Here is a 69,245-nt window from a genome sequence, read left to right on the forward strand (position 1 = left end):
GAAAGAAGAAAAAAAAAAAAAAAAAAGAACAACCAGTAAATTTAAGTTGCGGCATTTCAAAAGGCACTGATTGCAATATGAGCATATGGTTTTATTTTAATATTTCTCTAGGCAGGCATTATCATAAATTGGCAAAACAAAACAAAACAAAAACCTATGTATTTGTCCCTCTGCTTTGTATAATGAACATCTGCATTCTTTTCTGTTTCTGAAGTTAGAGAGCTTTGCTGTCTGAGGGGTAAGTCAGAGCAGCAAGGGAAACTCAAAAGACATTATCAGCTGACCACCTGACTGACTAAAGAGAATGAAATGAAACTCAAAACTTCAGCTGTCTCTAACAAAATTCACAGGGAAAAAATCTCAAAGGCCTAGCTGCGGTATTCAATAGCTCTGCTTTCTTCTCTGTTTCTGTTTCTTCTTGCCAACTCTACCTTAAAATCAAGATGGACAGAAAAACTGAGGCCTCAGATGCCCAGAAGAATAAGAAAGTTCTCAAAAATGAAGAAAAACGAGAAGAAAGAATAAAAAAAAAAATCTGTTTCTGCCTCCAATGAAATCAGTGGAAGCTTTGATCCCAGTGCTAATGTATGTTCTACTGCTTGTACTGAAATATTTCCTCTGCAGAGTCCTCTCAGATGCAAAACCTGCCAATGCCACTCAGCATTTCGATGTCCCTGCACCGGGGTGGGTCCGCCTGCAGTCTGTTCACAGTCTGGATTCAGGGGTAAGTCACCATAAGGACGGACAGAAAACCTGAGGCAAGCACAGGGATGTTTCATAAATCCACCAGACCTTGAAGCCCACAGAGGTGTAAAATCAGCCCGAGGCCAGGGTAAGGGCAGGAAGAGTACCAATACTCAAAAATAAATAAAAATAAAACCTATAAAATACTAGTTTAGAAAGTTACTGTTAACTTTCTGATATAAGTGTCAGAGTAGACCCCTATAAAACATGCCGATGAAGATGTATTTTAGTAACTGAGACATTGGTTTGACTTCTTTTTGCTGCTCTCCACCAGGAAGAGCCCCACTGCATGTAACCGGTCGTCCCGAATGGGTCGATTCCACAGTTGCCATTAGTATGGATATCTGACTGTGCCCTTTCACACAACTGAATGAAATCAGAGACAATCCACATACATGAGTGCTGTACCTTTTCTGCAGGGTGTTCTGGCATCCCATTAAGTGCTATTTCTAGAGATTGCCTGCAGCAGATTTAAATTCTGCTTGGGTTGAATAAAAGGAAGATAATGTTACTTCAATGTCTTCAAGTCATCTGGGTTTTGTTTTGATCATATTTCAGGAATATTCACATGCTTCCCATACAGACTATATGAATATTTTTGTAACATAAATTTCTCCTTTCTAAGGTCATTTATTTTGGTTGCAATGCAGTCATGCTGATAAACGGGAGACGAAGGGGCATGAGAACTAATTTCCCCATTTAATCACAAACTCCAAGCCATAAAATGTACTCCCCAAGTACTAAGAATAGTTTTGGGCCAAATCTTACATATGGAAATTCCCATGACTTTTAATTAGCGGAGTCAAGAACTATAGGGTTGGTCTCTCAGGCCAACTCTGTACCCCTTTATTAGGTTATTCCTGAGGCCAGAGCACTCCTGTACCCATATCACAACTCTTCAGGGCACACTGGCTGTGGGCACTTTCCTTCACCTTCCCACCCTGGAAAAGCCACTGCTCTAGAAGACAAGTCCCAGGGTCCCTCTTTCAAGGTCCCTTCAAAGCAAATCCTGCAAGCATAGAAAACTGGTGAACGTCTTGATCCTCCACGGGTCATTGCTTGGGCTGACGCATGTGTGGAAGCCAAGGCAGGGTGTGAAAATGCTGACTGTTGATAGAGATTTCTGGCTGGCAAACTAAGAAAACGTGTCAGACCAGGATGAGAGTGAGAGAGGGAGTGAGCCTGGTTGGAGAGGCTGGTGCAGGCTGGTGTTCCTGGGCATGTCTGGCTGCTCAAGAAGACATTTCTGGCACATACTCATGGGCAGAGCCAGCTGATGCCTGGCCCAGGAGGGACACAGCAGGGAAGAGTTACAAGGAGAAGGTAAAGGAAATCTAACACTTATGACTGTGAATGAAATACCTTGATCTCACAAGATCAAAATGGGGAAAAGGAAGGTTACCTCAGTTCTTGTCAGATTCTCTTTCAGATGACACCTGGCTCTGCCACGGTGAATGCATTCAGTCACATCTCTCCTGTTAGGCAGCAGAACGACCGACCTAAGCTGCACGAAAATCACTGCTGGCCCAAACTTGACTCACCAGGAATGAAAGCCAGCCTCATTAACTACTTTATGTAGCACGTTCCCCAAAGTGCATTATTCACACCAGAGTCCTAAACACGCTGTAGTTTCTGAGGCAGAGGTGGGGAGGCCCTCCCTGGGCTGCAGGCACAGAGCTGTGCCTTTGGCCTGAGCGTGCACAAACCTGTGGGAGAGGAGGGGTGGATGTAACACAGAACTCAATATGATTGATTAACTGGCTTTAATAGAAGCGCCGTCACAATCATAAAGGGAAACATGATTTCATGTACAAAGAACTCAGTGGAAGCCAGGTGACCTAGATGCAGTTATAAATCTTGATGCTTACCCCGCTGTCTGCTCTTATTAGAAGCAGGGGCCTTCAACTGTGTATCCCTCCTGCCTGCCTGCATGCAAACGAAGCAAAGCTGCGAGCAGCACACCCGCAATGCCATGCTGCCTTCAGGTTTTTACAGACCTTCTGAGCTTACGTGGCTGCTATTGCCAAAACTGGCAATAAAACATATTATATCTAGAAGAAATAGTGTCTTGCTGCAAAAATATCTTACCCTGTGTTCACAAAAATGAAGCAAAAAAGTATTTGGTGCTAAACCTTTTTTAGCCATGAGCACATTAAAAGGCTGCTGCGTTATTATTCTGCACTCCTCTCCCTGATCACGCAGCAAGGGGCATTTACAGCTGACGTGAAGGAGCTAAACTTTGCGTCAAATATCCCTCGGGTACTGTGTGAAACTGCACAATAAGTGAGCATTGCAGGAACTTAAACAGATCCTGTCTCTTCAGAGACATGGAAATAAAAATGTTGTGGTGATAAAACGTAGCCCTGACAGGTCTCTATAGGCTCTTCACAAAGTCTGATAGCTTTCTTCTAAGAGTAGCCCTCTTAAAAATTAGTGATGCATATTTCCAGCATTATCCCATTACTGATGCACAGCTAAGTAGGCTTGGATGAGATGCTAGCTGGGCACGCTGATGGGCACGTCCCTGATGGGCTGCAGGGTGGGCTCAGTTCTGCAAAAAGCATTCCTTCTGCATTTTCATTTTTCTGCTCAATCTACAGAGACCTTTTGTGAGATCTTCCAGTTTGTGCTCTCCTCTTCGGTTGCCATCAAGACTGCTTTAAATCTTGATCTTGGGTCAAAAATTGCATATGATGCTACAAAAATAGATGTTTTTCAATGAAGTTTGAAAAAACACATATGTTAAGTTACAATGCAGAAGAAAACCCAACTTCTACAGCACCCTTTAAACCTTCCAGTTTAGACAGCAAGTGTAATATTTGAAAAAAACTGATCAGATGACAACTTTTCTCTATAAAGATGCAAATATATACAGCAGTCAGTGTTGAAACTCCCAGCATAATTGTCATGATAAACACCCACTGTGCTAATGTCACCGACTCACAATGCAGAAAGTAAGTAGCTTTTAATTTAGATTCATTTAAAAATAATTAATCTCTGTAGCCACACGTCAAAGATGTAAGGCAGCTATCTAAAGGACTGTCGCTGTGATTTAAGACAACTTCTCGCCCACTCCCACACCCCTCCAGCCCAGAAAGAGCCTGGGAAAGTAGGTGAGAACCATGCTCTGACCCGGGGGTCGGCAGATTTGGCTCTGCTGGCCGAGTGCAGGACGTGAGGGACTGCAGTCCTGCAGCCCTCGCCCAGCTGCAGCCTCACATTTAACCAGAGCCAGGCGCGTCCATAGCCAGTGGACGTAGGCACACCCGGTATTCCCAGTAAGGCCGAAACCCCGAAACCGAGGGCTTTTTTTCTCCTTTACATCTGGATGGTGGTTTACACTACTTGGGTTTACGCTAACATCAGTCGATCCCTCTCTAAATGAGAGTTAATGAAGATGTGTGTTTATACCAAGCTGGGCTGGCCCGGTGCCCAGGGCTCAGGAGCCATGCGCTCTCCATTACTGGAATGCGCTCGCTTCCACCGGTGTCCAGAATCCCGATTCTGTTGTTATTCTTTCCAAATTAGATAAGCTGCAGAGGCAGAATATCCAATTAGTACTAGAAGACTGAAAAATAATAAGTCAAGTTCGGTCCGCAGGACCAAGTGCTTGCTTTCTCTGGGTGGCATTTTAGCAAGGACATTCCTAAAGGAGCTGAAATTTGATGTAAGCTGAAATGCTTTTGTCAGCCTTCAGAGTGTCTGATCTCCTGCGAAATAAAACCTAACGCAACAGAGTCTTACCTGAGTCTTTCTTTCAATAGAAAGAGCACTAAATAAGGTATCTGGTTAACAAATGCTTGAATTTACACAAATTTTAGTTCTTCACAATACCAGTCATATCTGCTACAAGATGCACAAAAAGCTCTGGGGGGTTATGTTTTACAGTGGGTCTGTTCTTCTTTATATTTTATATGTGTATACTATATTTTATATGTATAAAGTTCTTTATATTTTATATGTATATACTATATGTGTATATAAAAGTATATATATATACTTTTCCATTGTATGAATGGCAGAGAAAAATTAACTTCATTTTCTGATAATTTTTTTCTTTTGAAGATAAGAAGCACACAGTTTCACTTTCAGCAAACTCATACGCTGATACGCAGCTAAAGCCAGCTAAGCACTGGCAGCCGGTTCCCATGTGATGGAAGCAGAGCTTTGTGTTGTGGATCCTGATGGCAAAATGAAGATTATCCCTCCTGCATTGACCTGAGGGACATGGGAGGTCCAAGCACTGCTGGCCAGTGTGAACTCTGCACCAAGGAATCTTTTTTCTTATCAGCATGTTTTTGAACATCAGTAATGAAGTACAGCTGTATGTATGGGTGTGTATTCACACACGTGCTCTAACACACACACATACACACGTGCAGTATATAATTTATGTGTACACACATAGTGGGCTGCTCTCACGCTGCAACAAAACTCCTCCTAGAAGGGATTATCTGGCAAGGAGATCCACCCTGCAAGATCAGACATATTAGCTTCTAACACGTTTGATTTCTCTCACAGGTGCAAGCTTAAATCCTTTTTACGTAGAGTCTAAACAGAAATTTCTTGTCGCTGTTTTGAATAACAATGCAATCGTTGCAAGAAGCTATGTGTGTTCCTGACAGAATTGCAAGCTCTTTGGGAACAATTTTCACATATTTTCTAGCAAAGTAAGACTGCTTTGTCCCAGAATCTAATGCTACCCGGGGGGGATTAAGCTGCTCAGAGTTTGCATCCAGTTCTGCACAGATCCCAGGGAAAACATATTTGCTCATCCTGGCTGCAAATTTTTAGGTGAGAGGTTGAGCCACTGCTCTGCGTTGCCTGTGGGCTATCAAAACTATAGTTCTGCACAACGGCAGAACAATGAAACTTGATCACAGCTGCAACACATCATTTTCCTCCACGAGTAGGAGAGATGCCATGAAATTCTTCACGGTTCTCTATGAAGCTAGGACAAGCATGTTGATGCCGGTCAGCACGCAGCCCTAAGTCCTTAGAGTGCTCTGCTCATTAAAGTACTTCATGGTACTGGCAGAGGCTTTAACCTGACTGTCACTGAAACAACTATTAACCACAAGCTGGTACAAAACCTGCACCAAAGGTACTAGGCAGCAGCTCCCCGGCTGTTACAACCACTTGTAAAATAATTTGTAACCTTCTCAGTCTGGGTTTGACTTGGAGCTTGAGCACATGCCAATTTAAAGAATGCAAGAAGTCCCTTCGGCTTACATCTGCGAAGACTATGGAGGCAAAGAACAGCTCCAACATATGAAAATATCCAAAATAAACAAGATCACTCTGTGGAAGTTTATGTTTACTAAATAATGTAAATTCATTACAAATACCTCAGCTGTAGTTTTCTGAATCCTCTAGTATTGTGGCCAGAGATTTCTCAAATGGAAATCTGAATTGATTCAGACATAGAGCCAGATCATTTGAAAACTGGTAAGAGGGCTATAAAAAACTATAAAACCCACTAACCATCAAAGGGCAGGTGATATCTTCTGCCGTTTAGCCTCTTACCAGTTTCTCACACCTGGGGATTGCTTTAACCTTTTACATTTCTATTTGCTGTGATGTACATCACAGGATATTGTGGGGCAGCTGGGTCTGTCTGTTCCTTTAACCTTGAGATATCCAGCCTGCAGACATCGCATGTGGAGGCTCCAGCTGATCCTATGTAGTGAGGGCTTCTGTGCTTTGACAGCCAGGCGTGCCTGCCAGCAGCAAGGACATCTGCCCAGTTTGTGAGAATGGATTAAAAGGGGAAACAAACAGGCTCTTGCCTCCACTCCATGTGAACAGTGAAAGGTAAAGGCAGCAGCAAAGGTCCCTTCAGCATCGATAAATCCTCAGAAGGCAGCCACAGCACTGTTCCTCCCTCATCAGCAGTGGCATTTCCACCAGCACTCCCACACCCCATGTGTTTTCACTCCGTATCAACCCCTTGCTACACTTTTATGAGGAGTGGGAGGCAGGTGGGTCAGAGAAACAGGTTCCCTCCCACACCATAGACTAGAAAGGATTTGGCAATTCATCACATATGAATTATTCAGTAGTTTATTTTAAGTGGAATAAATTGCATCTAAAATAATTGTGTTTTCTCTATTTGGAGTAGATAACACAAAATGATGCAAATGTTTTAAAATACAAGAATAATGAAGAATGACTTCCACTAATAACAAGATACGAGGCAAATGTTGGCAACAGGCACCATTTAAAAAGCAACAACAGGAAACAGATCAGATGAAGCATTAATTTATGTGGCACAGCAGAAATGTAGTTGCTCTACCAGCTTTTCCATATTGTCAGAAAGAAAAAGAACAATTACATATAGTCAAGCCTATGAAGGAATAACTAATTCACAGCATTTGAAAAGTAGCTTTGTGTACCAATTTCCAGAAAAAAAGGTAAATATGATTTAATGTCTTGCTGACTATATATTGCTCTTCTTGTGTTATTTGTATTATTTTGAATTTTTTGCATTCCATACAAGAAATTTATATGTTGAAGTGACCATTTCCTTTTAAACAGTGGCTCCATTAAATTAGAGCTATGCTAAAAGTTAACATTAGAAAATAATAATTATTAAAAAAAATCTTGTTGTAGTAGGGAAAAATCTCAATTTGAAACATGAGGTAAATAAAAACACAACTATGACAATGTAAAGTTTTCATAAAGCACATAGAATTTCACTGTACCAATTCCTTTAGAAAAAAAAAAGTTCTGCAGATGTACATGTATATCCAAAGCAAATGTTATACTGCAGTTGAATAGTATCTGAGTTTATGAGCTAGTGTTGTGACATTTACTTCCTAATTTCCATGTAACACAATAATATTCACTTAAAAACAACAATTATGGAACAACAATCACAGATACATATTTATAACTACATCTTCAAGTAGGTCTTTGAAGATACATTTATTTTGATAAAATTACTCAAGCGACAGCACACATATTCTGCATGAATTGCTAAAGATAGACTTGAAACTTCAAAATAACTTGGAACAGTGATTAAGTATGTAAGCAAGTACTAGGACAGACATAATGTGATTCAAGGACTCTAAGCAATTAGCTGAATTTACAAATCCATTTGAGGATTATTAACTAAACTGTCTGGAGATGAAGCTGATATATGGATTCACTTGACTGCATGTATTTAACCCTCCATTTTTCATCCAGAAACAGGTAGCAATGACACAAAATAAACAGAGCAAAGTTCACGAAGCTCAGAGATCCTCAAGTCTGTTAATGCACTCTTGAAAGCCTGAAAATAGAGAAAAAGCTTAGATCACAAAAGAAAATAAATGGCAATTCAGAGCTGTATGGCTACTATAAAAACAAATGCTGCTGTATTTCTGAATTTGTATTTTGATTTTCTTTACAAAGTTTGTATCTAAAGCATTCAAGTTCATTGTTTTTGCAGTTTCACACAGCAAAAGTAAAAAAATCTGTCCTTGATAAAGCTATGGTAAATACACACTATACTCAGCGTTGTCTTTCCTCTTATGGTTGGGTCTTTAAGTTTAAATCCCTCAAAATACTGTTCCTGCCATGCTGGAGAAAGCAACTTCCATTGCAGAAGTGTATTCACACCTTCTTAACTAGCTGAGATCAGGTAACCCAATCACATTTTTAGTTCTACAGAAAAGTAAGAGAAAGAATCTGAAGAAACCATTCTTCAGCATTTTAAAACGTTTGACCACGAAGTAAATTGGATTATCCCTAAGCCGGAACAAATGTGCAGCAATGAAAAATGGAGAGGATAACAGCAACAACGTTATGGTAGCATCTACTTTTTGGGGCATGGCTGAAGTATCTAGGTACCAACAACTTACTAATGCATGTAGTCCAAAGATTGTATCTGATAGTAGATCTGATTTGGAAATAAGTATTCCTTCCTCATAAAAGAAAAAGTTGCTTGTTCATTGAAAGATTAAAATCTTTCAGAATCTTTTTTATAAAATGAGAATACAAATGTTTTCACCACATATAATTTCCAGGCAAATGTTTTCAAATTTAAGTTGAAAGTGTTTCTTTATAAAACCAGATTGTGTAACATTTATACAATATACAAAAAGGTATTATTTTGACTTGATATGTCACATCAAGAAAACACTTGAAAGATGGCTTTGTTGATATTTCTGTGCCATATCCTTCTAATCACAAGAGAAATTCCTAAATATTAGCCTTGGGCAATCCACGTTTTAGAAGAAACAGTCCAATAGAGCTCTAGCCTTTATATACAAAACTAATGAAAACTTTTACATAACTCCAGTTGTGTGAATCCCCTGCCTTCCTCTTTTGTTCATATAGCTTCCTTATAGCAAAGGCAGCAATTACTTTCATGTAAAATAATATTATTACTACTATATCTGATTGCTTCTTGTTTGCTAAATGGAATTTGTCAACTAAAACCAAAAGTCTTTTTATCATTTGACAACACAAGGGTAGAGCTACAGGAAGAGTTCTATAGACTATTGGCTTGGGAACTTCAGCTCTGCTATTTTGAATATGGCCTTCCCCAGAGACTGGGGGAACAACTGATATACAACGGATATATATGTTCCTCTGAGGAAAGTTATCCATGCAAAGAATGGAAGGACATAAAGTGTACTTCTGAGACAAAAATGCATGCTAGGCTACCAGGCACATTATCCCTTATGTTGAAGCCAAAAGCCCTGTTAAAAGACAAGCATTTTATATTTTGCTTCTTTCTTGTTGTATTTTTCTATTTGTTCTGTATAATGTATATTTTCTGGCTGTTGTGTCATGCTGTACTGTCATGACTGCTGTGTTTATACCAGTATTTTTTTTCTGAGTAAATATACTTCTACTTATCTCTGAAATAGTTAACTGCAAAGGCTACTGCTTCCAGCATATTTTACTCCTAGTAATGTGCAATAAGCAAGGAGAACAATAAAAGTAGGCATTTTCGTATGCTATATGTATCCTTAATATTCAAAGGAATATTCAATGCAAAAGCTTGTTCTATCCTGCAAGACAGTTATCAACAACTGTCTATGCTGTGAGTTCAGATATCTGGCCACAAAACTAATTTTCATTAATTTTGCATGACGGGCCATTTCATCCTTGGATTAGATCCTGGCACCACAAAAGCATCTAGCCACACTATTACATATAGCGATATTAAATAATATACAAAACTTCACTTTAATGGTTTATGGTTTTAACTTTAGCTCGGGTTCCAATGAAAACCAACAGAAAAAAAGATTAATTTTAGTCTAAAAGAAAAGGAGCCAAACCAAATACAAGTTGAAGCCAAGTTCTCAGTACCACTAAGTACAAGATGCCTTCGTATTTATCTGCTAGTGTCCAAAGAAACCAAGAATTCTTCTGCTACCTTCTTATTTTGCTCTAGAAGCTATTTGTTCAGCAAAGTGATTCCTCTGGAGACATTTGATATCATTATCAGAATCCAGATGAATACAAGGAGCTATTATAGATGTGCAGTTATTTTAACAAAGAGAAAACTCTTTTAACTTCGTAATGAGCATACCGAGAATTTTCTTTTAGTACTCCATGACATCCTAAATAGAAGGCTTACTTCTTTTGACTTTCTTTGGTTTTGAGGAACCTTCTTCTTTCTGTTAACAAAACAAACAACAACAACAAAACAACTAGAAAGCAAACAAAGCAGTAATACTAAACTAGCAGCTCAACTAAAAAGTCCTTTCTGAGTGAAAGGTTCAGCTGAATGCAGTGTTCAGCTGTGTCCCCCATTACACTATTACTATCTACTTTAACACTATTATATTTTCATCTGGATGGAGGAGGGATCAGACTAATGAGTGCAGAAGAGTCCATCGCTGCCCAGTCAAGATCTTCTCCCACTGCTGAGGCTCCAGCTGAGGCTTCCCTAGATCTGTGCATCCACCTCACGTGGTGCCAGCAGCAACGGTGTGGCAGTGTGGCAGGCAGCCAGCGAAGACTTGTCGTCTCCTGCTGCTTCCCTAAAGCAGCTGTCAGGGCTCAAGTTGGTACCTGTGCTACTACTGACCTGCCTGGAGAGGGAGGAACAGCGCTGGGCACTTGTGATTCATGACTTGGACAGGACAGTGCCCCTTCCCATCTCAGCAGGGCTGCTACAAGCCCTGCTACAAGCTCTGTGCTTGTCCAGCCTGCTTCCACCCCCTGGTGGGGTTGAGATCGGTCTCCCCCAGTGGAAGGCAAAGGCCTCCAGCACTTCATTCGGATTATGGTCTAAATCCCTCTTTAGTAGTCAGACACGTGGGGTTGTGATTCTTATATCCATAGCTATTTTTACTTGATTTTTGTTTTGTTTTGGTTGGTTGGTTTTGGTGTGTCTGTGTGTGAGAATGACTCCTGGCTGCTGCAGCATCCGCAGTGACTCAGCTGTGGCTGTGTTGAAGGGCTTTTCCCAGCTGCAGTTGGTCTGGGCCAGCTCGGAGCAGCTGGGCGGTGTCCCCCAAACCACCTCTTCCCGACCCTGCTGCAGCCTGAGCTCTAGGGTACTTCCCAGTTCCTGCTGCAGGCCCTTGGGGCTGCTCTGCTGGCCATTTGAACTGCACTCACTTTAATCACCATTCAAAGCCCCAGAATTGTCCCATTTGGCTTGAAAAACGTTAACAAAACAAAAAGATGGCAAATCAAACCTAATGTTAACAAATGCAAATTAAGTGGAAGAATCTGAATGATTTAGTTCTTAACAGTTTAGGAGTAGGTTTGACAAGTTTATATATTGTACCACATGATTAGGCACAGGCAATTCATACTGAGCATGGGTAAGGAGACCTCTAATGGTCATGGGATTGCTTGAGATAAAATATAAAAGGCAAGAGAATCTGGGTGGAAAGGGAGTAAAATGTAACTTTTCCTCCTTCTGGTTTATTTTGTAAAGTAATTGCACGTATGTTCAGTTGCCTATTAGCACAAATAATTACATATCTATATAAGAACATGCAACTCTACTGAGCTTTGGAGACGTAGGACCTCTTCCTTGCTAATCTGCCTCATTTCTAGGTAGTGAAAACTTCAAGAATGTGGTTGTAAGGAAGAAAGGCTAACTGATGATACAACCGAGTTTTAAAGACCTGATATTGCGAAACAGAAATGAAGCCCAGAGATAGGTAAAAGCAATACTTAAGAATCACGGGAAAAATAGTTTGAGGAGGAATTTAAAAGCACACACTGCATCACACAACGTTAGAGCAGAATCCAGAGGAAAAGGCATTAAAAAAATCCAATTGGTATTAAGAACCTATTTAATTGCTGCTGTTGGCTCTTGTTAGTAAGACAATTACAACTGAAATATATTTTAAAAATAAGAAAATACATCTTTTAAAATGCCACACTGAATTACAAGTAGCCTCTAAGAGCTCATTTCTGCTGAATAATGCTGAATTCAAGTTCTGAAGATGAGTTATTTACATAGCCAGTGAGAAGGCCCATAATTCAATTAGAGAGAATCAAACTGTTTTCTGTAGAATCAGAAAACCTGCTTCAGAGGCATATTTACTTTACATACCATCATTGAATGCTTTCATTTTAGTATTACCTTTTGCAGAAGATGAACATTTTAGATGCGTGTTTGAAGTAATATTAACGTAACTGACGGTTAAGGTTAATTTCACCCAGGGTGGGCTCAAAAATATTTATTGGTTTTCCTATTTTAAGTGGAACATGATAAAATGATAAAACTGACATTTTCCTTCTTATCTTTTCATTCAAGTCCTCATAAACTGGGCTAAGGCGTGTATGTGTGGTGTTTTTTTGTTTTGTTTTGTTTTTTTGTTGTTTTTACCTGTCTCCTTCTGGCACAACCTTTCTTTACTGATGCTTCCATGCTGCTCTCCTTCGTTGAGTAAGTCAGTTTTGATGCCATTGTTTCCTCACATCTCAGATTTTCTTTTCCTGTAAACATCTTAAAATAGAGACGTTTGTACCTTTATTAGAAACAAAAACTACAGTATCTTGTCTATCAGATCTTATCAACACAACACATCCCGATCTATAATTTTTATCACCACTAACACCAACATGATTTGTACAGATAAGCTCATTGCTCCTCAACCCAGGCATCATCTTGATAACCTTAGTTATCCCATTTAGCAACTGCTGCATGTTTTCACACTCTAAAAGCTAATCTGTGACTGTCAGATGGTAATAATCTTATGCTGTTTAATTTCTGATTGTTTGGCATTTAGGAACTAACACAACTGAAGGGCTGTGCTCATGGAATGGCAAAATACACACTAATAACACGAAGTTGAGATAATCCTGCAAATTACATTTTATAGGTGAAGACAGTGATAAACACAACACATTTGTACCCATGTGCTCAATCTGTGGGACATTATCCTCATAAAAACTGCACTGAAATCAGCTCAGCTACTTATTTTATTAAAATGCAGTCAGAATCATAGAAATTTAGGCTATAAAGGATGCCTGGAGGTCATCTAGTTGTAACTTTTACTCCAAACAAAGATAACTTCAAAATTCGATCACATTGCTTTGGGTCTCACCCAGTCACATTCAGAGAATCTGAGTGGGTAACAATTCAACAGTTTCTCCATGCAAATTGTTCCTGTGCTTAACCACGCTCTCTCTGAAGATTTTTTTCCTTATGCCCAAAGAATTACAGTATGTTAGGGACTGGAAGGGATCTTTAAAGATCATCTACTATGCGCAGTAGGTTGTCTTCTTGTTGGAACTTCTGATTTTAGTTAAACTTTGATTAAACTTGTATTTTCAAAATCTTCCATGTTTGTCTATATGCACTGCAGTCAGGTTTGGTATGAAGACAGAATGAACACAAAAAAATTCACCATACTCTCCTTACACAAATCTTGATAAGCCGATAAAACTCTTTTAAAGAAATTAAAACTAATTATCCCACCTTAAAAGTCCCAATAAAAAAGTGTGTATCTCAGAGGACAAAGTAAATAATCCCTTTTGGAAAAAAACAAAGCAAGCAAACAAACAAAAACAAACAAACCAAAAAAAACAGCAATGGGTGAAAGCATATATATATGGTACAAATTTTAGAAAACTATATCAAGAATGTTGGTAGAGCATCATGAAAGTCACACTCTTTATTGCTTATTGTTGTTTTAGAATATATAGAATTTGTGACAACCAGTGAGAGTGAGTGTTATTTACTATACCTGTTCACAGTTAGGTCTGGAATGAAGACAGGTTGTTTTAGCAATACAATCCTTAGAACTGCAAGATGCTTTCCTTTCATCATTTTTGGTGATGGACACCGTATCATTTAAGATGGATTTGTGAGTATTTAACCCTGGTCCTTCATTTGTTTGTTGCTGTGATAAATTGCAATTTGTCATTCCATTGTCTAATTTACAAATCTGCAAATGTGCTTTCTTTGACTGGTGTTGTTTCTCTAGAACTTGTGTGGTATTTGGACTTGGAAACATTTTTCCCCTTCTTGAACTGGAAGTAATAGATGCATATGTATTCAGGCTCGGACTGATGTTAGATTTCAAAATCACTGGCCCAACATTCTTCAGAAAGGAAGGAGAGTTTGCCTTATTGTGATTCTCTTGGCCTGAATTGTGACCTGCAGCTGAGTTATCAGAATAAAGAGAAGCAGTCATTTGTCCACCGGACTCTCTTTTCCACTGAAATACAGATACACCTTGTTTTACGTAGTCTTTCTCAGTCATTATCTGAATAAAGCTGCTGTGGGTAGGAATTTTGCCTGATGTATTTTGAACTGGTTTGCAAACTTGAGTTATGCTGGACTTGCAAACAGTCAACGCAGAAGACAAAGCACCCATATTTTTTACTGGTGAATGTCTTTCAGCATTTTTTCTTTTCTTCCCATCAGTTTGATTTGTAGTCTTTCCATTCATTTGCATTAACTTTCCTTTGAAAATTGGTATAGTTCTGTTGACTTTTTTGCAGGGAAATTCAAAGGCTGAACTTACAGGCATTCCTAAGGATTTCAGAGCTGGTAAATCTGATACTCCTGATATTTGCCTCTGATTCATTGATTGCTCTTTTACTTCAACGCTAACCTTTTCCATACTTCTGCTACTCGAAAAAATATGTGGTTTTGGCTCTTTGATCAAACGCTCCATCCAGTGGCTATTTTCTGTACTGCATGGTGAAGAAACGCTAGGCAAAGTCTGTTTCTTTGGAGGAGCCTGGGTTAGAGATACTACACAAACCATCTCATCAGCCAATTTCATATGCTTAGATTTTATTTCCTGCAATACAACAAGAGTTTTTAAATCGAATGAACTGGTTTTAAAAATCTGACAGTGACACCTAATGCATCACTGTATGACATATACCTGATACACACTACAATGTATAACTGTAAGCATTCCCGTTTTGAGTTAGAGCAATATGTATTTTAAACAGTATTTTGTTGTCATTGCAAGTGTAGATTTGTTTTCTCCTCCCCCGGTTGTTTGTTTATAAACTATGCTGGAATATCATATTTCTCAGAAGGAAAGACTTAAATTACAGCCATTATCTTGGTTTAGTGCTTTCCAGTTGGGTAATGCCCTTTTGAGGGGGGTCTGCAAAGAGACTTTTTCTGACAGTGCTCCTTGTCTTTTAAGCCTTCTAAGGACGTTCCAAGCAAAAGAGAGCCTGGATATCTATAAAAACTGCAGATGACAAGGAGGAGCCATTTTAGCTTTGATCACGGAGGAGCCATAAACAGGAACTGTGTTTTCAAAGAGGATTATACCATTTCAGAATCTCTGCCATTCCTGTCACTATTCTTTGTTCAGAATTAATTACTTTACTTCTCCTCTTACACATTATGACCAAAGAAATTTGAGTCTCAGCCTTTGTTAAAACCTCAAATTACAGGCATTGTGATTGCCTGCCTCCTTTCCTTTACTCCACAGAATAAATCTTACAGTTTTAGTGCTTTTAAATGCCTAAATCCATGCAATTTTATCTTTTCCTCAGTTTGCTTTTTAAAAATAAATTACAAACCATTTTTTTAAGTATCATTTTTATGGAAGAGGTGTGAGAAAGTTCTGGAAACTCAACTACAACAGAACAGCACAAACTGAGAGCAACTAATTAATGCTGTAATACTAACCCCAACTTTTTAAAAACTGTATTTATCATGTGAACAACAATATAACGGTGTCAAATAGAAATATATACCAGATTACACATTTACTAAAAAGAAGATAAATTTTCATTGTGAAAAATATACCTCCATGCTATTACTGGGTTCTGACTATGACACAGACTACTGCATACCATAAGCAAACTACCTGCCATTAGTAAGTTTATTAAAAAAACCTTACACGTACTGGAGCCCTGGAGAGTTCCTGTGTAGCATAAAGTGCTTTGCTTGTCATCTTTACTGGAAATCCACACAGATGTGAAAACTTACACTTCAGATCAGAAATGAAAGAGTTCAACACACTTTCTGAATCCATTCTAGCAAAATACTGCACTGGTTGGCTTCGAATGCAACTTAGAGGGTAGCTGAATAGTGTTCAGGGATACATAACACAGTTCTTTACATTTCTACCATTATGAATCTTCTTTGGGAATAAACCATTAGTGTGTCTAAACATATTTCAACAAGGTGAACAAAATCATTACTTTCTTAAGGGACTGAAGCTTAGAAAGTCAAAGGACTTCAATATGTTTATACCATACTGATCTACTGCAATAAAGATTACTCAGTATAAGTAATCTTCAGTCAAGTCTTTCCTACCAGGAAAATTATCTTTAAAATGAATCTTTGGTGGACATATTTTTACAGGAACAATGCACAGTATTAATTTAACTGTCTAATGAAACAATTCCAGTGACATCTATGAAATTATGGAAGAAGAAAATGTGGTGCTATCAAAAATGAGAAGTTAGGTCTTAGATAGAAGAGTAGTAGAGGGCATATAAGAAAAATATTTGCAAAGGATACGTAAAGAACCTTTCCCCTATAGGCTTGAAATAAACACTCAAGTATATTTTTCTCTCTTCAAGATCCTCTGGAAGAATATATCCGTACTAAAAAAAACCACAAACAAACACTAAAGAACACTCACAAATGTGTAATACAAATATAAATTCAATATCCAAAAAGCAGGGAGGGAAAATACAGTAATATGTTTTTGTTTTTGTTTTTTTTTTACCAGATTCTTCCAGTGCATCTGAAATTCCTCATATGAACGGAAAGGCGATTCTGGAGGAATTACATGGCTGATGTTTATGATCTGACCCATTTTCATGCTGTGCACAGGTAAAGAAGAAATGTTTACATAGGATGTCTCTAAACTCAGCTGAAAATACATTGGACTTCTTAAAAAAATAAATCTTATTTTTGGCATTGAAAGTTATGTATTATTTTTAGGTTAGGAGAGCTAACATCTTTAGCTCATATTGTTTATGACAAAACCATAGTGATATTTGCTGAAGTATGGAAAAGTGCTTGGAACCTACCAGTCTGATTAGTCTCATCCGCAATGCTCACTACCAGTGAGTATAGAACAAAAGAAAATATATCATTACACCTGATACAGCTGTGATGAAAATCAGAGGTGAAAATAGAGATTGTGTCAAAGATGATTATTTTTTTCTTTGACTCTTTCTGCTATAATTATACTTGAGGACAAGTAACATTTTTACATGTCACATTAGCAAAGAGCTTACTAAAAATGAAATGATACTTAGGTGCGTAATTTATGATTCATTAACTTTTCTTTCACATTTTCCATAACATTGAGACCTAAAAGAAAACTTCCTGAACGTAAAACGGTCTATAAAACAGATGTGTTCTTATCACTAGCACTAAATTTGCAATTTGCATGTCATACATTCCAGGAAATGTTTGCTTCTGCTGGAATTAAAACAGATGCTTACCTTGGCAAAACATAGCACCAGTTAGTTAATATGGAGTGTCTGTGAATAACTGTGTTTTCATTGCTGGCAAACAGCTTTATGGCATTTGCTGAAATATCAAAATCTTCCAGCTTAAAACAGGAAAAAAAAAATGGTATTTGCAAATATCTCCATAGCAATATGGAACTTATAATTTCAAAAAGAATTGTATATCACAATACAGTGAAGCTTAGACCTTATTATTCTCCTATCAGGACTCACAGCCTGCTTATTTCATAAGATATCTCATTATCAAATTGCACACTATCTTATGCTAGAGCCTACACTGCCCAAAGTTACATAAGTACAAGTTTTAAAGGCTACTTAAATCAGTGAGATTTAAAATTTAAGTGCTTTAATAAATAACAGTACAGAACAAATTTCCCAAACTCGAACTGTCTCACTTTTATGCATTTAAAAAAAAAATTCAACCCAGAAACTCATGTTTGACAGTCTAGTAACTGTGTATGCCACCCTTCCTAATCAAGTGCAAGGATCCCAGCAACAGAATTAATGAGACATGTAGCTTCACCGTGTGAGAAGTCACAAAACACCATACTTTTTCACAACGGAAAAAATTGACTGTCAGAGCCAATCAAACAGAGATTTCTCTTTCTATGATCTCTCAAGGCTTGCATTTATCCCTGGAGAAGAATATCTAGCCATTTCTGTTTTAGAAAAGTATGAAAATGGTCAGACTATTAATGAAGTCACACCGTGATCACTTCTATTATTACTTTGTGTCATTTTGTAATTGGATTCATAAAGGCAGCTTTAATACTTATGCTGTCCAACTAGCTCACAAAATAAATCTTATTTTTCTGTTCTAAAAAAGAAGAGTTGGGATCTGAGATACTAATTTTGGAAAGAAACCAACCAGCCTGACAAATATGCCCCTGTATGCATGAACTTATCAACAAAAGTAACATGGCTGTCAGAAAGGACAGACATTTTTTAACCTCAACTATGATTTATTAATTTATTAATTATGTTCTCTAGCTGCATGGTACAGGCTGCTCCTCTATTTTGGCAGCTACAGAGAAAATGAAGCAAATTCCAGAAAAAAAAAAATATATCCAGGGACCTTACACATAGTGCTGACAACTTACCTGCAGCTTCACTTTTAAGAAGTTACTCAAAACTGGTTATGTATTACAGTGAGACTGTGAATGCCTTCTAGAAAACACTGCTAGAAGGAACTCTAGAAGCACAAATACAATTGACTTCTATAATCTGCTAGGGTTTTTCAAGAGGTATTTCAAATGGTATAGAATTACAAAGATGTTTGGTATGCTTGCTAGAATGCATCAATAAAGGTAACATACGGGTGTTATGCACTCAAAAGCGGTGTGTATGGTCAACAGAATCATAGAACATCCCAAGTTGTAAGGGGCCCACAAGGATCATCAAGTCCAACTCCTGGGTCCCCAAAGGACCACCCAAAAATCAGACTGTGATTACTGTCTTAACACAGTCAGAAATAAGCACTTCCCTCCCCATCACGCTAATACTATGTCACCTTACAGAAAAGAAGATAAAGTTTAGCATGACAAATACAGCCACAGAAAATGCAACTGTTTTATACCTCAGGGGGTGGTAACCGAATTGAGCAAGCCTCCACACTGATGCAAAGCTGTGTCTCCGATACATTGAGGTCTAGAACTAAAATAAAAATAAAGGCCAAAGCCCTGTTTTGAACTATAATACATCTGTTAGAAAGCTAAACCAAATGTTTATTTAAAATAACTGCTAGTCAAAATGCTGAGTTTGAAAATCAAAATGCAAGACTTCCTAAGCATGGAAATAAAAATTAATTGTATTTTAACTGTGGGAAAAAAATAAAAATAATCAATTACAATCCATACACCTCCCTATGAAGGTGAGGTGTATGGCTCCCATGGTTGTATATTCAACCAGATGTTTGACACCTATATGATTGATAAAAAATACCCATTTTCAAAGCAAATGTAGTTAATATAAAAATAACCATCAGCTGTATTCAGTCATCAAACCCAGTATTACACATCCAAAAATGGTCAATATCTATCAGAAAGGCAAGCACTTATTGATGCTTCCCCAGAATATTCACCCAGTGTTAAGTAAACCGTAACATGGGGACTGAATGCGTTAAATTCCTGAATATATAGTCCTGTTGCAAATGTAGACTTCAATATCCCAAAATGTAATCTTTAATTTTTATACTGGATGTATAAATACAAATTTAATTTTGTATTTTCTGCAATAGCTAAGCAGCATGCTTTGTGACTTTAATTTTGCAAACAAACACTGTACAGTCAGTTTAGTTCATTTGCCTATCTATTATTATCTGGCTTTCACATTACTTGCAAGACTTGTAATCTTAGGCAAGTGCATTTAATTGTTATAACCATAATGTTTTAATGGTAGGTTTCAATCTATGGCCATAGATTAATAGTAGGAAAAAAGAATTATCAACCATCAAGTCTAACTTGACTGAGATTAGTCCAGAATGAAAACCAAAAGGCATTGTGTTGGTAATATGAAGATCATGGGAGTATTTCAATCATAAATTCATATAATCACACCTTGCTCACACAGGCTTACCACTAACAGAAAACTGTACTTACCAACTGCATTTTGCTTTCCTGTACGAGACAAAAAATCTTTACCTTAATAAACAAAATAGATAAACATTATTTTCTAAACTATATGTATGCCTAATATCCTCATGCAAAAAATGAAGAAATGACATGATTTCATTTGTGTCAAGAGTGATGAAAAGTGTGTCCCCTTACAGAGAGAAAAACCCTCCACATCAATTAAATTTTCACTGACTCATTTTCTTCTTAATTAAAAGAAAGATATATGAACAGGATATTAATGGACAAAAATTTACACATCATTTTTTCTCCCCAAAAAAGAAATTTATACATAGAATTATTTTTAATTGACTAAGAGTTAATACATTTCTTAAACTCAAAAGCAAACCTGTACAGTATTACTATATATTTTACCATCTATCATGAATTTTGCCCCAGATTTAGCATAGATATGATTAGACAAGCTGTATGCAGCAGGAGCACATTGTTGTTAGACAATGTTTCCCTGAAGTCAGTTTTGTATCAGCAACCATCTAGCTGTTATTCCTGAAAGATGATTTCATTTAAAAAGTTATAGGTTTTGAAGACACTGAAAACAAAGACACTGCTAATATTGTGACTGGAAATAAGACAACATGCACTCTTCTCAATGTATATTTTAAATGATCTACACAATTGCTTTGCTTAGTATGAGCACATGTATCTGAAATGCATATTTGTCCACACTTTGGTAATTCACCCCTAGATAAGAATTAGGGTAGAGGTGTTAGGCAAAGGAACTTCTATCTAAAAAGACAGAGCTTGGTAAAAGGAGATGGTCTGACAGAAAAACACTTCTCTATTAGAAAAACATGCAATCCAAGTGCAGAAGTGCCACTGATGAAAGCATGAATTTGAAAAACAGGCTGAGTTTTTAGAAGACATTTACTGTCCAACAATATTTGGTTTGGAAATGATCAGTCTGGTATGTTGCATTCAGTCGAAATAATTATTTTGTCTATTAAAAATAACAGGATAAGGAAGTGCAAAAGTGAATGATGTATCATTTCGGACTGTTAACTTGGATAAAGAAACAATAAAAATGCAATCAAATAAAAATAGAATAATGAAATAATTATGGAAATTATTAATCGGGAAATTAACTTAGGAAAAAAAATGCAATAATAATGAACTGAAAATTAAATGCTTGATCCCTGGCCCAGGTGAATTACCTTGCACCAAGAGATGACCAGCCTTGTTCCACATGGGTGCAAGTCTGGCTGTAAGTGTGTAGGAGAGGCAGCTTTGGAGAATGGTTGGACTAACTCTTTGCGGTTCTTCCAGCTAATAACAGCAGTGAGAAAGGGGAAGTAAAACATTAATCATTCGATACGCTTTTGTAAAGGCTTCAGTGAAAGTTTTACCAAAGACACTGCTACTGTATCTTGGAGCCAAATCCCAGTGTTACACATCTTTACTTTTCATCTACACAGCTACAAAGGACAGTTAGCACAATATTCAATGTAGGCATTTAGATTTCATGGGTCATCAGAGTAAGGTTTGCTACAATTCATATGATGTTTCATACAGCTGATAAAAGAGTCGGGGAAAAGACTAGCTGAAGTATGGAATACTCTATTAGGTATGCATCTCTTTCCAGATAATATCCATAGCTCCCCAAATGTACATATATTAACTCTGCTGTCAAACTCAAGACCAGAGACATTCACTTGCAATCACAAGAATGAAATGTGAATGTAGCTTTGTTCATCTAGCAGTACTAGTTGTCTATTTGACTCTGTCCTGTACAGCCTACTGTTGATATTAAGCAAAAAATAATAAAAAATAAAATAAAATAAAAGGGGGGGGGGGTAAAAAGATCTAATTAATACACATTCAAGAGGTTTCTAATGAGATTCTGCAAAGATCTGCTTGCCGCTTATGGTTATTAAATATAGGCATTACTACACATCTGTTGGTTTTGGAAAATCTGACCATGATGAGTCAGTTACACAAATGAACATAAAACAGTTTTGTAATGCGACCGTATTTGAGCAGTATGTCTTTAAAAAAGCAGAGATGCATTTACACAACTGGGAACCAAGAAAAATACATCCAACTGTTTGTGCAAATAAATCACCAGAGCTACTGGCTTTGACTGCAGTCAGTTGTGGGTTTTTTTTGACCTAGCAGTTTTAGTACACCCGTCATAAACCCCATAAACATTGCATACAAGATAGTAAAGCATGTGAATAATGGTCTGAAAACAAAAGTTGCTAAGCTTGCTAAGCTCTTGGGTTCCATTTCTTCTCTGTGTTTTTGTCTTGGTTTGGTTTGGTTTGGTCCTCTGCAACAATCCTATACGTGTTGGACAGAAACAAAATGTGAATGGGGAGGTAGTTCAGCTCTCTGAACACCCTCACTCATGGGACCTATAGGACACAGAAAAATGGGATTACACCTGCCAGGGAGCTCTTTGGTCTGTCTTTGGCAGGTCTGTCTTTGCCTCGAGGTCAAATATTATTTCTCCTGAACAGGATCAGGACTCCAATGCAGCAGAAGAATCTAAAGAAATATAGCAGGATGATTTTTTTAAAACTTTTGACTCTGATGAAGTATACTTACTATACCCAGATTCATAGGAGACATTTTGTCTATGGGACAGATTTATTTATTTTTAACCTGAAATTTGGCTTCTGCAGAGCAAATTGCACGTCCTATGAAACATACTCATCTCTGGTAACAGCAATCACAGAAATGCCTAATAATCTGAAGAAATGTGACATCTTTCAGCACTTACGGTAGCTCCTTGTCTCTCTATATAGGCTTGACATATTCCTGATTTGTAAAATGGTATCTAAAAAAAAAATAAATAGAATTCAAGTGTCTGAAATTAATGGGTGTTTTATCAAATCATAAAGCAAATGTTGGTCCATCAGTATCTCTACTTTAGAAAAATATACTGAGGAATACTCAAAGAAAATACCAGATCCTGTATTTTAAAGGAGAATGATAGCTAAAATAAGTTCAAGGCATTTGTCATAATGTAATCTCATTTCCAGGTAAGGATATATTACCAAGCAAGCAAAAGACTGCCCAAAACAAAATGGCAGAAGTTGCTCCTGCTGATCTCATTGTGAATTGAGCGGCATCTTACTGAGTTCATTCTGTTCCACAAAAGGTTCACCAACTGAAAATATCATTTTGTCAAAAGAAAAAATGACCTAAGCTGTCATCTACATTACCAACACATACAAGTAAAAGTTTGCTTCAAATTATGTAATTTTACTTATCCTCAAAACCAAAACAAACTACAACACTTTTTTTTTTAAAGAAGCATACATCACATATAACTACATATGCTTATTTGCAGAGTGATTACTGACCGCCATTACAGCTGAAATTTGGTTTAGTGTTCCAATAACAGGTGCAGAAAGGATGTCTTGATACAGGAATAATAACTGTCTACAAAGAAGGCAGAAGAAAATCAACAATAAACTTCCGTATTTGATTCCATCAGTCTACATTTCTTTTCTTTACCCTTTCAAACAAAATACATTCCTTTTTTAATCGTTTTTTTTGGTGGTTCAATATAATATGTTGGACTAGTCCAAGTCACTTGCTCTTAACCCACTCACAGTGGGTCTAAGATGTAATCTACAGGCCTTTGGCAAACTAGCAGATCTGCCCCAAAGCATTCCATTTGGCAGAATTTCTCATTTCTTCCCTTTACTATCACAGGGAACAACATAAAGGTTTGTGAGCACTGAGCAGAGTACATACTTTTTCTGAGTATTCTGTTCACTCAGTCTCAACCTACATAAAGCATTTACAATAGCTCAAAAGATGCTACTGATTTGGCTCAATAGCAAAAATTTGGATGCTCTAAAGCAACCCAAATTTGCATGTTAACAGGAAACAATTTTAACTGTTTATCAGTTCAAAGGAGGTGGTCTTGTTGGTTTTAGATGATGACATTTAAAAACACAATAGAAAGGGTTGTTGTTGCTTTTTTCCAATACCTAGCAAGTCCCCCACCAACAACTTACATGTATATTACTTGGAACAATTTTATAGTGTTTACTACTAATTATATTACAGTTAACTCTAGTAGTACTAATAAAATCTTTGAATAGCAACCACTAGCAGCTTCTAAAAATAATAATCCTCAACATTCATTACCTGCATGTTTTTATCTGTGTGCTCCTTGTCTCACTTTCTGGTAGCTGGGAACTCAGTGTTATTGTAGTGGCACAGAGTTTTTGTAAATCTGGCAGACTGACAAAGAATAGAGACTGATGCCTTGTGTCATTCATGTTATATTGTTGATTTCCCCAGAACAGCACCTGGGTCTTGAAATAAAAAATGTAATTAATTCCCATAAAGCAGATATTTATTTATGGAACTTTATAAGTATATGTTATCAGGTAAACCAATAATCAGTTAATTATCTTCTGATTAAGACTAGGTAGGCAATATGAAGTAATTTGGTTAACTGGAACAGACAACTAATTCTTGTTATAAACAACGTGTTACATTTTAAAGATATACATATATATATTTTTTTTTTTACAAGAGACAAAATATTCAGAGTAAAAACAAGGACGAAAGCATCCTTTCCATCTTCTTCTGAGTCTATGTTTGGGCTGGGATCTATCTGGGATCCAAAACCTGAGGAACCCTGTGAAACTCATCCCCTCCTGCCCAACAAGAAATTTTATTTGTTAGGAACTCAACAGAGATATCCTCCTCAAGCCATACAAAGACAGCGGCCAGTCTGGTAGAGAGAATGAAAACCATGGAAACAGGGATCCACACTGAAAATCTTTTCTTCCTTGGTGTTACAGGAAATTTGTGTACTTTCTGCTTAAAACCACCTCTCTTCTCAAGTGTCAGGTGAACACCATGTTCTTGTCTATGTAGAACACATTACCTCCTTACATCATACTGAAATCTGTACTAATCCAGAATCACATTACATGGTGAATAATGATCACAGACAACCTGTTCTCCTGCTCTTGCTCTCAAAGGAGGAATGTATGCAGAACAGCATTTGTCTTGGTCAGAATTTTAGTTGCACTCTAACATTTATCAAAAGATTGAGACAACATACCTGGTATATGGAGTGGAATGTGATCAGACAGATGGTGGTTCTAACAAAGCTGTCTCTCACAGCTTAAGCTTTACATTGTAATAGAAATTATTGACTATATTATTTGTGCAAGAGTATGAGGCAGTTTTGGGCTCAGCTACGATCATTATCCTGAAATGAATGTGACTGGGTATTTTATGAGAAGTCAGAATACAAAGCGTATGTATGTTGATTGCCATGCCACTGAAAAGACATGCTGCAACTCTGTAATTTTGGGGATGTTCTTAAAAGCACTGAAAAGGAGAATGAGAAGAACCAGAAATTCAGACTGAGAATGTGATCCTTTTAGTCCTTCGTGTTATTTCTCCTTCAGGCAGACTAAGGGACCAGATAGTGCAAACTGTTATCATGCCATAATGATTCATACCACCTTAACTGAGCAGTGACTATTTCAGGATGATACACTGAGCAGAGACAGGAATTTCCTCCTTGCCATAGATTTATTCTTTCAAACACCTTCGGTGGGCCACGGTTTGTGAGTGGGATGCAGCAGCACTAACCAATTTCATGTCAGTGGGAGTGACACAAACTTATGGCTATTACCTGGTTGTTGCATGCCTGCTGCACAAGCCCAAGCATTGCAGAGCAGGCCAGGCTCGGTGTAAAGGAACTAGAATATTGATGCCAAAAAATAACAACTAACATTTCATTATTCAAAGAAAATATACTCCTTTACTATAGCAGCATTCTCAATCAAAGTGTCTCAAAGAAAAGCAGGCAGGTTGAAAATCTGGTTGCTATCCAAAGCCAGCACAAGCAATGCACACCAAAAGCAAACATTTTGATAGATTTCCCACCAACTTCCAAACCTGAAAACCCTATTTGGAAATGGACTTACCAGAGCAGTGAAGATAGGAATAAGTATAAAGCAATTTTGTTGCCCAAACAAATCTGTTGTCACCAGGTATTCACCTGAAAAGCAATTTTGTAAATCATGACTAAAAAATGATGATCTGAAAGGTTTTTGAGGAACTATGTCAAAGATAACTTTGCTGTTCTGATTTTGTGTTGCATTGCTTACAGTGTAACCCATTAAAGAGCTTTATCTCAGTCATACTCTGCAAAAATCAAAAGACTAGTGCTTTGTAACCATAATTTTAAGTATTTTCTTTCCCCTTAAAGGAAAATGCTTTTCAAATTTCTTCCTTCAGTCATGAAAACTAGATTTTTTAAATGGGGAAGAGAGGCTACAGAGATCTTTTCCCGTGGAAAGGGATCTGGGGGTTCTGGTCAATAGTGAGTTGAATATGAGCCAGCAGTGTGCCCCAGCAGCCAAAATGGCCAGCCATATCCCGGGTGCATCAGGCACGGCATTCCTAGACAGTCAAGGGAAGGGACTGTCCTGCTCTGCTCTGCACTGGTGCGGCCTCACCTCCAGTACTGGGTGCCACAGTATGAGAAGGACGTAAAACTAATGTAGAGTGTCCAAAGGAGGGCCACAAAGATGGTGAAGGGTCTAGAGGGCAAGGTGTGTGAGGAGCAGCTGAGGTCCCTGGGTTTGCTCAGCCCTGAGCAGGGCAGGCTGAGGGGAGGCCTCATGGCGGCCTGCAGCTCCCTCACGAGGGGAGCGGAGGGGCAGGCGCTGAGCTCTGCTCTCTGGGGACAGCGACAGGACCCGAAGGAACGGCATGGAGCTGGGACAGGGGAGGGTCAGGCTGGGTATTAGGGAAAGGTTCTGCACCCAGAGGTGCTCGGGCACTGGGACAGGCTCCCCAGGGCAGTGGTCACGGCACCAAACTGCCAGAGTTCAAGAAGGACAACGCTCTCAGACATAGGGTCTGATTTTGGGGTGGTTTTGTGTGGAGCCAGGAGTTGGACTCAGTGATCCCTGTGGTTCCCTTCCAACTCAGGATATTCTATGCTTCTGTAAAATGCCAGTCAAGATTACCACTTTATTAGATAATTCCCAAAGCTATGGCTTAAGGCAGAGCACCCTTTAAAACAAATGTGAAAAAAAATCTTCTCAGATTGCAAACATAGAAAAGAAAGGCTGGGTCCTCAACTTTCATTAATGCTTAAAAGAATTCTAAATGGCCATCTGGGGATTTTTGTGGAAAAGATGTTGTAAAAACACATGCTGCAGTGCTCCAATGATTTGCTTGCTGTTAGAGGACAACTCCCCTGTGGGACTCACTGTGTTCAGCGTAAGTTAAGCCTTTCCAGTGATCATAAAAGCTAATGGGACAGAGAGCTGATAAATGGTTTGTCCCTTCGGGGGAGAGGTAAAAGAGAGAGAAAAGTACCACTTAATATAGATGTACTAAATAGAAATCATATCAAATAAACCCAACAGCCTTCTCTTCAAGTAACAGGCCTTAGGTGTGTAGGAGAAATTGCATCTCTAGATGCTGGTAATCATAGCACATGACGTTGAAACCAACACTGAACTCATGCTAAGATGAACTTCAGTCAGATAATGGTCATCACTGTTTTTTGTTCAAAACAGAAGGACAAATCATAGAATTTTTAAGTAGTATTTATTATTTTCATTATCAACCTGGATGATGGAATAAAGAGCCTCCTTATTGAAACCGAAAATGACACAAAGCTGTGGAGAACTGCAGTTACTCTTCCCATTTGGTTCACTGTAATAAACTGGAGACAGGACCTGAGAATCAGTATGGTATTCAGCAAGGAAGTACGACACTGTCCTGCACGCAAATAACCAACAGCACCAGCACAAGTGCAAATCCACTAGCTAAGCATCAGCTTTCAGGAAATGGATCTTGAGGTCACATTCTGTAAACTTTATGTCACTTAAGTTACACTGGAAACAAACTCTTTAAAGGAAAAAATAAAATAAAATAAAATAAAATAAAATAAAATAAAATAAAATAAAATAAAATAAAATAAAATAAAATAAAATAGTCTGTATTCATAGTGGAAAGTGTAAATTGGGGTACTGTTGACCTAAAGTTGCTGAATGACTTTCCTTAGTGGTGGTACCACAGTGAGGAGAGCTGCCCTGGGCCAAAAAGAAAGCAAAGTCACCAAAAACGTTTGTGACCACAGCAAAGAGGCTGATGTTTTAGCTTAAATAACACTGAAGGAAAACAGGGAGAGGCATGCTAAAGAAAGTTGTCAGGAGGTGAAGGAGCTGCTCTCTGGGCCCTCAGCACCACAGAATGGGGGCCAGCAGGCATTGAGCAACACCATGAGGAAGCACCTGTGGTTGGAGGTTGGACCAGGCTCCCCAAGCAGCCTTGCTGCTTGTAGTGGGTTTATGTGGCAAGGTTTTGGTAGTGAGAAGATGCAGGGGTGGCTTCTGTGAGAAGAATCCAGAAGCTGCCCCGTGTTAGGTAAGAGCCAGTTTCAGCTAGCTCCAAATGGGACCCAGCGCTGGCTAGAGGTGAGCCGATAAGCAGTGTTTATGCCTCTGTGAGAGCAGGTTTAAGAAATGTGGAAAAAAATGCTGCACAACAGAAACTGGGAGAGAGGAGTGAGAAAATGTGAGGGAAACAACCCTGCCAGTGAAAATGTGAGGGAAACAACCCCAAAGCCAGTGAAGAAGGGAGGAGGTGCTCCAGCAGTTCCCCCGTGGCCTGTGGAGAGGCCCCTGGTGGAGCAGGCTGTCCCCCTGCAGCCCATGGGTGCCCCATGGAGCAGATCTCCACACTGCAGCCCCCCCGTGGGTGGAGGAGCCCCCGGTGGAGCAGGTGGATGTGGCCTGGAGGAGGCTGCGGCCCATGGAGAGCCCCCGCAGGAGCAGGCCCCGGGCCGGAGCTGCAGCCCGTGGAGAGGAGCAGGGTCAGGGAGTGACTGAGGAACAATGGAGACGAAGCGTGAGGGACTGACCACAGCCCCCATTCCCTGTTCCCGTGTCGCTCAGGGGGAGGAGGTGGAAGAGTGGATGCATGGAAGATGTTTTTATATTTTTTTTGTTTCACGCTTCTCTAGCTTGCAATAGGCAATACATTTATTTCATCTCCCTACTCTGTTTTACCACCACACCACACGGCTCTCCCTCAGCGCCACGGGGCGGCGCCGCCGTGCGGGGAGCAGCGCCCGGAGGGCAGCAAGATGGCGCCGCCTGAGGCGGGGCACGCGAGGGGCCGGGGCGGGCAACCGCCGCTGCGACGCACGTGACCGGGTCACGTGGCGCGGAGCGAACGGCTCCGCCCGCTCCTGGCGGCGGGGTAGGAGGAGCCTGTGAGCCCGCCCCACGGCCGCCTCGCTAAGCCCCGCCCCTCCCCGCGGCGTCCTCCAATCCTGGCGCGGCATCCCGCCTCTCTGCTTGACAGGCGTGCCTGTAGACCAATGAGCGGTCCGGGAGGGCGGGGCGGTGGGCGGGGCGGCGGCCGGGCTCTAGGCGTGCTGCGGAGCGCCCCGGGGGCCGTGTGCGCGGCGCCGAGGCTGGGCAGCAGCGGGCGGCCATGGGGGGCTCGGGGGAGGCCGGCAGCGGCGGCGAGGCGTGGCGGGGCCGCTACTACCGGCTGGAGGAGGTGCAGCGGCACAACACCAGCCAGAGCACCTGGATCATCCTGCACCACCGCATCTACGACGTCACCAAGTTCCTCGACGAGGTGGGCGACCGTTAAGCGGCGACCGTTAAACGGCCGGCGGGGGGGGGGGGGGTGTGCGCCAGCTTTCTGAGGTAAACTCGGGTCCCTCCGAGTGCCAAAAGAAATTGAAATTTCTTTTGAATTCTTAGAAATGCAACTCCTGAGCAAAGTGATTTATCCGTGATGGTTTGAGCTTTCTGTCTCAGCCCCTTTCTCCTCACTCCGCAAAGATCTGGCACCCGATTTAGAAGAGTTCCTGCGCTTTTACATTAGCTTGTGGTGGCACGGCACTGTGTGAGCCTCTGCTGTCGTGTGGCCCTGTCTTGGTTTTCATGACTGTAAGCGCTTGAACTTTAAAGTGGAGTGTTCTGCGAGTAAGGATTTGACAAGACAACTCTTAAGCGGCGTGCCAATGCAGTTGGGTCGTGAACTGCATCTACTAATCCTTCCTGAACTGGTTTTCATCTAGCCGTAGCCCTGGTCTGGTTCATTACCTATGTGTGGAAATGTTTACTTACACAGGCAAGGCTAATTTAACTCCAGAAGCCTTGGGGAAGAAAAATTTTTTATGGAGTCTCAGAAACAGAGCTGTTCTTGGAGACTCGCTCGGTTTTGGTTGGTACACAGTTCTGTGAGGTCTTCCTCATTTAAAAGAGAAACAAAACAGAAAAACGTTTGACAAATCCAAGACCTAACAAGCTTATGATTTAAGTAGCTGCACAGTGAGGCAGACTGCCCCTTCGTTCAGAACACATGCGAAATGGATAAGTATTAGTTTCATGTTTTGCAAGGTAGACTTGATTTCAGCTCTCAGGATAACTTGGCAAATTCACTATCAAACCAAAAGAATTCAGTTTGTAAGCAGTTAAGTAGGTTTTTTTTCTTGGACAGCTGCAGGATGTCTGATGCACTGTGGTATACCGGCTCAGGCTTTAGCCTCACGGTAAACAGTTTTTGCTGTGATATGGCTGGCTTTGGAGCTGAACTTCCTGGTTGATATGCTAAGATAATAAAGGAGTGAGATCAGATTGCTTTGTTGAAAATGACTATCTAAGTGCAGCTGCACTCCTAAGGAAAGTTCTTGAATATCCTAGTGTTCGTTGTACTGCTTTTTTTTTTTTTTTTTTTTTTGAGGGTAGAACCCTCAAAAAAACATTTCATAGGGTACTTTGGGTTTTGCCTTTTTTGAATGCTTTTGATAGGTGGTTAACTTACAAAGTGATGTACTAATTCATTCTGGTCTGTCAAGCACTTTGAGGGATTTACACGTGACAGATAAGGAGAAATTGAAGCGAGCCACTTGCTGGTGCGTTCTGGACTGTGATAAACACTGCTCAGGGAAGCAGGGATTACATGAGCAGTTTCTATAGCATTACTGGTCAAATTCAGCTTTACCTATTGGTGTTCCTTGCAGGAAGTAGAAAAGCTTAAAATATTTCAAGAATTAGTTATAGGCTATTAAACTAAGTCTATTAGTCTTTCAGAGAGAGCACTGTTAATGCATCGCTTCAATCCTCTTCCCTACTAAGTAATATCTAAGCGTATCAGTTTACTGGGGAGTAAAGAACTGGGAACAGAAGCTGACTTTACTGGTTCCAATTCTTAGTTCAACAAAAAAAATCTCTCAACTATTGCATTAACCTTTGGAATTATTTTCTTTCTGCTTATGAAGTTGAGAACTTTACAGTGCCTCACTGTTACGGATACACTGGATGTTTTCTTGCTTAACAAGTGAATGTATGCTGTTGCCTTTCACTTCATTACAGTACTTAAAGGCTGTATTTTCTCTGTACAGCTGCTGTCTCTGCATAAAGCTCGCAGATGTTTAGTGAAACTTTTTCCGGGGTGTGGGGAACCGTCAGCCTTTGCCAACACTTGACTGAAATTAGTAAGTGGACTGGGAGCAGTGTGTGCGCACTGGGAGTGGTAGGGCTGTGTGGAGGCATCACACAGGGTGACCACGTTGGCTTGGTTTCCTAAGGCCAAGGCTTAAAAATAAAAAGATCCTTTGAAATAGGGATGAAGTGCTGGAGAAAAAAAGGATTATGTGCGTTGGCACCTTATCTTAGAGATTACTGGAGGTGAAGACTCCAGCAACTGTTCTTTTCCTCAAAAAGTAGGATCTCTCAAACTGTCATGTGAATGTATATCTCTGAATATTCTTCAATTATCCATGTTTATCCCCTAAAAGAGGAAATCTGGAGACCTCAGCTTTTAGGGTGTGCTATCTGAATGTTCTTGACGTGAAAGAATATTCTTGGAGCTGGGAACTCCTATATCATTTTTTTTTTTTTTTCCATCGAAAAGCTGTTGGACCTGTATTACAGAAAACTTGAGAAACCTTTTCATAGTTTCAGGCCCTACATCCATTAAGGAAAAACAGCTGTGAGAAGTGAATGCATACTGACAGCAGGATCTTATGGCTGTATCTGTCTGTATTGGAGATAATTCCATATGTGTGTGATCAGAAATGTCAAGTAACGGAGTCAGTATGGTGGTATTGCTTGATAGTGTTTTTCTGTAGTTTAAGAAAGCAATTCTACTGTTCAGGAGTGACTGTTTGACATTGATCTCAGGAGTTAAATGAGTGATTGGGCTTATTTAAAATGGGAATAAAATGATCAGTACCCTGATCTCTGCTTCCTGTTGTGGTGAGGGTCTTCCCAATTCCTTTGCTGAAATCGTGGTTGGATTCCTAAAGCTAGGCAGAGAAGCCAACACCTCAGCCTCTGAGAAATGCTGTGTTCTGGAAACTACCTAGATACATATTTAATATTCATCTAATACAGTCCTTTTGGTGGTCTCAAAGCTTGCTTTGGATGTACAGTTTATATTGTGAAAATATGAATGGACTATGTCTCTTTTTCATGATCTGTAAGCTTGTGCTTTTACAGCACTGTTTCCAAACAGCATGGACAGCTCTCACAAAATATCTTTTGGAGTGCTGATTGAATAAAGTGCAGAAAAACTAATACTGTTTTACTGCATCCCAGTGAAAACTGGTCTCCCCACCATGTGGAGATGAATTACGTTCATGTGATGTTGTGGAGGAGTAGTATAAGTTAATGAGTAGTTTACATCAAAGGGTGCCAATAGTGGCACATTCTTAAGTCTGCCAAAATACTGCGTGAGTTTTTACTGCAGAACCTTGCAGTCTAAAAATAAAAACTGGTGCTATCACTTCCTAAAGCTGTGGTGAAGCTTGCAGGAGTACTTGAAAATGCTTTGGAAAATAGCAGTTCTAAGTGTTCTTTGCAAAACACACACTGCAAGCTGTAATCTTTTTTTAAGTGGGAAAATGGGCACTCAGCTATGGAGCATTTCTTTTGCACTTTGTCTAAAACCCTAATGATGGCTTTCAAAACTGTGAACTTATAAGGAGAAGTACTCTCCTGTGCTCCTTAAATTTTATAAGTGCAGAATTTGTCCTGGAACTTGAATGGCTTACAGAAATAATTTGGAGGACTACATGGAAGTGGCTTTAAAGCAAACAAGTGTTAGTCTTTTTTACACAATAAAGTTTTCAGGGCACCTTTAGTTGTGTCTCTGCTCCTTTGTATTTTCAGTAGAGTGCAAAACTTGAATGCCTGAGGTTGCCACTGGTGGAGGCCTTCAGTTATCTCACCCGGGACTTGAATTGGATCCAAGACTTGATTCCCCCAGTTTGGGGGGGGGGGGGGGGGGGGGGGGAAAGAAAGGTTGATAAGAGTTGTGAATTCAGGTAGTTACACTTTAATAGTCTTGAACTATGACACTGAGAAAGTTGCATGACTGTAGCAAGAGTGAGATCTGATAGGTGTTCAGAATGAAGTAATTAGACTCTTGACCCAGATGATAACAGTGAATTTAACTGCTTAGTTGCTTCATCTAAATCTTCTTAACGTGCTGCTGTTAGGAGTTAGCCTGTGCTAGGTACTTTTGCTGGCTTTGTGCAGACTTCTGTTCCACGTCTAGCTTAGATACGCTGTATTGGGACTGTCCTAGGAATGAACTAGACTAGTGAAAGCTTTTTTATTTCTCTCGAACCACAATTTTACCTGCAAAAATACTTGTTATTTATATCATAGCATTTCAGTTTAGGAGTCATTATTGGTACAGTGTAGGCCTCCAGTTCAGGGAGCTAGCAAGAGGCTTTTTATGAAAATGGAAATCCTGGTAGCAAGCTTTGTCATACAAAGTGCGAACAAAGGCCTTGTGTAGACAAACTTTGAGAGACTCATTGAACCACAGAAAATGCCAAGCTTTTGATACAAAAGTAATTTCTTGGAATCTGTAAGGCTTTTCAGTTACACCCTTTCATTGGGGAAGGCCAAATCTTCACTAATTGCATGTTTTGTGTGCTGGTTGTTTGCACAGAGGTTGTAAATTTGCGTTTTTAAAGCAGACATTTTCAAAAAGAAATGCATGAAGTTTCAAAATACTTTTAAGTACATCTAGTAGGTTATTAAGGATATCTTCTGCTAGTTGGCTTAAGTTGGAAGCACTGTGCATTTATCTTTGCCATAGTCTTGCTGACACAAGGGAAAAATTAACTTCTATCCAGCTATAGTGGCAGAGGTCAGGATGAGTTTCACCCCTTCAGCTGACACGTGTGATGAGTTGGTCATGGCCATACTTCCTCTGTGGTAACACTCTCTGCAAAACCGTGGCATTGGAGGGATCAGCTGCTGGTCAGACTGAAAACAACCTCCAGAGAAAAGCTGAAGTGCCTCAGTGAGGCTGCTCCTGTAGCTACTTGGTTGCTTTGTAGCAGCACACAGGAAGGATTTGGGAACACAGTGGATGGCCATGCTGTGGTCAGCAGCCTGCAGGTAGTCTGTTAAAGTACCCAAATGGCTGTAACGTAGATGCAGTCGTACTGCTAGGGATCCTCTTGTCTTACAGCTTGCTGCAGTAACTGATGTTTTATCGACTTGTGCGAGCAGGTCTTGGGTTCACCCTATGCATGAATGTGAACGTACGTGCCGTTAATGCTTTATGGGTAGTGTCACGTTGGTTCCTCTTGCTGGGTGTTGATGTCTTGTTAGATAAGCGTGTTTTTTCCAAGGAGTTCTGCCTCCTGCTCGAGATGTTGCATATATTTCATACTTTCAATGTGGCATTTCACAGTTTATACAGCATGACTCATGCCTCTGAGAATAGGCTATTTTGGGGAGCACAGTACTTCAGCATGGTATAAAAACCATGGAGTGAATTTTATGGAGACTTAGTTACGACAGTATCTGTGAGCCTGTTAGATGCAAGTTCAGCTTCCTAAGTGTACTCTGGATTTCAAGGCACTGAACTCTAATGATCTCTCAACGTCTGTCTAGTCCTTTCCCTGAATACTTATCAGAAAGGATTCAAGGGCAGGATTTGATGAGCGTGCCATGTTTGCAGGCCTGTTTGCATAATCTTTACTCTACATGTACTCTTAACTTTTTTTTTTGTGCTCAGCTGCTATGCCTAATCTCTGTATCGATTGCTTAATCTTGCTTTTGCTTAGTCATGGTAGGCATCCCTTGCGCTTCTAGCTGTGATGTTTTTTTTTTTTTTTTTTTTTTTAAGGAACTTTCTCAATCTTTAAAAAAATCTTTGCAAAGGCACAAGTTTAACTCAAGTTTTGGAGTTCTGTCACAGCTGGGAACCCGTAGTCATACTGTCTTCCTAATCTGTATGAACAAGTCTTACTTTTTTTTTTTTCCCCAATTAGAAGAAAAGGATTGATAGGAGGTTAATATGGTGGATCTGAATTAAATGCAAACTTGAATTCCTTGGGCTGATAGAAATGTTTAAGCCATTTCTTTCATCTCCTTTGTAAATGTGGCTTTTCTGTTCAGTTGTATGCTAGGCATGGCTCTAAATAACAGAAGTTTTGCCTATTTTCATCACTTTAGATTCTGCAGTCAGGAGTGTTAAAAATGAAATAAGGATTTGGAGACTTAATTTTCCATTCCTTTGTGAGGCATTAGTATTTATTATATGGTTGTCTTAATCCAAGGCAGTACTTAAACAGTCTCAAATTGCTCATCTAACGACTCCTGTTTGTATAGAACAGTTTCATAGTTTTCCACGTGCAAGTTGAGTGGTGAATTTTTTGGTTACTTACCTAACAACAGAGTAACTGCAGTGAGTTTTCTCAGCCTCAAGTAACCAGAAGATGCACTGTCACTTGGTGTATATATATGGGGCTATTTAATGGACAGAAATGTGGAACTGCTTGCAATCCCAAAAGCGTATCCCGGGGAAGAATAGAAGTCAATGGATAGCAGGTATTTGGTTAAGGGAATGGTGGTGGGTCGAGGCATCAAGAGGTACAGGGGAGTGACTTCTCTCCATCTCAGGGGTTTTACCAACAGTGCAGTTTGGGGATTCTGTGGTCTGCTAAAACAAAATTGCTATTGTAGTGTCTTGTATGAGCTTTCAGTGGTGCTGAAGCAGCTCCAAAGTAGCTGGCTTACTAGATAACCATGCAATAATTTCTTTTGGAAAGGATTCCTAGCAGTTATCTGGTCCTGCCCCAGCTTGAGCTATGATTAACTAGGTCAGGTTCCTCCTAGCCTTGGCTAGGCAGGCTGAAAGGATGGAGGTTGTCCAGGGAACATGCACAACTTGCTCAAATGTTTGATTACTTTTGTTGTGAATATCTCTTTTTGTTATACCTACCTGGAATGTTCCTTTCTGCAACTTACACCGTTTGGTTTTTATCCTTCTACTGTATAAAGCACTGTTTGGGTAAAAATGTTTCCTGTTGAAATATGAGCACAGTGTAACTTTAGATAACAGTTTGGCTGCTAAAACACTGATACCAGTAATGTTTTAAATCCATCCTTAGCTGCTGGGGATCCTTAGCCTGTTACCGATCTGTCACTGGAGTAGAGACCTAGCTTCTTTGGTTTTGGCTTCTGAGATTGCACAGAGCCCTCTAGTTATTGAGGGAGGTTTACAGTTGCTTTAGACATGTCTAGTGACTCTTTTCTGCAAGGACTTTTAGAAATGTGGAAATGAACTTCTGTTTTCAGAATGTGCGATGGTTTTTAATAACAAATAAACGTTGATTAAAAATTACAGCACCCCGGTGGTGAAGAGGTCCTCAGGGAGCAAGCAGGGGGAGATGCTACTGAGAACTTTGAAGATGTTGGCCACTCCACAGATGCAAGGACGCTGTCCGAATCATTTATTATTGGGGAGCTACATCCGGTGAGTATGCAAGTGTACCAGTATGTAATGTCTACTATAGTGTCTTTATGTCTAGTTATTTCTCTGATAATTTTCTTCAAGATAAAGAGAGCTGCTGTTTGGGTTGGATGCCAGCTCTGCAGACATTTGTGGATAGACTTGTTTTTGAGACTGTTTCCCTAGTGCAAAGTGATTTGACTAGTATAATGTGAGGATGGTTATGTGTAAAACTTTCCTTCTTTGGAATATTTTACAGCTTAGTTCTTGAGTAAACTGAATGTGGAATTATGCTGTTCTTGCTGTACCCTGTGAGCTTTATAATAAGACTCTATAATCCCTGAAGGTGGAATGTTGGAATGTCTAGGCCTCTTTTTAAGTCAATGTGTAAAGTGATTACTCAGCAACTTTCATGCTTTCATCATTGTACACGTATATGCCAGGCTTCCATCTTGATCCACAATTACAGTCTGGATCTTCGTGTGTATATTTGGAAGATTGCTGCTGCAGAATTGTAGAATGGATAATGTTAGAAGGGACCATCTTGAGGTCACCTGCTCCAACCCCCTGCTCCAGCAGGGACACCCGGAGCAGGCTGCCCAGGGCCACGTCCAGGCAGCTTTTGGAGGTCTCTGAGGAGGAGAGCACACAGCCTCTATGGGCAGCCTGTGCCAGTGCTCGGTCACCCGCCACAGTAAACAAGTGCTTCCTGATATTCAGATGGGAAGGTGCAAACATAATCTAATTGGATGCTTTGTGTATTTTTCCTTTCTTTGGCTCCACTCATTTTGTGCTGTATTACCAACTTGTTTGCCAGGCTTATGATGTGTTCCCACTGTCACTGACATTTCCATCTGTCACTTCCTCTTTTTCCTGTAATCTCCATATCTCCTGTACTTTTACCAAGCACCAGTCTTTGTAGTTCATAGGTACAGAGCTGCTGTAGCGGCCATGGCTGCCTTCAGATATGCCTCTTCTGAGCTCTCCTGCGTGGTGGTAGTTGAAATCCATTTGTTGGAAGACCCAGGCAGGTAGTGTGCAGAGACTGCCTGCCATCCCTGCCTCTTCTCTTGTCCTCAGCTGTCTGTCTTGTCTGTTTTGTCTTTCATTTGAGGTGAATATCACTGCCTTTTTCAACTTCAAACATTCTGTCTTGAAAATTGCATTTAACAGTAAGAGTCCTGATCCTCTTCCTGTCTTAGGTCCTTTCCTGGTGAATATTGCTAGTGTAGCCTCTGCTAGCATGAAGTAATTCAGGTCTGGTGCATACTTGTAATGCCCTAGATTTATCTATTTCAGGCAGCAGCTGATAACAGTAAAATTGTTCATAACCTGCCACCAGTCCAGTTCATCCTTGTTTGATAAATGCCCGTTTTTATTGAATATGAAACACGCAGTTTGATAGTTGTGATAAATAAAACAATGTCAAGAAGATATGCTGTTTCTTTTTGAAATGAATGTGACTATCCCAAGTAAATCTTCATGGGTTTCTGAGACATCCATAGAATCTGGGATGTTTGTATTGGATGTTAGACCAAAGCTAGTTAGATAATTTTGTTTGATAAATATGAGTAGACTAGGTAGAAGTAAGCTAGTACCACTGTAATCCATGTGTAAGCTAAAGAGGCGTGTACTGTCGAGAGACAAAAGAAATGCAAAAACGTGTGCACAAAAAAAAAAAGTTTAAGACTCAAGTTTCACTTCTTTATTGTATCCTGGGAAGTATTATTCAAGGCAGTGATCTTGCTTATGGTAGCTCAACAACACATACTGATACCTCTTTTATAAGTCTGTTTCCTAGGGAAAAATAGGTACATGCTAACAGAACAGAATCGTGAACTGAATTATTCTTTGACTTTTTTCATGTTTTGGATGTTTATTTAAAACTCATTTTTTCTCTCCTTATTTTCATGCAGGATGATAGAGCAAAACTTCAGAAACCAACAGTAAGTATTGTTTCTTAAAGTGTCACCTTATTTCTTTTGGGCATTGTAGATGGTGTATCTCTGGGTAAACGATATACTCACATGCAAAAATAAGTCAGGTTATTTAAGTGTAGTGTTTCAGATCATAAATCTCTTAAGTCCGTTGATCTGTCATCATAACTAATTGAACTAGTATACTAGGAAAATTAACAAATCCAGTGGTGACTGGAATTTAGAGCTTCTTCCCACCAATAAAAACATCTGTCATTCAGACTTCTTTTGAAATTCAGGATAATTTACACTTAAGCTGTAAGAGCAACAACTGTAAGTGCAACTGAGAAACAGATTGCCTAGTGCAAGTTGTAGTAATACCACCTCTTACTATAGGAAACTCACAGAATCTTACTGAATTGAAATACACAGGGTTGTAGTTTGGCCTAAGCACAGTCAGTTGGAGTTGAGAGATCCAAATGACATCTTACTACCTTCCTGTTTGGCTTATTCCCTCATTTTAGTGCTGGTGGTCATGGTTATCTACACTAATGTGTGCTTTCCAGCTTCTCTCTGGAAACACAGAACACTTTGCTCTAACAGGATGTGTGGGCATAGATGATAAGACAGCTTCACGTAGAACTGCCCTCTGGATGTGTGACAAACCTATGCCCTGGCCCTCTAGGAACCTTCAGCAGGCCTTGTGCTTGTCTTTTTAATCTTTGCACAGTTTAAAGTACCATCAGTGGTACTTTCCTGTGTCATAATGTTTGAAAAACGTATTTTTGGTGAATTTATTAATATTTTAATAGTATTTTGGTATTTTGGCTTGCATTCTTCCTGTCTTAGTGTTGGGGGGAACCATTCCCTGGCCCTGAATGCAGCAAGTCTGTCATAGAAGGTGCTAGCCCTAATGGTGTGGTCATGAGCCGCTCCACATGGGTTGGCTTTGGGGTTAATTCTCTAGGGAGGTGTTCACAAAAACAATATGGATGTAATTACTGAGCTGTGTTATTTTAAGATGTCATTTGTTGTGCATCACCCTATGATAATTCGGGCTTTTGAAAATGTAGCCTGTTTAAACCTATGCAGGATCCCTGTGAGGGATCTTTTTCACTCTTTGCCTTGGTATCAGAATATTTATAGCTCAGTCAGTTCATTTTTCAGTGATGGATCTTGTACTATTAAAGTACTTTTTTTTTTTTTCAGTGCTTGGATCTTTTAAAAGCAATTAGGGCCACGTGCAATTAGTAATACTCAAATGATTAAGTCTTCATATAAACTACATAAATACCCAACTAGGATTTGGTCTTGTAGTGGTTCTTTTTCTATGCAAATGGCACAAGAAATACAAGTCAGAATCAAAAGCTGGAATAGTTTGACAGCAGTTCTTAAGCAATCTGAAACACCACACTGACAAGCTGAGTTTAATAAGCCTTGTGTGGATGTAAATCAGCACCTTGCTTCCCTGTAAGAAATTCTCATGTATTCATTTGGAGTCTCTTTGATGGGATTTTAGACAAGCAATGGATCTTTGTCTTTTAGGCAACTACAGCTTTTCAAAATGTATCTTGAGGTTGACGTTAACTTCATGGAAAACTTGCAGTGAAGTTTTTTATTTTGGGAAATCACTTCCGATGCAGTGCTGACTGCAGAAACTGCTGCTATCTGGCTTATAATACGACAGTTCTGTTACAGCAAATCTGATAAAATGTTTTCCAAAGGCAATGCACAGAGTTGTTTTCAAAATTAGTTCCCCTTAATTTTTGAGAAATTGAGGGGCAATTAGTATGAAACCTGATGTAAATATCTTTTTGTTTTCCTTTCCAGGAACCTCTTATAACCACTGTGCAGTCTAATTCCAGGTACAGTATGACATCTGGTATCAAACCCAAAGCTCCTAATGATAATGTTTCTGAAGCTCAGAAAGCTGAATAGCATCTATTTACAGGAAGCATAGATGTCAAAGGATGCAGCACAACCATTTTTGTTCTGTGTAAAGTCCAGTTTGGCATCTATGTACGATTTTACAAGCATGTCAATGTAATATCTAAATTTTGCTCATTGGTGTGTGTCAGTTTCTATTGAATTGTTTGTGCTGTACAAGCCTTCATTTCTGAAGGCTAGTAGATAAGTAGAAGACACTTGGTTCCACTGCTGACTACTGACATGGATTCACTCACTTTTAAAATTTGCTATAACTAAAGGAAAAAAACTGTCAGAATGGGGTGATGTGGAGGATATGTTCAAAATTGCCGAAATAACTTTGTAAAGTTATATCCTGCTGCCTGTTGCTGAAACCTCTGAGCACCATTCCATATTCCTTTGAGTGGGGAGCTTGGGTACTTGAAAGTGTCGTGTGTAATGTCTTAAATGGCTTCTGAATGAATGATATTCTGGGCAGCATGCCATGACTTTAAGCATGTCTAGAGTCTTATTTTTCTACTAAACAAATTTGTAAGCTCTCTTGTGAAGTCTGAGCAGGACAAGCTTTTTTACTTGGCCAGAGCATTACTGGGCCAGTCCAGGTGTCCTGCTCTTGCCCTAACGTTGAAGGATATGTTGGGAGGGAAGGACTTTAACCAGTGGCTTTTTTAACTTGGTGGTTGTCACTTCTTAAACTGCTGTTTCAAAAACTTCTTTCTAGTTCATGGTCCAACTGGGTGATCCCGGCAATAGCAGCAATTATCGTGGCCCTGATGTATCGTTCCTACATGTCAGAGTAAGCGCCTTACCAAGAACTAATGCAAGAAGAGACTGATCGGGGAGAGAATATAAGCAATCCTAACCCAATGTTTCCTGACGAAAGCCTGGTGTCTGAAGACAAATTCAACTTTTTCAGAAAACTGAACAGTTCTTCTCTGCTGTGCACTTTTCTTAATGTTGCCTTCTTATTTGCTGTACTGAAGTGATAAAAAGGCAGCATTTCTTTTTATATAACAATTTATTCTCTAATGAATTACTTGATAACTGTATGAGTTTCTTTGTTAAAGTAGTTTTATATGTAACACCCTGATTCTGGTTATTTCTTCTTAACCTGTAATGGGGTCTGTAGGACTTCCTTTGCATATCAGTTTTGCAGCTTTAAATTACTACCAAAACTTTGTACATGCATTTGTCCATGTACGCTACTTAACTCAAAAATCATGTTGTCTTCTAAGTAAATTTGAAATGCTAATTTAAATAAGCATAATGGGGAAAAGCTCGGTAGAGTAATGAGTATGTAAGGGCCTGTACATGGTTGGGCCCTATGTAATGAGATGATAGACTATAATTAGGTGATTCTTTCCTTCCCTCTTGACATCTGCTCTTACAGTTGTAGATATTCCTACCGGCAAACTGTTCTGTTTGGCTGCCACTGGAAAATTCAGACCAAATATGAAACCCAGTGTTTGTCCCGATAATGTTTGTCTCAGTTTTGTGAAAAGTAACACTTCTGAGCAAAGCAATAAAAAAGGCACAAAATAAGTGCTGCGTGTAATTCCACTACAGGCAATATAACTACTACTATGTAATACTGTTCCTGCCAAGCACTCAGGTGACTCTAGAATTTGTTCTGGAACTTTTAGACTTTTATGTAATCTTCAACTTTGTCGTCGTACATTGTGAAGGGAAAAAACTGATAATGTGGAATCTGTTTCTGACTGTTCTGTTGTGTGCTCCTTGGTGCTTTACTACAGAGATGACCATTTTCTATGCTAAATACAAGATAACTGAAAGTCTGCATTTTTGTGGTGAACATTTTGAGGCATATGTAAATGATCATGAATAAAAGTTTAATTGCTTACTCTTGCCTGGCTTAAATACTTTTAATTTCAGCCTTTTATTGAAGGCCTCAGAAGGGAGGCTTTTGCATATTGGGACACTTTTCAGACAAACCTGTTTGCCAGTGAAAGCTGGATGCTTCCCTTATGCAGGGAAGTTTATATTTGAGAGGTGGGATGGTGTGCTGTGGAGCACTCAGCGCCAAGTAGCCGCTGTTAGCAGTGGCCCTGTAAGCTTTGCCTGTCTGACAGTGGCCAGGACTTGTAACGTCAGCACTGACCCTTGGCAGCACCAGGGAAGGTGTGTTCAGTGTAAGCCCTGCATCAAGCCAAACCAAACTAAGAAATGGTATGCTGTAAACAACAGCTCTTTAATAAATATATATTTTAGCAGGGAGAAGGGGGAAGTTCTGTGACTTGAGGCATTAAACACATTGCTACATGTGCACAAGACAATGTGGTAGTCTTTTACGTATTCTTTATGGGATTCCTTAAGTGGTAATTCCTTTACTGTTAAAGCAGCCAAGGATCTAATAAAACTTGGGTTCTTGCAGTAAACATCTTGCACAGCTTCAATGGTGAAGGCATTTAGTATCTTACAACTTTGTTCTCTTCCATCAGTCTTGCTCTAGAGATACAGATACACCCTTAGAGTACGCCCATCACCATCTTTGCCTTAGAAGTTTAACTTGAGGTATAGATGACAATATGACAATAGTTGGGATTCTGTCTGGTGCTAATTTCTTACACCATCCTGGTCTTGCCCTAGCTTTTGTTCTGAATGTGGTGTGGCTGAGCTAAAAGTTCAGGCTTTATCCACTTGTTACAGATGACCTTTAAAAAGGATGTATTAACTCTTAAGTTGATATTTAGATGTGTAAACTGGGTTTGAAATACTGAAGTTTCTGTTATTTTTTAAAATAACATTTAAGTTTGCGTGTTTGGGCCAGACAAAAACCAAAAAGCAAACACAAGCTTAACCTTTCAAATAATTTTGCAAGAATTTCCAAATGGGATAATTATGTTGGCATCCACAGATAGGGCAATGCAATCAAAGTGCATCCATAAAGCAAAAAGCAACACGCTTGTTGTGAGAGATGTGGTTTTTTTTTGTTGTTTTTTTTTTTTTTTTTTTGTTGTTGTTGTTGTTTGTTTGTTTTTGTTTTTTTCCTGTGTTATGCATGCTTTGGGAACTTTGATATGGTATAGCTCTGTTTGTGTCCCTTATATGCTGGTTGCTTACTGGGGCTGGATCACATCATGCAGTGCCCTGGAGTATCTTTTCAAACTCTGTTCCATCTCAAAGCAGTCTAGCTGGCACGCTCAGAGAATTTCCACAATGTGAACCAAAAATGCAGTGAGTGGAGACAACAGGGAAACTGATCCATGTTAAAAACCTACTGTAGATGCACACAGCGTGCTCCCTGTAGTTGGTCTGTTCATATTCCCCTCCACGGGTGCTGATGGAAGCTGTTCCTGAGAGGTGAGCATTACTGTTGCAGCTTTCTAAATGTGAAATGATAAAAAAGTATTAAATTTCCTTTTTATTACAGTAAGGCTAGACCTGCATTCCATAAGGGGTCATAGAGGAATTTTTGAGACTTTAGCTTTTAATTGCTAATATGAGAGGAAGAAGAAGGATGGGTGTGGTGAGGAAAGAAGTACTGTGCTATTAAAAAAAAAACCAAACACAAGTGAATTAAGGAGAGTCATTGTTTTCATAGTCTGACAGCAAAAAGAAAAGAAAGCAGAGACTGATTTATTCGCAGAACAAAGCCCTTTGTCCCAAAATCCCATCCAAGTTACTTGCTCTAATGATCTGGCAATTTCCTTTCATACTAGTTTTTGTTTGGAGAAACTGGTTTTGGTGGTCTGTGCTTTAAACCAGATGTATTCCTACCTTGCTTACTTATACAACACCACTATTTATACTGCCTTTGTATCCTGAAGTAATTGTTTTGTGCCCTGCGTTTTTGACCTTAATTTGACCATCCTCTCTTATTCAAAAGTATGCAGAGTGGCAAGTGGGCTCCCTTCAGTGGAGACAGCATTGTCTTCCTCTTGGTTTGTGCAGAGTAAAGCCAGTACACTCACTCATTTGTTTCATCTGATAAAATGGGGAAAGGAAAATGTCTCTTTTGCTCACTGACTTTGGCACAGTGGTCTAATGCCTTTCTTTCTCTTGTGCCCAGCGCCGTGCTGCAGTCAAGGGTTTGCAGAATGCCAGAGAGGCACTGGCCAGGGAGTAAAAGCTAGGCAAATGGAGCCTGAGCACAAATCTGTAAGTCAGTACGTCTCTCTGCAGAAGCAAAAAAGAAAAAAGGAAGTCACTATTGTTTTTGTTTCCTGAATGAGTGCTGGGGGTAAACGGGTGCTTATGAATTTTGTGGTCATGTTGACAAAACTGTTGCAATGTTTTCTGCAAGGCTGTGGCAGTGAAAATTGTCATCTGAGACTTGGTCAGAATGAATGAGCTGAACATAGAAAAGGATTTCAGAAATAGTACAGAAGAAACAAGGAGGAGGAGGGAGCTATACTGTCTCCTTCCAGACCAGATCTGGTGTGAAGCTAGTAACTGGTACACTGCATATTTGAGTTTTACTTTCCTGATTTAGCTTTCCTTTTATGTTACATTGCATTCATTCTCCTGGTTAATTCATTATGTATTGAAATATTTCACCTAGTGAGTGACTTGGCTTGTAAGTGGGAGGTCAAACAAGCGCACGAATTGATGCTTGCACATTGCATCTTGGTTGAGGATTAATGCTGGATTTTCTCTTCTTTCTGAAAAGTAGTTAGACTTGTTCTCGATCTTCTGACATGCCAGAGTGTGCATAAAGCAATTCTTGAAATTTTCTTTGCCAGCTTGCTAAAACGGGGGACACGCAATGCAACTACTGGTAGATCTTGGTGGCTGCCAACACAGAGCTCAGAATAGAATGGATTGCACTGTCGAGTCTCACATATAAGGAATAGATTTTGACTTCTGTCCTGTGTAGTATAATTCATAGAATCATAGAATCATTAAGGTTGGAAGAGACCTTCAAGATCATCTGGTCCAACCATCCCCCTACCACCAGTATCACCCACTAAACCGTGTCCCTAAGCACCATGTACAACCTTTCCTTGGACACCCTCAGGGATGGTGACTCCACCACCTCCCTGGGCAACCCATCCCAGTGCCTGACTGCTCTTTCTGAGCAGAAATGTCTCCTCATTTCCAACCTGAACGTCCCCTGGCACAACTTGAGGCCATTCCCTCTAGTCCTATTGCTAGTTACCTGTGAGAAGAGGCCGACCCCCAGCTCCCCACACCTTCCTTCCAGGTACAGTGCAATAAGGTCTCCCACATAATGCCAGGAGCAGTTGATTCTGTTCACTGAGAGAAAAGTAGCGCTGTCAGCCAAGAGGAGTTAGGCACAAGAAAACCTTAGGGAAGGGTTTTGGTGTCCCTGAGCAGAACACTGCAGAAATCCTGTGGATTCCCAGTGTCTTTGAACAGTATCCAGTAGCACAGTTATTGCGGAAATCTCTCCTTTTTATGTAAACTTTGGTGTTTGGATAAAGCTGAGTGACTGATGCCATTACAAGGTAAGAGTGCTCCACAGGAGCTCTGCAGTTCCGCCTACTTAGGTCCTGGATAAATGTGGCCTCGCATTGCTTGAAATTACAAGGTTACTGTCCATTAGCTGTGGGTAAATAACTGACAGAATATATTTTGGAAACTGCTTTGAGGGCTAGGAGAAGGTAGTTAGAGTGGAAAATGGTAAGCCAAAAAAGTGGAGTATTTCCCTTAATGACATTTCTGAAGCCAGTTGATGCTTTTAGCATCACTCATCATATATTAACAGGGCTTTCAGGGTTGTCCTTAAGAGCATGATAGGTATGATTTCTATGAAGGTCCTGAGGGTTCACGTGAAAAAAGAGCTTAGCTTACAACACAGAAACCCACAGGTTGGTGGGCTGGTAACTGGAAGCAAGCAAAACTGGCCTTTCATTTGTAAACTGAATGGATTCCCAGCCTGTTTATTTGGATCTGTTTTCACAGTAGGGTTGCAGTGAGTAACAGTCTCTGCATGGGTCTAAGGAGTACAAGCACTTCATAAATTATAAAAGGAATTTGGCATTTCAGCAGTCACAGTTTCTGGGTTTAGAATGGGAAATTCTTTTATCTTCAGGTGATTCTGTAGAATTACTTTTTGACCCTAATGAAGTAACAGAAATATTTGAGTAATACAAGTAATTATGTACTTTGTTGTCTTGGTAAGATCTGCTGTCAGACCGGAGGATATGGATGAACAAATTACTAGAAAACGAACTAGGGTGTGTAGATTTAAAGCTAACTAGCTTCTTGGCAGCACCTGGGGGTGGGCTGCTCTGATTCTTAGCTGCATATGCAAGATAATTTACTCCACCTTTGCTGAGGGATGTATGATTTTATGCTTGAGAAGCTCAGCATCTAGTGGATGCACAAGTCTGACCAACAAGGCTTGTCTGCTTTGAGGTCCCATGGCAGGCTGGTGTCTCAGACCACATATAACAAGCACTTCGACAGGATCAGACTTCACAACTAATTGTACTTTTTCATACACTAAGTTGGTGTTGGCAAATAAGTGTCAGTAGGTGAGACAGAGAGAACAGTCGCTGGAGAAGACAGAAATGGAGTTTGAAGCAAGGACAATCAGCCAGGACTTTCTTTCTGAGCTCTAACTGCTGAGCTGCAGAGGATCTTTCTCTCTTCTCTCTGCCATGAATCCAGCATTGTTTTTTCTCTCTCTGGAACAGACAAACCACCTGAACATTTACCCTGGTTCTTGGACAAAGTGTTACAGCTTGAGCAAACTCTGACCTAGTTTAGTGTGAGCGTGGATGTGCCTGCACCGTTCCCGTAGGCGTGACTTGCTGGGTTGCAGGAGGCACAGGAATGCAGCTCCAGGCTTGTCGCAGGCTTCCAAGCGGGGACGTTTCAGTTCGTTCTTCAAATCAGCACGAGCTCATTATGAACCCCTTAAAAATAGATGACCTTCTTACTTCCAGCTGCTAATCTGAATTTAAAACAAACACTCATAGAGTTAGCATTACTAACAAATCACCAAACTACATTATTTTTGTCCTTTAAAAATGCACATATTTTAAACTCATCATTGCAAGGACTATGCTTTGGGTACGAAACTCAGAATACAAGAAACTGTGATCTTGCTTGGAGCTGACCAGCCCTAATAACTCTGCTAGGAAGGGTGTCAGTAACAGGGTTAGCAGGCAAGCTGATAAGTCTAAATTCCCTTTTAAATAGAAATCTCTATATGTCAGTGTTGGATTTTTCTTCTGTTTTGTAAACTACCAGAGCAATAAAAATCTGAAGTGTGGAATGGATTAAGACTACAGGCTTTGTCTGGAAATTGAGAACAAAATGAGTAACCAAGGAGTGTGAGTGTTGTGACGAACTGTGGGTGCGTGCTGTGCTTCGGAGTGTTATTTTAAAGTAAACACGGGGAGCATGCATGTCACTTGGCACGGCTTTTCTCCTGGCATACTGCATTCTAGTTATTCTGTCCCTGGGGTAAATCTTCATGTAATAATCTCATTTTGAATCCACTCATATGATGCTGTTAAAAGGTTAAATTTCCTTTCATGTTAGATTTAGGGGTCAAGTCAGTTGATGCAATAAATTACTGCCATGCCACAATGCTCTGGAATAAGGATAGCCTTATTCTGCTAAGGCAAGCATATTTTTTAGTGATTTGTTTCATAGATCAGCTGTATGTAGATTCCAAATCCACTCAGCACGACAGAATTTCTTTCCTATAACAAAATAGGGATTATTTTAATCAGCGTGTTGCAATATAAGCAATGTAAACAGAAAACACTATCACAACAAGTTTTACTGGCTTTCAAGTCGCGAAGACGTTGATCAAAGATATCCCATATACCCTGGCTATCATCCTCCTGATTTCTCCATTTCATGAAGTAGTTTGAGTCTTACTATTACAACTAATGTGTCCATACTAGGGTGCAGGCATTTCGTATCCCTGCCCTGATAACAAAAACTTCACAGGATACATTCAGGGACATCACGAGTTCAGATTTCTACTCTGAAAGGCAACTGAAAAGCTCACTGTCATGTTACATGCTATTTTTCAGACTGTAGTACTCCAAATACTGACATTTACATCCAGACGTTCCTCCAGTTTCTAAAAATATTGTACAATACCATGTCACCGAGCAGCTTAGAGATTGTGTCATAGTAAAATAGAATTAGTGTAAGGGACTCATCAGAAGTCATTAAACTATTGGCAATAGAAAAGAATAATGCAAGTAAGTATGAGATTAGCACGTCTCTTGCAACACAGTGCAAAGGCAGCTGCGCCCCAGAGGCACAATCATGAAGGAGATGCAGTGCTTATTAGAAATACTTGAGCAGAGTAAACAGATTTACTGAACTAAGGTAGAAAGGTCTTAAGGTTGCTTAATGCAAAAAAAAAAAAAAAAAACCACGAATGGACTATTGACCCATGCTGTTGAAAGGACCTACATAATCCTCCTAATTGTTTATCTAGCTGCACATACATAGATGTATGTTAATAATTGAAACAGGGAAAGCTGTCATAAAAAAACAATTCTTGAGCTTATCTGCTCATCCATGAGAAAGTGGCAGTGAAAAATATTTCTTTTTGAAAATTTCTGTTCAGATTTTTACCTCAGAATGAATACCTCTCTTCTGCCTTTTCTCTCAACTTCTTAATATCTTCTTCAGTGGGGCAAAACCTGTGTCTGGATTTTGTAGCTGTGCAAAAACATAGCATTCAGCCCAGCCAAGGTCTCAGCCCTAACACAGAGCTGCTCTGTTGCCAGACAACACGACCAGTGAGGAACAAAAGGTTTCCTAAAAGCTTGAGGTGATCTATTTATTTTTTTTTCTTCATCAAGATAAAATAACAGGGATATGCGCTGTGTGGGGTTACCTGGCTTTTGTCAGCTCTGCTGCTGTGTTTTCTTCCTTCAAAACTCACCCACCCACGGGTGATGCAGACAAAGCATGCCACAGCTAGAGGTGACTGGGGATCAGCACGGGTACTGCACGCAGCCCTGCTCCCTCAGATTTACTACACCTTTAGTTCAATGTTAGGCAGAGGCAGATGAAAACTCAATACCTCTAAAAAATTTTGGGGCCAAGTGCTTCTTGACCGTAAGTTTAAGCTAACACACTCCGGCCTTACTGAAATGGCTTGGCTCTGAGTCGTAGAGGGGCTTGGTCTGTTCCTAGTGGAGTTTTTACATGATTCCCCCATTGCTTGGAATTTTTTTTTTTAAAGCGTTCAAGGTTCAGAGGAGGAAGAAATACTGCACACCCATTTCAGAAAAGGAGATTTTGTGTTTGTGTGCATTTAGTGAATGCTTGCCAGTGGCGTGCTAGCTCAAAGCAATTGCTGACTCACTCTGTGGCCAAGTGTTTAATTAACTACAGCTGAAGATTTTTAAACAAATGTCCAGCTGTAGGGGAGTTGGGTTATAAAGGTGAAGTTTCAGGGTTGTTTATTGTGCTTCTATCTTTTCTGTGAATACATCCTTATTTGCAAGACTGCTTTCACAGGTACCCCTGAAAGCTGCTAAGCTTTCAGAGCACGTGCTTCTGTATAGGTTATGAGAGTTTCTTTTGATGGTGTGTTGGGATCAGCTGTGTCATGCAAGGGCATGTTCATGAAAAAAACTCCATTGACCTTAGACACGTGTCTTTATGAAGTTGACTAAGGGGACAGTGTTTGCTGTGATCCTTGCAGGGATCCTCTGAAGCTGACTAACCTTATAAAAAAGGTTTTCTACAGTAATGAGGAATATAGTCATGCCAGGATGTGGGCTTAACTGGAGAGACATAACGAAGCCGATATCTTGAATGAGTGCAGTGGTGTCTTTATTTTTCCCAAAAAAGTTACCATCCATAAAGGACCATAAAATATCCAAACCTGAAAGAAGTTAGGGAGGAGAAAAACTTTGGATATAGTGTTTTTTTGTTTTTGTTTTTGTTTTTTTTTTCAGGGTAACTATAGGTCAAAATCTTTCTTGGTCTTAGTAAGCTATTTGTAAGTATGAAGTGTATAAACAGCAAAGTATTGTTTTAAGCAAACAATTTTCTAAACATTTGGTTTAGATCCCTTTTAAAAGCTCTGTGGAGGGGGTGTGTGTGATAAAAATATTTTTTCCCTTTCCTATTCGGTATACTTCTTCAGTGTCTGTGTGGAATGACTTTTCATATAAATATAACTGGGTAAGGCTTTGTTTTTGATTTTATTCTATTTTTTTCTTCCTCTGTCACTGCAAAACCTGAATGAACTTTTTCAACCTCTACCATTGCCCTACAATAGTTCCACCAATCAATCTTTACGTGGTTATCCGAGCAGTTTACTTTATCGTTCCTCCTCTTGCCTGAGCCATCCAATAACCTTTTGTTTACTTCAACTTCGGCTGTCCTTCTGGACTGCGTGGAGGCAGTGGTCCTGGGACAAGAGTCCAAGGCAAAAGAGTTAAATTGACCCTGTTGCATGACAGCTCCACTCAGAGGCTTACTGCTTAATTAACTATTTCTGTTGCCTGAGAGCCATTGTCATGGTCCAGTGTCCAAACTGCAAGGAAAAGCATCCAAAGCACTGCATGTCTTCAGGCCTAGGATGTCCAGAGACACCAGAGAGAAGGAGCCACAGGGAAAGGTGAGGCTGTCCTGGGAACAGTGAACTGATTTGAGCTCTCCTCGTGCAGCCTCTCTCCCATTTCTATGCCTGTTGACACAGCGGGACCCTTTGCCAAGCTTCAGCCCCCCATATTTGGGCAGCTGCAGCAAGGGAGGCTGCAGGCACACGGGTGCCAAGCTCACCTCTAGCCTTCTAGTCATGTCTGTGAGTCTGAGACATCCCTTGCCCACAGCCTAACCACAGATAGGATGTGGGATTACACCAAAGAAAGTGATGGGTTAAGAAAGGTGGCAGCAGATTAAACTCTTAGGTGATGCCTGTGTGGGTCACTGAGTTCTGCCTATGCACTGGTCAGGCAACGAGGATCAGTGTATTTGCCAGTTAGGGATTCCTATGGAAATGTAGCTACAGATGTAGAAGCATCACAGTGAATCACATTGGTTAGCTCAGCAACACCTGATGGGCCTTCTGGAGCCCAGGCTTTATGCTTTGTGGAAGAGCCCTGCAAACCTGAGATATGATCCTGACCTTATACCAAAGTCTAACTCCAGCTCTAGCCAGAGTCCAGCAATCCTTGTCATCCTCTGCCTAAATGCATCCACGCTTGTGTAAGCCCTGTCACACTCAAAGTCCTGTTACAGGGGAAGGGCAGGGAAAGCTGAGAATTTCTTGTTAGCATACATTTAGTTTTGGCAGGAGGAGAAGGAGTTATGCAGATTTATTTATTTATTTATTTATTTTTAAAAAAAAGGATGAAAAAATTAGGAATATAGCTATATATGGGAGAAGCCTCAATAGGAACAATACAGTTAAAATTGTTATGCATGCAGTGTCTAGGATCTATCCCTTTGCTTTGGTGTCCTGCTCACCCTTCCACTGCTGCTCTGGGTCAATGGCTCCAGTCTGGGAAGAGTGGGGGTGGCAAGGTGTCAGCATCCCGAGTTCCTTGCTGGGAGGAGTACAGTTGCTTCTGGTTTCTTCCTCCTTCTGTGGGGTCCTCTGAGGGTGATTTTCATGTTTCCTAACGCCCCTTGTGCTTTCCTCACAGGTCTGCAATTCTGTTACAATGGAATTTACTATATATGGTGCATTTTATCTATGTTAGATGCTTCTTCTTTGTTCTTTTTGTTACTGATAATGGGTCTTGTTGAGCTGCCAGGCCATGGTCCTGCAGCCCTCAGCACAAGCCCGTGCCCATCTCCTGTCCAGTGTTCCTCTGTGCTGTGCCTTGTGGGTTCTCCCCAGGCCCCTGCTCTCACACCAGGCCTGTGTTTCTCTGCATTGCATCATTATGCTAAGGTCGTAAATATTTCATCCTACACAGACAGAAGCTGCGTGCTACTGCTCTCTATAAAAGCTGTGGTTATGCCATGTGAAGGTAAACAAAGCAAGTTAGGCGTAGCTACCCAGTCCTTAGAAAAATTGCTGTTACAGCAGCAAATAAAACTAATAAAAGGAAAGCTCCAGGCAGGTCTAGGCAACGTCAGGCAAAGCGAGCCTGAAATACCTCAGAACTGAAGCTCTGCAAAGTCAACATGGAGCCTGGGTGCTGTAACCTGCAACAGCCATACCATCTGCACAGGGACCTAGCACACAGAGTCCCCCAGACCACACATTTTCTGAACGTGGGTACTCGTGCTATCATGAAAAGTTACCCCAAACCTAATCCTAGGCTGGGCATGCTATGTAGACCGAAATGCTGATACACAGTGGTGTTGAACATGGAGAGAAGCACTTGGTTTGGCCTGGCAAGCCCTTGCCAGCTCGGTTACCTTCTTGCTTTGAGTTTGGCAGGTCTGAAACCTTACCTTGAGCCATAATCCTATGTGTACATGCCCTAAAATTCATCCTGGGCCTCTTCCTTTCTCTAGGGATGAACCCTTAACAAACTGTACCATGCCCCATGGGGGTGCTGGTGGTGACACCTGTGAGAAAGAAAGCTCAGGCTTCTCCAGAGACCATGCAGGTCAGCCTGTGGGTTGACCAACATTGCCTTCTCAGCCCCTGTGGGTTATGGCCCTGTGCCATCATTCACAGCCCTGTCCTTGGCAGTAGTGCATGGACCTCCTGTGGTGCTGGGGACCCTGCCTGAAGGCAGGCCTTTGCTTCAGCCTGAGACCCATGGATGTCCTGGGCCAGGAGCCACCAGCTCATGGTGGCCTCAAAGAGAGAGAAAAGTGGTGGGAAAATGCTGGTCTTCATCAGGGATATCAAAGCGAATTTTGACTGGGCCATGGCAGAAGAGGACATTTTCTCTCAATTTTGACTTACATGGGTCATCTGCTGGGATCTCCTTGACACATCAACTGTTAGCCTTGGAGTCCAAGTTTTTGCAGATGCTAATTTTTAATCCTGTTGGGTGAATGCATTTATTTCACAATTAACATGTAAAGCTCTTAGTTGTTGTTTCAGGAACTGGTACTCCTAACTTTATCCCTATTTTCATTCCTTGATCAGCCTGATTTCTAAGTGGGGAACATTCTGGAGCTGTTTAGAATAAATAGGACTTGTCTGGGGATTTGTATTGGAATTTGTCAATTTTAAAAAAGAGGAGGATGATGTGGGTAAAAATAATTTTTATGTTAGAGCTGTGGGTTGAGGTTTGAGGAAATTTAGAATTTATTGCTGTATGTTTTAGACTCCAGGTTTTCTGAAATGTGGTTTGATGGAGTGCTTCCAATACACATTGATTGCTTTCACAAAAATGGCTGTCCTGGGCTACCATGAGTTCAAGCTAACTCTGAGTCTCTTCTAGAAATATTATCCCTTTCTCCAGGGGAACAGGTTGTTGTAAAGGACAACTACACCAGGATACAGCTGTGCATGAGCATGGTCTGTGAGCAAATTTTTTTGAAGTCTTCACCTTCAGAAAGTCCTTTGTCCAGAGATCAGGTTAACATTTGTGCATTTTGGGCTGCATTGATGGGATGGGAATAAGGGCTGGGACAGACAGAGGCTGATTTAGAAATCAGCATAAGACAATTTTATGTGTGTAAAAGGTGCATGAGTTCACTTGAGTTCATTGAACAAGAACTAGGCCTCAGAAGAATCCCCAAGGCATTAAGTGTATGACTTCTTGCCATGCTCTGTCCTATAGCTGATGGTGTAAGATTATGGCTGTAATTGTGGCTTTAGCTTTTGGATGCTGGTATCTTTCTGATGCTCAAACAGGGAAATGGCATGCTTGGGAAAACTTGAGAACAGGATGTCAATAGGAAGGCACAGGCTGTGCTAGGGCTTGGAGTAAGGACTGCCCTTGCTCAGGTACGAAGAAATGGGGCCTTGCTAAAGGATGGATCTTTAGGATCAACCTACTGACATGTTGATGTGTTGGATACTTTGTCAGGAGAGTGAGAACAAGGGGAGCTGATGGTATTCCCAATTTATGAGAGGCCCAGGCTAACAGAGAGAAGTCAGCTGGGGCTGCAGGAAGTCCTAGTTTGTGGTCATCTCTGCATGGTGATGTCTCTCTTAGCTGCTGCTCGGTGAAGGAATGGTGCCACATCAACAAGCAAAGCCCAACCTCCTTGGACACCCTCATCTTCTGTGGGTATTTCACCTGCTACTGTGATAGTAGCTATACCCACGGTCCCTTAGCTGTGGAGGGCTGCCTGGGCTAGGTCTAAGCAGTGGAGATCTGTGTCCTGGTCATGTTTTATTTCCTACTGCTACAGGAGTAATGGTGCTGGAAGCTAGATGAAAATATTGCCCCATGTCCAAAACTGAAGATCCTGAAAATCATGCTTGGCTATTGTTTCACCCTGGGGTATCTTAATATCCAGAGATAACTCTTTGTTTGACTTAGATATCCCAGTGTTAAACAGGCTGAGTAAATTGGTACCTTTATTATATGAACGATAACATAGACTTCCTTCTGTTTAAAGTCCCTCAAGTCCCTGAGGGCTTGATGTGGGAGGGATGGTTTCAGTACCCTGTGAGCACATGTACAGGCTGAGGCTCAGCACACTGCACAGGTGGGGCTAAACTCTCCTAAGAGATGAGGAGTAGGTGAAAGGAGAAGGAACCTCGAGTCTGTTTGGCCTCATTTGGGGCCAAATGCTTTAATGATGTGCACTGCTGAGCCTAATAGCTCTGACAAACATGTATGGGTGGATTTAATCCTGTTCAGCTAGAGGTTGCAGCTGTGTACCACCTGCAGCTGGTAGCTGGTGTGTATCCCAGTTTGCAAATCAGATATTAGTGCAATCCCATCTTCATATGTGAGAGGTTTGCAGTGGCCATGGCTGGATGGGGTGGGCTCAGCAACCTTCAGTGGCAAAAAGAGGCCTTCAGCAAGGTTAAGAACATTTGATATGACTTTGGCTTAAGCTTCATCAGTCCATATTTTCCAGTCTGGTCCTGTATTACGCTGAGAAATTTCACGTTGCTATTCAATGTGCTCTGTATTCAAAATATTGTCTGTGATAGCGTTTTCTGAAACAATTCATATTTTTAAACAACTATATTTTATGATGCAAAATATCAACATTTTGCACTGTCTTTCAAAATGAATGTGGAACACATCAAATACTGCAACATTTTGAAACTTATCTTGAAATGGGCATGTTTTTTTTTTCTAATTCATTGTCTTTTTCTGCTTACTGATACTACTGAGCTGCTGAAAAGTAGTATTTCTTCCCCAGGTAATTCATTAAAAAAAAAAAAAAAAAAAAAAAAGATTACTTTTACAACTCTTTGAAAAGGTTCACCATTGATAAAGTGCAAAAGAGTTCAGACCTTCCAGTAAAACTTTGGACTGTTTGATTACCAAATGTCCATTAATCAGTAAAGGAAGTTTTTCAAACTCTGTGTGTGGGAGACAACCCAAAAGAAAACATCCTGATACAATTTTAATGTTAGCCCTTGAATTGCATAACTTAATATAATACAATTATTATTTTTTTTCCCTTAAAGGAAAAAATGCATGTTTTTTTGTGACATTAGGGTGAAAGTAAAACATTGGTAAGGGAGAAGAAATAAATCAAAGTAGATTATAATCCAAGCCCAGATCTGATTCTGGTGAAAGGGATGAAGTTTTTGCTTTTACATAACCTCTTCAGTTAGTGTTCTTAATTTATTTTGTAGATAAACTCCAAAAGTCCTTGAGCTGCATGTGCTCTGGATCTAAGACACTTGTTTGTTATGGAAAGAGCATACATCTCCATCCTTGGAGATATTCACAGCTTGACTAGACATGACCCTGAGCAATCTGATCTAATTTTGAAGTTCAATCTAACTTCAAGGTTGGCCCTGCTTTGAATCAGGATCAGACTAGGTGACATCAGGAGGATCCTTCCAACCAGGGTTTTTCTATTAATTTCTCTGCATGTCTGCATATATGCATATGCAGACAAGTACAGAAAGGTTGCCCCTCAGCTCCAGTGTAAGCATTTCATTTTCACTGACAACAGCAGTATGAAGCTTGTTATAAGGCACTCTGGCTAAATCAGTGAGTGAATATGACAGTCTCTTATAGTGCCCTTCCAAAGCAGATAAGTATGGAAAAGAAGCCTTATAGCAACCAGCTTGTATGAGTAAAGGGCTATTTGTCTATGGATTTCTTCAAGTTAATTTAATTTTCCTGGACATGTTTGTTTCTTGGAGGAAAACAATTAGAAACAAGCTCAAAGCCCTGCCTGTCTGCACAACAAGAAGTGACCTGCAGCAGCTGGGCAGAGGTGGTGGCCTAAGAGAGGGTGGAGGCGGGTTGTAGGTGTTTCCTCCAGCTGTTGCTGATAACCCCTCTGTGGTTTTCCTAGTTTTTCCTTTTCCTCCCTCTATGCCTGCTCTCCTTCATCTCCTCATTTCTCTGCTAGTTGCTATTATCTAGGAATGGCACTTGAATTCCATATAAGTCCTTTTTTCAGTGGCCAGAATATATGTTCTGTGTTTTCACGGCTGAAATGCATGTTCATCAGAGAAGAAACTACTATTAGGAGAAAAAGCCTCCTGGGAGACATGATGTACTACAGTGTCTTGTTTTTTCACCTGCTCAATATGTGATCACAGAGCTACTCCGGTTGTCAGAACGGAATACGATGCTTTAAAATTTAAGTGGATTTTGACAGCAGTTGAAAACTGAAATTATAGCTGTTATTTCTTCAGCCTGGTCTCTGAGGGTTTGATGATTCTTAGATTCAGGCATTCATCTGTGAAGCCTGGAAATTTTGTAATCTAATACTCAACCACATGCAGAAAAAGTTGTGCAAGGAGATGGAAATCACTTTGCAATGGGTTAAAGGAATAATGTAATTGGGAAATGAACTATATAGAGATCAGAAGTTAGGGTGTTGCTGGAATGAAACAGCATAACCCTGTGCCAAACCAAAGGTTTACACCATCTTTCAGCATCTGGGCATGGGACAACAGAGCAGTGAGGCAGTAACTCGTTATACTGGTGGAGATGAAAAGAAATACAGAAAGCAAGGATGGCAAAATGGGGATCTGTTTGGCAAGAAATCACTCAGGATCTGCGGTACTCACTAAAATATTTTCATTTTTTCCTTTACTCATAACATAAAGTTCAGGGGTTAAAATATTCTGATATTTAGGTGCAATATTTGAATGGTAGGGAGCATCAAGTTATAAAAAGAAAGAAAGAAAGAAAAAAGCACAACAATTAAATTGTAGCAATTCTGTTTCATTACAAATGAGCTTTTGGTTAAGAGGAGCATAAATAATGCCAGCTACACAGACGATACTGATTTCCACAGTGACTCACCACAGAAGGTCACGGTAAAAACAGCATGAAATGGTGTTTCTGGAGACGAGTTCAATTTATCCTGAAAAGAAACATTGAAACCAGAAATGGACAAACAGCCATACAAAATAATAAAACAGTGGCTCGTACAATCCTCTTCTATTCTTTTAGAGGCTTGCCTTGACTTTTCTGTCAATGAGATCCAAAAAAAATACTATGAAATCTGTAAGAAAATAAAATTGGCTCCCTCATTAGATGATCTCTCTCCTTCGTTTCTTTCTTTCTTTCTCTCAGTGGTGCAGCCAAGCCTGGGGAGAGTCCTCATGTGCATGGCACATTCATGTTCCTCCAGCAGGCAGTGAGCGGGCATGGGAGCACACGAGGGGACATCGAGGTTGTAAGGCAGAGCGCAGTACATTTGTCTTTGCATCATCCCAGCTCTCTGCTTGTGATGCTTCTCATGTATGAGCATTAATTTGCAAACCGTTTATTTGTTCCCAGGGATGCGTCCTTTAAAAGCAGACAGAACCAGGTGTCTTCAATATCTTGATGGATGGTCAGCAGCCAAGTGAACACAGGTGCAAGGTGGAGACTAGCTGGGGAAAAACCAACTGGAAATGATTGTTTACCAATGTCTCAAAATGCTGCAGTGTTTTGAGGGCTGGTGGTGCAAACAGGCTTTACTATCTTCTTTCCTGCATTACCCTAGCTGAGAGAGCTTTCTGCCCTGGTTTTGGTTTGGAGGCACTGATGCAAGGCAATTGCACTGCTAAGATCAGCCCAGTTTGGAGTTTTCTTGTTCCTGGGAACGCTTATGTTCCAGCAACTTCCTCTGCATTACCTGGTGTGACCTGATGAGACTAGGAACAGTTCCTCTGGGCACCCTTCTGAGAAAGGAAAAAACAGCCTTGCCTACGTTGTACTCGGCTGCTACAACTTTTGCATCCGAACTCAACTCTGTTGCGCATTTTGCAGCTCTGGAGAATAGTCTGCCTACCTGTGATACTGAGCAGAGCACTGTAATGGATTTCCCTCTAGTGATGAAATATGTCAACTACAGATTAGTCAATATATCTGCAGTCCTAGTACAGTGAGAGCAGGTGTTTCTCCCTTGCTTTCAAACAGGCACTTTGGGAGGGAAGGAAAAGAAAATCAGAAGTTTTTTGGATGTGGAATGCTTTGCAGTTAAAGCACAAACAACAAGATTCTTTGCCATAAAAACAAAACAAACAAAAAGAAACCCTTTCAAATTAAAAACATAGTTGTGCATTAAATGCACACTCGCAGCAGGTTTATTATTCTGGAGAAAAATTACTATCTCTGTGTCATAACTTGTTTACTGGTGGAGCAGATAACTTTTTAATCATTTCTTTTCTTGGTGTTTAGAAAATTTCTCATCTTCTCCAGGCCTGAGACTGACACAATTTAAAGATTTTTCATTCTGTATTAAGATTAAAAAATTGTATCAGAAATAGATGCTCTGGGGCTCAAAACCTGCATGGTAGATTCAGTGTGGATTCATCTAATTTTGCTCAACCAATGAAGAAAATATTTACTTAACCTGAGTGCAAAATACAATAACTTATCTGTTGCTGTTATTATTTTCTTTGGAACTGTCACTTCTGAAATCAAAAGCGTGTGTTATTTCCCCTAAATAATTTTGAATTTATTGATTGTTTTCAAACAAACTCAGCAGTAGGAAAAAGGTTTTAGAGATATTAGATTTTGGCATCACTTGTAAAAAGAGGCAGCCAGCTACAGAGGAAAAGCCATTAATGCATGCCCTGAGGGGCAGCAGTGTATGAGCAGCGTCTGTATGGACACAGCGTGCCCCTGGGTAGCTGACTGGGGAGGGCAGCCACACCTTCACCAGTGGGTCATGTCTTATTAGAAAGCAGATTATTTACACCTGCCTTGGGGAAGTCTCTTGAGGATTTTTTTGGGGGGGATGTAATAAGAGGAACAAGGTTAGAAATAAAAAAAAATCTCTGGAGATACGGTTCACTTCTATCGTGGAGATAAAAGAAATGTGGTATGGCTGGGCAGCAACCATGGACTATCGTCAGTGAACAGGGAGTGGCCCTTTTTTTTCTGCAGAAAAAGATCAGAGGACATTTGGGGACCGCAGGGTTTGAGGTGCATGGTGTGAGGTGGGCAGGACAGGTGGTGTGGCTTAGGCATCCTGGTTTTGGCTGTGGTGATCCTTGGAGGTTTAGCCATGGGCTAAACCAGGGCTCAGTGTGCCCTCACATCCCGTGCTCCCTTCAGCTGCCTGCCACGTCTGGCCTTTTCTCACACAACCTCCCCTTAACCACCCATGAAATCCAGACATTCCTCATGTCATGCCTGACAATTTCTCCACGTCCTGATGAGTTCATGTCAGCGGGCCAGGGACCAGCTGTCTGCCTGCAGCCCTGGCACGTCATCCCATTTCTTCTTTCCACTTTGTTTGCGCAATGATCTGCCTTACCCTGAGCCCCCATCGCTCTCCACACACATTATACTCTTATTATTTATTTATTTATTTATTTATTTTTCCACAGAATACTTGTGTGCGCAGAAAGACAAGCTTAACAAATATTTGAAGAGATGATTTCATTATGCATTTTGCAGAGCAGTATTTTCTGCCATCCTTGGTAAGGGCTGGTGAGAGAAGGAGCAACTTACGGTTGCCACATACGTTGAATTACAATTAAAATTATATGTTTTTTTTTTTTTTTTTTTCTAAACTTCATGCTTGGTGAACACATAACACTCACAGAATAAACATCTCCCAAAGCCAGAAAGGTTGCAGAATCTGAGAAATAATCAACGTTACTTTAGCGAGGTCTAAAAATCATTAAATATTTAAGCTAGTCTCTCTGAGAATTTTAATTACATTTAAAGAGCAATTCTTCTCTTACACATGACAACAAGAATGGTGTCTTCTGTGCCAATAAATTTGCATCTAGGTTGTATCTGACATCAATTCTGCATATTTTAAAAATTAAAATAAATGACTTCTGTCTTTTAGAGTTGTTAGCATCACGACACTGCTTAAATAATCCCCATTTAACTAAATCATCTCCATTCCCTTTGACAAGATCACATCCTCAAATGTTAATTTTATATATATTACCATACAAAACTTCAGGGCTCTTTGCATCTTTTTATATAGATAGATAGATAGATATTTAGAGCAGCGCATAAAATGCATACCTTCTCAGTTTTACTTATGGTAACTGGGGATTTTTGTGTAAAAAATCCCTAATGTAGGCAAGCACTGTAAGCTAAGAGCCAAGAACAAAAAATTTTCCTTCCTGCGGATGCACTTGGGGTCAGATTTGATGTTACTTTGCAATCAGGAAGCCAATCAAAAAACTCTCAAGGCACTTCACAGTTTTCAATCTTGTTAAAATAGATTAATGAAGAGCAGGATACAACTGAAGGACACAGAAACATGGAAAATCCTCTGTCCTGTGTGGTCTGGAGATGCAAAAGAAGGAAGAAAAAAAAATACCCAAAATTTTACCCAATTTGACCATTATCAGGGAGGCTTTTCAGGGCTCAAGATGTAAGATCTTCCTGACCTTGTACGTTAAGTACTTTTAATAAGCATTTGAGAGAAGTTTAGGTAGCCAGCCTCATCGCCATGCTTGCTTAGAAGCTGTCTGTTCAAAACAAATGTGGTTTCAGGAATATATAAACCTTGATTAAAAGCTGTTTTAGAGGTTATGTTTGAGAAGATTTTTTTTATGTTCTCTCTTGAATTGTATGTAAAATACCTATTTTGTGTCTATACCTCCCTTTAATACACTTATTCAGTGCCATATGTTTTTGTTTTCTTTAAGGCAAGAATTATTTTCCTATAACTGTTCTGACTTAGGGCACAGAGTAGCATCTCTTAAATCAGGAAACCCAGGCAGGCTTCTGGATGCTTTACAGCTTTCCATTCTAGCAGCGAGGTGCCGAAGCAGCTTTGCTTGGCAAGGCGATAATTCCCACGCTGGGGGAAGACAAGAACAGACCACAAAAGCTTTAGATAAATACAAGAAGAAAGCTGTTAAATGCATTTCAGTGGACATTTACGTGCGTCCGAGCACTATAGGACATAAAAAGCTGATTGTAAAAATAAGCAGCTCCTAGAGATGAGTTGCTTGTCACTGCGTATGTTTTGGCAAAGGGTGTAAAACAAAACAGCAATGAAATGACCCCCCAAAACTAATCACGACATTCAACTGAAGATTAAGATCCAAAATGCTCCTCGTATAAACTCGTTCCTGTTAAATAAGCTGAGAAATGTGAGAGACTCCACCAGGCAAGAAGCTATCGCTGTTGCCCTTGTAGCACAAGAAAGGAGCTATTAACTTTCTCATAGTGAGGTATGGAGGGATAATACTTTTCTGAGCCCAGAACGACCAAATCAATCACGTATAAAAAGAGGCCAGCAATTCTTTCTCTTCAGGATTCATTCTCTTCCATTATTTGCAGGTAGCTCGCTGCCATCCCAGGCCTTGGCAGGAGTTAGGAGTGAACCAGGGCAACCCATCACCTCCGAGAGACACAGCCAAGAGAGATTTTGTCATGCTCTCTCCATAAAGAGAGAGCATGACAAAGCAGCCCAGTTCAGCCTCACAAGCAGCCCAGATATAAGCTGTGATCAGTGTGAGCTGAGCATCAGCTGGCTGAGCACCACTAGAGGTGAGATTCCTGGCCTAAAGTGGCTCTTTGGTTAGAATTAATATGGCTTCTGCTTGATTTTTTTTCCCCTTTCCGTTGTTTTGAAGGGGAAAAAATCCATTGCTGTAAGAAGTGGATGAGGTAGACAAAGCCCAGAGCAACCCAGTCTGACCTGGGCTGTATGAAGTTGTTTAAGAATTTTCCCACTTATTAAGAAAAATAAATTTTCTTTAAATTCCAATTAAATATCTTCTCGTGACCTTCTAGTGTGTGTTGCCTGTAAAAATCCCCTAACATTTATTTGCTCTTATTTAATGGTTTCTCCAGGGAAAAGATGTTCCTGCTTTAAATTTCTGGAAAGTCCCTAGCTGTTGTTAATAAACATGCTGCAGATATTTTAATCACAAAATATTTTCTACTTAATTCCTGTTTCATTTATTTTCCTACACCATTTGTTTGGATACTGGTAGTGTTGGCTCTGGGTCTGGGGTGTGCTAACATCAGATTTCTTTCGTAAGAGTCCGTCTCTCTCTCCTGTGACTTTTGAGGTCTAAAAGCACAGCTTGCTGTTTCATGACATGCTGCACCTTACCTGTGTGTGCAGCAGCTCTCTGAAACACACACTCTGTTGTGCAAACAGAGTGAGAGGTCTTTGGATTTTAAGTTCTTGGCAATGGTCTGGATCCAGAAAGCATTGCAGGGTGTCCTCCCTGCCTCCTGCAAAGGTGACAGATGCCATGCTGTGTCCACAGAGGCTTTTGGGCAAAGCTGGGGAAAAGCTGTTGGCTATTTTCTGCAGCTGCTGCTGACCTCTTAAAAAGAAGTCTATCTTGATTTTATCTGAGCTTTTGTCTATATGGTATAAAGCATTTTCTTCTGTGATGAGAAAATATGAAAGCCTGAGCCAGTGTGTGATGCAGCCCAAGCCTGGCAGGATGCTAACTCATCCATGCTGCTTTAGCTGTCTCAGATATTGGAGATATTTCCCCAGTATTGTGTTGTACAGTGAAGAAATCCTCAATCTTGCATGCTGTCTCTGTCCTTCCAGAGGTATGTGCCTTCAGCACAGATGTGCTGACCACACTGTTCTTTTAAACCCCTTTTCAGCGTACAGAAAAGGAGCTGGCTGGTTTCAGTAGTTGCTTGTTGCAGCCTTCCACACAGCTGCAATTCAGGGAAACACCAGTTTGGATTTGCCAGGCTCTCTGTTCCCATGTTCCAGTAGCAAAGCAAAGCAATTCTTGTACATGTTTAATCATAAAGGGACACAGTACTCCCAGCTACTGCTTTGGAGTATAAGCATAACACATCTGCCACAATTGTAAATAAAGCATTGAACCTTATGGTGAAAAAGGAATCAGATGGCTGTGCAGTAAGGGGTAGTGTCAGGATTTTATTTATTATGGTAACCACGCAGGAGCTGAGAAGAAGTTTTAATTTGAGTGAACCTCTTAGTAATGAACCTTCACTGTGTTCAAAACCAAACCTAAACTAAAACATGTTGTGTTCAAAGCCAAAACTAAAAATAGTCTTTTTTATAAGGCTGCCATCTAACAACTTTCAATCTCTGCAATTTGTATACCTGAAGACTCAAAGCACGAGAGGAGTTTGAATTTAATCTTTTTCCTTTGTTCTTCTTTGTGAAAGAAGAACGAGCGTGGAGCTGCTTGCAGGTCAGTGGCACAGGATGATACCTGTGCCAGGGGCTGTATGAATAGCTGCTGGAGACCGAGCCTTTCACCTGCCTGTGTGCGGACTCCCTCTTCCCTGCAGAGACATACAGCACCACAAGTAAGGGCAAGGGACTGCTGCTAACACAGCTTAATTGAGAGAAACAAAAATAAAAACTGTGGATTAAAAATAGAATTGTACAAGTAAAAATATTCTAGTTTTAAAAAGTTATTTACTAGTTGAAAATGGATAAGTAAATATGCGTACATTTTAGAAAACTTGCAGAGGACTATATGAGTACTACAATTAACATCTATCATTAACAAGTACTACATCTTAACATCTTCTCCTAACAGACAAAAAATTGCATTAAGAAATACTGCATATATTGTATATTTGAGATACAGTCATGTAAATGAGCATGCACTTTCTCTTGCATTTTGCCATGATATGCTAACATATTTTGCATCTACACTAGAAAAAAGGTACTTGTTTTGAACTAATGGACTACTTCTGCTTCTTGGTGAAACACAGAAAAGGAATAGAAAGTATTAACTCTCCATGTTTGCTGTATTTTCAAAGGTACACTCCTGATGGTTAAGGTGTGATACAACACGTTTTAATTAGGATGTTTGCAATTATGCTAATGCAGCTATTTTAAATTCTTTTTTTTTTTTTTTTCCTTTGTTATTTAGGACTAGTGCCTGCAGGCTGACTCACCAGAATGAAATCTAGGCAAGCCTGCAGTTACATATCTGGAAAGATCCCATCAGTCAGGGGCAGCGAAGTCAACAGGAGTTTCGCCATTCACTTACCGGCAACCCGTGGACTTTGAAAGACATTTCTTAAGTTCTCAAAAACTCTTGGGTGTAGCCAGTTAAACAGCTCATTTCTTTGCCAGCCATAGCCCCTTTGCTGTTAATCCCAGTTATAAATTATTTGTTTTACTGAAATTCAAATGAAGATTTGAATCTGTTTCCTGTTCACACACACAAACTTAAGACAGATATTTGGCTGTAGCCAGAGTTCATACAGCCTCTTGGGGGCTATGTGAGTTTGGTGTGAGTCACAGTTCGCTGACATTCAGCATGAAAAGAAAAATTCTAAAAGTCAAACCAAGTCTGCTGGTCATTGGGAAGTTTGTAAACTTGTCAGCCTTGTTTGGAAGCTGTTTTCCCTATTGTGGTTTGCAACTGCAATTATGTAAAAAGTGATGCAAGATGTGGCCAAAGGCACTATGAAATGCTCTATCTGCTTTCTGTGAAGATCAGCTGAACAAGTTAGGTTATGAATAGAAACGAAATATTGCTGGTTCAGGAAAAAACAAACAGACAAACAATGAAAAAACAACCAACCACCACAGAGGCATTTCCAGCTACCTTTCATCTATTTTTCATTCAGGATAAAGTGCCTGTCACTGCAGTGCTGCCATGTAGTGTGAAGCATTAGATAGCCAGGAAACAGTTTCAAAGCAAAGACATAATTCACAGGTCTGAAATTTTATGTGGCGATGAATCCCAAAGAAGATGGAGCATCAGCGGATCCGAGGCAGCAGGCGTCAGCGTGCCGTCAGTTGTTATGAACCCTCCTGCTGTCAGTAGACTTCAAACCTTCTTCTGCATGTCTTGAATTCTAAAGAAATGACCAAAGGGAAGAGAGTTTTCCATTTATAGGGAAGAAGTGAGCTTGGGAATTTTCAGTCCTTCTATAAGAAAGAAGAAAGCCTGGCTTTACTTCCTCAGAAATTGCCACATGGCGTTCATTGTTCCGTGCAGCCTCAGAAACACCCATGGTCTATGGCCAACACACGCGATTCAGCACTCTCAGTGGAACCAAAATAATGAAGATTAAACAATTAAATTGTACTTTCAGATATAAATAAGGCTTATCTTGGCTACCAAGAGTAGCCAAGAGTACAAAGAGTTCTGATATCAAAATGAAAATCTGAAAGTATCTAATCTATTTTTCCTACTTTATTTTCTAATCTACTCCTTGAATTCTATTAAAATTGGTTAGTTGAACTTTTCTTTCCCTTTTGTTTATAGACTTTTCAATTACAGACAATTTTCATTCTTGTGGGTTTAGAGCAGCACTACACTTTTTGAAGAGATGTGCATAAATCTATTTCTGGAGCCAAGTGATTTATCAGTTTTTATTACGCTGAGTGTAAGGAAAATCAGAACATATTTAAATTTAATTCAAAATGTAAATAGATAAACAAGGTAAGTGAAAAGATAAATGTTTTTCAATAGGTTTGGTTCATGATTTGTGACTAGGTGGTGTTGACATCAAACAACGTTTGATTGTAACATATGAAAATAACTACTTCTAAAAAAAACAGTTTACAGAGTATCTTGAGCTGGAAGGGACCCACGAGGATCACCGAGTCCAACTTCTGGCTCCAGACAGGACCACCCCAAAATCAGACCATGTGTCTGAGAGCATTCTCCAACTGCTTCTTGAACTCTGTCAGGCTCGGTGCCATGACCACGTCCCTGGGCAGCCTGTGCCAGTGCCCGAGCACCTCTGGGTGCAGAACCTTTCCCTAATGCCCAGCCTGACCCTCCCCTCTCCCAGCTCCATGCTGTTAAATGCAACTTCAGGCCACAGCTCATATTAGGCTTGATAAAAGATCATTTTTAAAGGGTTATTAGTTTTTCAAAGTCTTAAATTCTGGGCTTAGCAAATCTAGAAATATCATCTGAGACATAATACTTAATCTTTATGTTAGTTCTTCTTCCCTGGAGTTTTCAGTGAAAGAACTGAAGACAGTGAGTGGCTCACAAGGGACCCAAAAGAGACTTCAAGGCCCCAGGTAGGAAAGTGCTACAGAAATACACGGATGTGGGGAATAGCTGAGGCTAAACCTAAGAATTATACTTCCAAAGTATGAAGATAGCAGCTAACTGAGAGATCCTGAAACTGTTCTCCTTTTCATATAGGTTACTGAGTTATTGGTATTCCAGAGTAAAACCCAGGAGTGTTACGCTTTATAGATCTTCACTAAGCTCTGGAGTGCCACAGATAATAACTGTAAAAGCAATAATTAATAATTGCTATTAAGATATCATTTACAAAAGCCTGCAAATAAGTTGCCATATGTCAGAGAAGGTCAGGCAGTAGCCCAGAGGCAGACAGTTGTATCCCAAAGTCACTGATGAGCCAGGTGAGAGCACCAGGTGCTGAATATTGCCAGTGACTGCGCACACCAGGAAACCTGGCCCCTTGCCCTTCTGCAGGAAAGTGTTAACAGAGCAAGTCAGAGCAGAAAATGGTGGAGAGCAGGGAAACCAGTTCTTCAGGGTGTGTAATGGGATATTTTGAATTTTCAGTGAAAAATGCTTGCTTTTCTCAGCATTGGTAGGTGAAGAAATCAGTAGTGCATGCAACTGCTGCTGCTAATGAGGGATAACTACTGACTATGGCTGGCCATCTTTCCAGGAAAGCAACTCCCAGTATGTTTTGTTCATCACTCAGCTGAGGAGTGGCATTAGAAAGACCAAAAAGACTGGGAGGTGAACAGAATATCATGCATGGGGTAGAAGGTCTCAGTCTCTGTACTCTTAGGTCACTTCTCTCTAATATCTGTGTTTGGGTGTCTCACTTCTGCGGGCTCCTCTCTGATGGATGTCATTTTCTGATGCTTGCTTTATAGCTGTTCAGCACTTTTATTACCCTACCATCTGTTCTAAACTGTTAAAGATGCTTTTATTCTTAATTTTTCTTCAGGGATGTAGAAGAGGCATCTGCCTCCAAACACTTAAAATTTCCTAATATACTTCTACTAATTATTCAGGCGAAGTAACTCAGAATTATTTTCAGTATGATTTACAGATGACTAAAAAATAAAGAGTATATTGCTTACACCTTTATTTTTTTATTTTATTTTATTTTTTTTTTTGAAAACTGGCATGCATACCAACTTGGAAAATTGCTTGTCTTGCATATGAACTCAACAAAGTTAGGCTAGAAATTAGTGGAGTTCTTATCCTAAGCCTTTAATTTTAAACATGCTATCAAGTATTTTGCTAAATGAGGAACCATAAATATCTCCTTACTCCAGTCTGTTAGTCCTAACACTGCTAAATCTACAGAATACATTTTGGCAAGCCTTTCCATCACAAAGCTCTGTGTAAACACCAATTGATCTAGTTACTACAGTGGGAACTCTCAAGCAGAAAAAGAGGCTTCTTAAAGGCTTCAGAGTGGATTTAGTGAGTCTGAGCTGGGCTTAAAACTAAGGAATTTCAGTTGTTAGGCTGCGGAAATAAATCCCCTCCTGACCCAAGTGTATCAAAGATGAGGTGATGGTCCCCATGGGGTACTCACCCCTCTCTGCTGGCAGCCTCCTCCCCAGCATAGCTGCAGAAGCACAGCTCACATGAGTTAAATACCTTGGGTGACCTAAGGCTCCTTAGCCATTTTTTTCTTTCTTTCTATTTTTCAACTGCTACCGCTGAACAGGGTTTTGCCAACATTAGATAAGAGCTGCTGCTAAACACCTTAGGAAAAACATCCTTTTCTGTTGCTACAGACCTCTGCTCCAGCCTGTGCTTATCACTGTTCCCAAGGTGATAGGAAAGACCTAAGGGTTTGTGGACGTGACTGGGTGTAACTGAGTGACGGTGGCTGAAGGAGCTGCCTGTCCCCAGAGGAAGGTGGGATGTGTGAATTAAATCAGATCTGCCAGCCTGGCCAGAGATGTCTGTTGGTGCTGCTGCAGTTACTGAGGTCAAGTGGCCAGTGCTCTCAACGTAGAGGAGGATAGAAAAGAGCAACCCCACATTGGAATACATTTCTAAAACCCTTTTCAGTTATTGATATTCCTCTCTGTATCATGATCTCACAGCTCCATGTTAATTCAGGAACCA

General features: G+C 40.2%; 2 protein-coding genes across 2 annotated transcripts; one reads left to right on the forward strand and one right to left on the reverse strand.

The window, feature by feature from the left end:
- Positions 1 to 10,301: 10,301 nt before the first annotated feature.
- On the reverse strand, positions 10,302 to 24,487 carry LOC309875560 (uncharacterized protein C18orf63; the record flags this gene model as incomplete). Its single annotated transcript, XM_082755112.1, has 13 exons — positions 10,302 to 10,358; positions 12,536 to 12,655; positions 13,899 to 14,963; positions 16,032 to 16,215; positions 16,658 to 16,743; positions 16,869 to 16,965; positions 17,596 to 17,705; positions 19,199 to 19,275; positions 20,220 to 20,261; positions 21,404 to 21,515; positions 22,972 to 23,028; positions 23,558 to 23,636; positions 24,354 to 24,487. The coding sequence occupies 13 exons, from the start codon at positions 24,485 to 24,487 to the stop codon at positions 10,302 to 10,304; spliced, it is 2,220 nt and encodes a 739-aa protein (XP_082611238.1).
- A 5,171-nt stretch (positions 24,488 to 29,658) lies between these two features.
- CYB5A (cytochrome b5 type A) lies at positions 29,659 to 42,683 on the forward strand. The gene is made up of 5 exons (XM_082754034.1): positions 29,659 to 29,846; positions 36,876 to 37,004; positions 38,897 to 38,926; positions 40,727 to 40,761; positions 41,544 to 42,683. Exons 1-5 carry the CDS (start codon positions 29,697 to 29,699, stop codon positions 41,620 to 41,622), a joined length of 423 nt encoding a protein of 140 aa, XP_082610160.1. The 5' UTR covers positions 29,659 to 29,696; the 3' UTR covers positions 41,623 to 42,683.
- Positions 42,684 to 69,245: the final 26,562 nt, after the last annotated feature.

Source organism: Aythya marila (assembly GCF_965140915.1).
Source record: "Aythya marila genome assembly, chromosome: 2".
NCBI classification, from domain to species: domain Eukaryota; kingdom Metazoa; phylum Chordata; class Aves; order Anseriformes; family Anatidae; genus Aythya; species Aythya marila.

Bases quoted from the DNA above. Each gene is read 5' to 3' on its own strand.
- CYB5A (XM_082754034.1), top strand. From the start codon at position 29,697: ATGGGGGGCTCGGGGGAGGCCGGCAGCGGCGGCGAGGCGTGGCGGGGC. The intron at 37,005-38,896 runs GTGAGTATGCAA...ATTTTCATGCAG, and splicing joins TTATTGGGGAGCTACATCCG to GATGATAGAGCAAAACTTCA. The intron at 40,762-41,543 runs GTACAGTATGAC...ACTTCTTTCTAG, and splicing joins ACTGTGCAGTCTAATTCCAG to TTCATGGTCCAACTGGGTGA.